This window comes from Centrocercus urophasianus, unplaced genomic scaffold, assembly GCF_019232065.1.
Source record: "Centrocercus urophasianus isolate 14NV4802_14NV808 unplaced genomic scaffold, USGS_Curo_1.0 seq_9, whole genome shotgun sequence".
Classification (NCBI taxonomy): Eukaryota; Metazoa; Chordata; class Aves; order Galliformes; family Phasianidae; genus Centrocercus; species Centrocercus urophasianus.
The window spans coordinates 29,524,434-29,596,155 of record NW_024885532.1 but is presented as its reverse complement, the minus strand read 5'-3'; the positions used below and the strand labels follow the sequence as shown (position 1 = coordinate 29,596,155).

General features: G+C 41.6%; 2 protein-coding genes, 1 long non-coding RNA gene and 2 other non-coding genes across 7 annotated transcripts; 2 read left to right on the top strand and 3 right to left on the bottom strand.

Annotated features, from left to right (window-relative positions):
- Positions 1-1,442: 1,442 nt before the first annotated feature.
- LOC122171350 lies at positions 1,443-21,063 on the bottom strand. Its single transcript, XR_006171976.1, has 5 exons — positions 20,975-21,063; positions 19,282-19,383; positions 18,368-18,448; positions 15,990-16,131; positions 1,443-3,097 (listed from the first exon to the last, which is right to left on the bottom strand). It is a non-coding gene; the product is annotated as an uncharacterized LOC122171350 (long non-coding RNA).
- A 14,505-nt stretch (positions 21,064-35,568) lies between these two features.
- USPL1 (ubiquitin specific peptidase like 1) lies at positions 35,569-50,672 on the top strand. Of its 2 annotated transcripts, XM_042838877.1 has the most exons (9): positions 35,569-35,609; positions 39,894-40,060; positions 40,609-40,737; positions 41,856-42,504; positions 44,733-44,819; positions 45,218-45,347; positions 46,551-46,676; positions 47,335-47,495; positions 48,690-50,672. In XM_042838877.1, the coding sequence occupies exons 2-9, from the start codon at positions 39,965-39,967 to the stop codon at positions 50,582-50,584; spliced, it is 3,273 nt and encodes a 1,090-aa protein (XP_042694811.1). In that variant the 5' UTR covers positions 35,569-35,609; positions 39,894-39,964; the 3' UTR covers positions 50,585-50,672. The 2 variants fall into 2 exon arrangements, with proteins under 2 accessions (XP_042694811.1, XP_042694812.1); XM_042838878.1 differs by lacking the exon at positions 35,569-35,609 and having other exon boundaries at positions 36,530-39,989.
- A 3,270-nt stretch (positions 50,673-53,942) lies between these two features.
- On the bottom strand, positions 53,943-54,015 carry TRNAV-AAC. The gene has a single exon. It is a non-coding gene; the product is annotated as a tRNA-Val (tRNA).
- A 204-nt stretch (positions 54,016-54,219) lies between these two features.
- Positions 54,220-54,293, bottom strand: TRNAN-GUU. Its single transcript has one exon. It is a non-coding gene; the product is annotated as a tRNA-Asn (tRNA).
- A 2,683-nt stretch (positions 54,294-56,976) lies between these two features.
- Positions 56,977-65,018, top strand: LOC122171632 (arachidonate 5-lipoxygenase activating protein). Of its 2 annotated transcripts, none has more exons than XM_042839342.1 (5): positions 56,977-57,099; positions 61,526-61,625; positions 62,702-62,772; positions 63,336-63,417; positions 64,170-65,018. In XM_042839342.1, exons 1-5 carry the CDS (start codon positions 57,030-57,032, stop codon positions 64,330-64,332), a joined length of 486 nt encoding a protein of 161 aa, XP_042695276.1. In that variant the 5' UTR covers positions 56,977-57,029; the 3' UTR covers positions 64,333-65,018. The 2 variants fall into 2 exon arrangements, with proteins under 2 accessions (XP_042695276.1, XP_042695277.1); XM_042839343.1 differs by lacking the exon at positions 56,977-57,099 and adding an exon at positions 57,502-60,548.
- Positions 65,019-71,722: the final 6,704 nt, after the last annotated feature.

Below are 71,722 nucleotides of genomic sequence, written 5' to 3'. Positions count from 1 at the left end.
TAGCAGCAGGAATGATTACCACTTGTATTGTCCCAGTACCTGGTAGCCAAGTCATGGATCAGGGCTCCCTCACACTGGGTGCTTAAAAAAAACAAAAGAGAAAAGAAAGAAAGAAGAAAAATGAAATCTAGAAAAGGAAAACAACCCCTGTCAAAAGATTACAATCAGTGCATGAGATGAACTAGCATAATAAAATCAATCACAATATCACGCAAAGGACAGGCAACATTTTCAGGGCATGGTTTCAAGGTACAAAGCACTGGGCTGAGATTCCAGCTTAAGGTGTTCTGCCTTGCCAACTGATCGTCCCCACAACTTCTTTACAACAAAGAGAAAAATTGATTCATTAAAAAGAGGTGTAAAAAGCAAGGGTTCCATTTTTTCTTTACAACAAAATGCCAGTGCAACTGAGGTAATTTTGCAAGTGTTCCGATTTTAATGAATTTCAATGAATGCCTTGGCCAAAGTTTTCCTACCTGTGTATCTCACTATCAACTCCAGTGCTGTTTAAGGACATTTGAATTTGCTGCTTTGCTTGTGGGCAAAATCCGCATAACCCAGAGAAAAATATCCAAAAGCAAAGCATGAGGCTGTTTCATTTTCCTCACAGAAAATCGCCAGCCCAGTCATCAGATCTGTAAGGATAAGACAGAATATCAACTGAAATTAAAACCTAGCTCATGGCCCAGAAAACTTCTCTGGGGCAAAGTAAACAAACCAACCAACCCAAATAAACATACTGACAACCCTCCTCCTACCCTCCAAGAAAAAAAAAAACACACAACATCAGCCTTATTATCCTTATCAATTGTAGCCTAAAAGATAAAGAGATCAACTTGTGTTTCCTGATACCACCGCTCTGCCAGTAGGGCCTACACGCTACCTGCGGTAGTTCACGAACACAGGAGGCCACTGCTGTTGGACTGGGAAGAAAGGGGAAACCTGAGAGAGATACTTTTTCTAACGTTATTTTCCATGTATTTTTGAGATCAAGAATCACACAGATTACCCTGAAACTCAGGGAGAAAGCTGAGACACCTGAGCAGTGCCTTCTCTTATTTTCTGTCAAAAAGCACGGATAGCAGAAAGCACCTTTGATTTCCATTTTTTTTTTTTTAATTTTTATTGATGCTATTAGCAGATTACAGCAACACACCAAGTACCCCCAATGTATCTCACACCACAAAGCCTCTAAAGAGCTCATTTCTAGGGCTGGGAATGCTCAAGAGCAAACAAAAGCAAAAGTAAACTCTCCACAGACAGTCCCTAAGACTCAAGGGCAAACAGGTTTACAACCTGCAGCTTACTTCCCTTCCTCCCTAGCAGACCAGCCTCCTCCTCTTGGTTGATGCTCTGTATTTCACCAAGCTGAATATTCATGTTCAAATGCTAGACAGGGAAACAGTTACAACTATAAATAAAAGCATTCTTTTTTTTTTTTCCTCCTTCCTTTTTAAAAATATTCTAACATGGTTCATTATAGCTGTAATTTGAAATAGCATTTCATTGCAAAGTTTAAATACTTAACAGCTTTAATATTTGGCCTCATCCGTTCTGTTCAAGTTTTCCACAGGACCGCGGCTGCCCTGTGTGTGCAGGACACACGCTGCTCAGGAAATGAATCAGGGTTGTGCATCAAATTAGATTATTTATAGGTTCCTATATGTGTTTGCTCTACAAGTTGTGCAGAGAAGAAGACGGACAACTGCAGGAAGAGAGCAGCGGGCGTGTGGTTAAGGCAGTTGAATGCCACACAGGAACATTCAGTTCTCTCTGCCATAGGCTTCTGCAAAGAAGGAGCAAGTCAGACCAAACACCTTGGCAGACGGCCACCAACACCGTGTTCCTCATTTTCTGGGAGTCCGAACTGAAACACCTTAGGCCTTGTAGCAGAAATAGAAAGAAATTGATTAGAATGGCAACTTTGGCTTTTGTGAAAGAAATGGGGCTGGAGGCATGAGGTTAAAGGGCAGCAGGACTCAACTGATAACCCTGACTTCACTGCTGATTGAACGGTTGTTTTCTCCTTTATAAAGCAAAACAGCAGTGCTTCTCTATTGTTCTGGGAATATGCAAAATGTTGTTAAATACTTCAGAGTTCTTAGAAACAATTTTAATATGCCTACCAAAAAAAAAAAAAGGAGGTATTCCTGATTTTCTATATACAGAGAAAGTGTTGGATATTTTCATCCACTAATTTTCCTACGTTGATATATGTTTGCATTAAAAAGTCTATATGATATGAATATTAACACAGGTAGAGACAGAGCATATCCATTTTTCCCCTCTAACTCTATTTGCAAAGTCCTTCCCAGTCCATACTGGGGCTATCTAAGCTTAGTACACAATGAAACTGTAAGATTCCTATGGAATAGGACAGGAACAGCAACCCACGTAGTTAAAAGACGTTATCCAGTTCACAAAAATAAGCAAGTCTTCACTCTCGGCTGTAGAGTATGACATGTAACTGCATCCACAAAAATAGAAAAGCAACAGGAGAGCTAGTAAAAGTTACTGCCTTTTCCCGCTTATTTTACTGGTCTGCATCACAGAATTATCATCATTTTGAAAGCTTGTAGTAATAGTAGGCTACTAAGAAAATAGCACATTGCAAAATAACAAATGTATTTTGTGTCTGAAGAACAAAAAACAAATCTACCAACATCTTTAAATTGCCCTGAATAGAGTCCCAGTAGTTAACTCCAGAAGCTAAGGTAAAAGAAACACCACAACTGCTGAAAACACAGGTGATTATCTCCTCCATTTTAAGTAGGAAGACATGACATGTAAAAATGCAACACTAATCACACCAATCCGGAGTTTTTGGTACATGACACAACAGAAATGTTTTAACTGTCTGACAATATTCAGGGAACACTGAATACAAATGGTACGAAAGTAGATGTGCCAAGTCTCAAAAACAATACCACCTTAAAGGACAACTATCATGAATTAGAAGCAAGTAGACATGGAAATGAAATACAAATTTGCCTAAAGTCAGTTCTTCAGAGTAGAAACTTCCAGGCACTCATGTTGCATTAACTCAACCAGGCCCCAGGGCTCTCGAGGTCCATTTGACCAGACGCAGAATTAGGGCCTAAATACGCAAAGAGAAAAAAGATGAATCAGGTGTCATAGCCCACAGCTGTAATCAAAGAGACACCAAACTAGTCCCAGGAAAGCAATATAAAATTCACATTTTTGCCACAATATGCTGCATTCAGCTACAGAACGTACACCAGGAGGTCTATATAGCATTACCTGATGGCAGTAAATTCCCCTTCAGGCAAACGTGAGTACCTGCAGTGCTTGTGCTCACCTCCTGAGTACTGCTGATATTTTTATTTACATATAATTTATTTTATTATTTTAAATAAATGACAGTGCTGTACAATCAATAAAGGGGATATTTTTATATTAATCACCAACACCTCATTTCTAAGCATGCAGATTTTTAGCTTCTTAGTAATGCGGTGGCAAAAACTAAAATGAGGTAATCTTACTATATTTTAAAACACTGTAAAACTGACAGAACATAATATTAGCGCTATAAAAACACTCACTTCTGTGCCCATCTGAAGGCTGTGAGAAGTTCTAGCTTGGCAGTGAGTTAGATGAAGTCACTTTCTGTGCTCCCTGACATACTAATAATAGCCCACGGTAGCAAACACCTAGTCTAATATACAACTGCCAGTGGGAAAGGGCACTATCTCAGAAAAATACCTACTTCGTAACGTTTTCTCACACTGAAACATATAATGGGAATGAGTAACAGCAACAGTGAATACACCACAGAAGTACCAGATTAGGATGGACCACTGGCACAGAACCATGGACTATATACTCTGATATACCATGCTGTTCTACATTCAGCAACAGTGCTCATCATCCAGCATACAAGGAAAAGGGAAGGGGAGTTCGTGCATTCTTGCTACCTGGGACCTTCCTGTATGTGCCTGTCAGCTCCAGAAGGTGTAATGGTCTTCAGTCTGATCTGCAAATTCATGAAGCTCATCAATATAACCACATCTCTACTGTCACCAACTCTACCTGATAGCAGATTGACATTAAGGTTGTCCAGGAGTATAATGCTATTCTTTCCTTTAGTGTTACAGTTATGCCTTCTGAGATCAGAATGTAACCAGGCAAGTTCAACAGAAACGTACCTTCTGTCCAAATAAAACATTGTGGAGAATCAGCTACTCCTGGTTACTCCTACATCTCTTAATAAGTTTAAGACAGATCCTTTCTACGAAATAAATTACTAAGTAAAAAAAAAAAAAAATTCCAAGCTACATGAAGATACAGACATCTGAAATTAACTGTAAGAGATGCTGATTTGTCTGTATCACTGATGGAGAGATAAGGACTCATTATTTCTATTAGGAAAAAAATCTAAACAAAAATACATTCACTAAGCGCGTCAACATTATGACACCCACTTTGCTGACATCCAGCACTGACATTACTTGGACTGCTTACGTAAGAGGAAACTGATACACATACAAGAGAGATGTGATTTCTGGAATTTGTGGGGAATGCAGTGCTTTTGTGCTGATTGTGTTAGCTCAGGATAGATACAAAAAAAATCTTTATTTCCATTTTAATGTTGAATTGATACTTTTATGCCATATACCTGTCACAAGTCTGCATGTTATAAAGAACCTATAATGCCACATTTAGAATAGTTCAGATTATGGTTATTTTATCTCAAGACAGGTATCTATCTGGCTGTCCCTCAGTAAGCACACGGTGATAAGGGAGCACGGGGTTCAACAGAAGGAAGCCTGACCTCCAGCACTGTCTCTCCCCACACAGCTTCTGCATCCCACAGCTGGCATCAGGCAGCATGCACTGATTGTGCTGTTTGCCACTGATTTCTGGAAGAACAAGAAGTGCACTTGCTCAGGAATTTGCATGCAACAGCCTTACCTGCCCACCACTGCTCCCTCTCTGAGTAACCCAAAATTATTGAAGGGCTATTAATATAAAATTCCTTTGCAAAGGGTCACATTTCTGAGTAAAGCAATTTTTCAATTTAACTTCCTGGAGCATACTACGTATTTTAATACTTCAATCTGGACACCTGACAAGTATACACTTAAGACACTATTTCTTCTTGCTCTTGCAAAAATGCATTATCAGTTTATAGTTCCAAAGCTAGCAATCTGAAATGTATCTATTGTTGAATGAACAAGAAAAAAAAAAAAAAAAGTCATCTCTTTTTTTGAGACAAGATCAGAAACAATTCTAATTCACATCCATATGCTTCCACGGTCATAAGACTACAGCTGAAAATTAGCCAAGTGCAGATATTAATTCTCTTGCCCTCTCTCTGCTGTACCATTTATCTGTGAGTTTAGGAAATGCTGAAGGGGAAGGAAAAGGATCATTGCAGTTCGTATAGGACCTTGCTATAAAGGCCTGAAGCAAACTGACAGCTTCCTCCTGCTGAGGAGAATTTTTGTATGACCAGGCACAACCAGAAAAAGGAACAGAATCAATGAATTGCTGAAGCCTTACTGAACTGCTACTGAAGTACTACAGAGTAACGTTATTAGAAGACTTCACTTAATAATTCAAATTTAAAAAAATTCTGTATATAGTGCCCATTATCACAATCAGCCAAATTAAAAAGATCATTTTCTCCACTGCAAATACATGATATGCCATCCTATGTTGTTCATCCCACTGGGACATTTCAAATAAACTACACAACTCAAGCCCCGTTCTGCCTGGCAGGTGGACTACATTCTGAGCTACATTATTTGGGAAGCAATCAGATGAGTGAAGAACCCCAATCAATTAAAAATACAATTATATCAGGTGCTAGCTCTTTAAGGTTTTCATATGAATGGTTTAATTGCTAGTGACATATATGCAGCTGCAGAGCTACTACATCACCCCAACTATTGCAACGTTAGCATCATCTCAGGCCCCAAATTTACTCCACATCCCAAGAGTCATATTCATAATTTGCAGATACTTTCACTGTAACATTTACAGGACAATACTTTTCTTAATTCTTCTAATCATCTAGTGTATTCAACCAGGTTATCATCATCACCACATCATCCTGATTTGGCAATATCTCTCTGTGCTTTGGAGAAATGCAGCCTGATCTCATTTGCATTCACACAGAATACTGTTACAAAGTCCCTTTTCCAAGTCAATCACTTGGAGAACATGTCAGCGCCTCCACAGCTCTCCTCAGCTTCTCTGTTATTTGTCTTCATTTTCAAGGCCCTTCCTGGCTTATCACTACTGCACCTATTGTTCCTTAATCATCATCAGGAAGTCTGCTGTGGTATGTTTGTATTTGAAGCTAGGCCAATTTTCATAAAGCATAAAGCTGAAAAGATCATTAGATTACACTGTTTAAATCACTTATGCTGTGCTTGTCTAAAACACTTTCCAAAACCATCACACTTTTATTGGAAAAAAAAAAAAAAAAACAGATTTGGAGAAGGTACTTGTACTTCTTCCCTTCATATCTCCCACCTGCCAGCAAATATCATGAGTCGAGATTCCAGCTCCTCTATCACCCACGTTATATTTTCAAACAAACCTTTTATGCTTTTTTCCATTTTACACCTTAGGGAAACTCCCTTAAATATCTGAAAACGTACTTGGTAGCTTTTCTTCACAGCCCTCTCTGAAATTTACTCAGATGCCCATGAAGTACCTTCCCCTCTGCCTCCAAACAAGCAGTCACACTACTATCTATGAGCAGTGTTTGCCCAGAAATTGCAAGAAGGCATACACATCCCACCTAATTTTAAGTATGTAGACAACTATCAGATGTAGGAGACAGATCTTCCTGTACAGTAAATGGAAAGACTCCTGTTGAAATCAATTTCCATGAAGGAATGCCTCATGTGTTCCAAACTGTCCTCCAAAGAAGTCTTTTTACAGTCTATTTATATAAACTGGGAAAAGCCTGTGGAGAGCAGCCTCTTGATTTACATACACAAAGAGGATGCCCTCAATTTCTAATATTTCCCTTCTCATTTGTGTATATACTACTTCCAAGTGTATAATGTTTACACTGCAAACTTCTATGAACATAGATATTCTTTTCAACACAAGTTGGAACTTCCACACCCAATTAACATTCTTTTAATTCATAATAATACAAAAACAATCTTATAATACTATACAGTATTGTATTAATTATATGATCAGGTACTGTTTATCACATAGGTAAACATACAAGCCATGTAGAAAATGCACAGTCATGCATCAACTTTGTGATTTTCTAAATTCCTTAATGCTACCACAAAGAGCTGGAATGTGTTCACAGCTGGCATCAGTTGGTTTTCTCCCTATTCTGAATGATGGGCAAATCCCCAGTACAATTCAAAACAGTGAAAGAGAAAAGAGAATAAATATGGGAGATGGGAAAAGATGGGAAGGTATATATATGGATCCAGGATGTGTGCAGAACTTTTGGCAAAGAAAAGGGGGTCGCTGGAACCGAGCATGGAAAGTCTTGTCATGTGAGACACAGATGTTGTAAGCAATCTTCCGAAACAATTGATGAGAGAATGGTAAAATGCAGGTCTCAAAGTTAAGAACTGTAAGGAGACCCTTTGCATATACAAAGAGTTCATGTCACACAGTACGTGCTTTTCCCTCTTAAGCTTACTGGACTTTAAATATGCCCTATTAAAAATGAGATTTCAGTTACAGAAAGAAGGTCTTTCAGACCAAAATAAGGAAGCAAAAGCCCTAGATACATTTTATATGCTCTCATTTTCCAAAAAAGCATGTTTAGTACTGGGAAAAAATAAAAAGAATTATGAAGAAACAATGCGCTTCAATAAGTTATTAAAGCAAAATAGGAGTCTTCCAGACAAATTTGGAAATCTAATTCAAGTACAAACAACTAGCAAAATTCAGACCAGGCATCATGTACAAAATAACTTGAACGGAATAATTAATACTGCTGATGATCTAGTTCTTGCTCTGGATCTATTCATCCAGATAACCATCCTTGTTTGGAAGAAAAGTTCTTCCAAAGCCCAAAGTAGAAGTATTCTCCCTAAACAAGAAAGCAAGCAAACAAAAACACCCTTAGACACAGACAGTAAAAGAAGAGAAGAAGCAAGGTAAAATACTGGATGAAATGATTTTCATTATAATCATTTTTATCAATGGCAAAGAGTTAACTTCAAAGTGTCTCAAAATAATGGTTTTGTTCTTCTGTTATGGCATCAATCATCTTGAAAGTGGCACGCGTGAGCAGTATTGTAATTAAGTTGCAGCTATCTAGGCTACTCAGAATGAAGGAAAACAAACTACAATGAACAACAGGGCCACAAAAATGCCAAGTCAAATTGGAACGATGACACATAACAAACACATACTAAGAGAGAAAAAATAAAAGCAAGAGAAAATCTGTTTTTATGGGGCTTCAATGGGGCTTATGCAAGAGAGGGAAACTCAGCAACATAAAACTCAATATATTAGGCTAGAGAAAAGCAACAGTTACCTACAACATCTCCAAGTTGAGTTCACTCAGTCTCTTATGATGTGCACTCGAACTGTGTGGCCTTCTTTTCTTGTGTGGAAAAGAAGGGCCGTCAGCTACTGAGAGGCTTTACCACACATCAGGAATTGCTCTTTGTTAGCAGTAACAAGCTAGATTTTTGAGCAGGTCCTTTAGGAATCATCAACTATGACAGGACAGTTTTTGCCTCAGTATCTTGCTCACCACAGATCTTAGGCCAGGTTGCTGCCCACTGTCTGTTTTCCTCGTTTGGAATATAGGTCTGAAATGCACTTCTGCAGTCCCTCCTCCTATCCAGAAAAAGAACAGCACGCGAGTTACACTACAGCCTTGCTGCCATCCTCCTGATGTTAGGGACACAAGGTCTTCTGCTGGCAAATGATCTGTGCTGTGGCACACATACTGCTGAGAATGGCGTCCTGGAAACCATGCCCTCCATTATCAGTCTACGCCATTTGATTAACCCTTTATTTTGTTTTTTCTATACACTTACACACATTTCCATCCACACTGCATTCATATCAAACTTAACACTTCTGTTACAAATCTCTGCATAATTTTCTTCTCGTTAAATCGATCTGATGCAGAACACTGCGCAAAGGGCACATCCCATACTTCTACCTCCTCCTTCCTTTGCTATGTGCTCCTCAGTTTTCCCTGCAACAACAGCAGTAGCCATCGCTGGTAAGCCTGTCCAGGAAGCAAAACCAGTAGAAAAATCAACCCTTTTTTTGGTGAGATTTTTTTTAACAGCATAGATCCATGAACTGGATCACTGGGATAGTAGTCAGCACCAGGTGCAAGGGAGGAACTAAGACTGCTGCTTTTTAGTGGATGTTGTTCATTAGATCACTAAGCTGCAGTGTGAAAGAACACCAGATTCCTTGACCTCAGGAAGGAACCAGGGCACCACTTCAGCACGTCAGTGAAAATTTCTGCTCAATCAAAATAAAAATAAGAAAAGAGGCTGCTCAAACAGTGGAAAAGAATGAGTAGAAAAGGTGTAATGGAATTATAGTAATCACTCTTGTGACCTTACTAGAAAAACTAAAACATATGCAGTACATGTCTCCCCCTCTCCAAAAGGATACGTGAGAAGTGGAATGAGTTCAAAGATGAACGCTGATAAGGACTGGGAACACCTGAAGACAAACTGGGAAGTTTAAACTGAAGAGTGTTATGAACAGACATCATCAGGTAACAAAACCTCCAAAGAGGTCCTATCAGATGCTGCTATGCTTGCTATCTTACAATACAAGAAAAATACCAAGAAGTTTTTGAGGTATGGAAAATTCAAAGCTGGCCAGAATCACATCTGTAATTTATCCATGTTAATTATCAAGGAGATTGAAAGTTATTAATATAAATTAAATGTCCCTATCAACAACAGTCACGCTAAACAAGTTACTAGACAAAGAAATCTGGACAAAACATATTCGGAATTAACATCAACTGATGAAATGGGATACAGTTACTGAGAAATGGGGAACTGCACTATGGCTTGCAGCAATGTGACAATTCCTGTGTTTAAAAAAAAAAAAACAAAAAAAACAATTAAAAAAAAAAAAGAATTGCAAGTTTATTCCATTATTAACTTCTTATTCACAACATCAAAGCTTTTCTATAGTTTGCACTGAACGTTATTAATAGTTCTGTGAGACTTCTTCCACATCGTCTGGGGAGGTAAAGGGAAGAAATATAAAAAAAAGTGGCCAGGGGTGGAATATGCAGGGGAACACAAAGAAGAGACTTCCAGCAATGCCAAAGCAGGGATAAGACTTCATGGTTTAATAGGTGGCTGGGTCAAGTAAATAGGGCAATAATAAATGGCTGAAGCAATCCACAGTGCAATAAAGAGAACAAATGAAGACTTTACAAGACAATAACATAGAAAAGAGAACCAGAAACACAGCCTAGGAAATCTTTTTTGGAGAGAAAATGAAGTCGGTATGTTGATGACAGAAACTGAATAGCTAAACAGACTTTGTGTAGTGAAGCTGTGGGTTTGAGGTGACCTTACTGTCCACACTGACAGGTAAGCTGCCGGGCATAAAAGAAATAGCAAAAGGTTGCAGAAAAACAGTATACAATTTGTGAATCCAAAAGGCAACATACATTTCATCTGTGTTCCGTAAGCAGACCACTGAACAGCAGGAAACCAGAACATAACACTTAACCCCCTTAATTTGCTCTGTTTGGAAACCAACGGTTGCCAGATTAACAGCTTTTGCCTGTGATCATTTCAATGATACACCTCATTGGCAGCTTGCAGCCTCTTTTTAAAATAAATGGGATATTTTACTTTTCTAGATGAAGCTTAGAAATACGTACTGAATATTTCAAAATATACTCCATGAACATTTACCTGCAAAGCTGTTCCGTGTCCATTTTCCCCTTTAAAAGGAAGGAAGACAATTACAACAAAACGAACTTACTGGAAAAGAGGCACAAACTAACCCTCACTCGGATACGAAGGCATTTTTGTTAAACATACATATTTGCTCATTCCAATATTATGAAAGCTATTTACTTCATAATAAAAGCTTTTGGATGGAATGAGGCATTTCTGAACTTCTCCTTCATGATTAATGTACAGTGTAAGGAGCCATTGCTTTGAGACAGGTGCTACAGAAGCCAAGTGTCAGGTTATCAATCAGCTCCTGCTTCACATTAATTCCAGTTTAATGACCAGAACTCTTTTTTATTCTTAACATCTTGTTTTAAATATTGAACTAAGAGGATTCCATCAGGATACACTGCAGAGAGCACCCACCTTGCAGTGCGTGTAGCATGAAGGCATCAAGCAGGAATTATTTTACCATCAGTCAAAGCACATTCTTAAACAAGAACATCTGGCACCATACACTTCAAGGGAAGATCTAACCTGCTGCAGTAACACGAGGGCATCCTATGCACAAGCACAGCTCAAACCCACAGGCAGCTCTTGGTCAAACAGGTTGATAGCTGGAACAGGCTACGTGCTCATTTCCTCTACCCCTCAGCACTGTGGTGCTGTTCTGTTGATGGCACTGCTGGCTGGCCCAAATCAATATTGCCTCTGGTATTGATGCAAGCGAGAGGAACCTAACGTCACCTGAACATGCCTTTGTATGCTGGGTGAATGGCAGCGCAGCGTACAGCCTTGGGTGGAAGTGCTGCCTGGAATAAAAGGGCTTAATGGTTCAGCACAGAAAGGAGAAGGTCAGAACATTCAGCACCTGACATGAACCTGCCTGCACTTCTTCATAGCCCACACAGTCTCACATCACAGCCCCTCAACATAATTAGAGAGCTCTGCATCTTCAGCAGGCAGTACAGGATGAAAAAACAACCCTGAAACAGGTGGAAAGGCTAAAAGGCCCCGGGCTGCAGCAAGGCTCCAGGACCTCTGCTGGTAAAGGAGGAAGGATCTCAACAAACTAGAGATCCACAAACTGAGAGTACCACAGGCAGAGCAGCCTGTGTTCATACTTACAGATGTGGATGGAACACAACACATCCACATTTCTGGCATCCTGCTGCTACTTATGTTCATTGAAAGGTGAATGGGGCCTGATACGGTGACAACAACACTGTCCTCTCCTGAACTGCCCAAGTGGCAATTTCTGATGTATTTTCATTTTGATACTCACTCCCCTGCCTATGCTTCAATGCTACTGGAAGGTCATACAGCAGAGTTCGGATGCAGCTTTATCCCTCCTATACTCTCCTAGTGAGACATCCTTAAGCGACCCAGAACGACTTGGCCTGGGGTGCTGGAATTTGAAATGGGATTGACATTGCTGCTTTCATTGTCTTCCAGTATATTCCATGGAAGTTGTGGCAGCTTTTGTTGATAGCTGTGTGTAGTTCTCATTAATATATTGCAGCCTTGCACACCACAAACCAGAAGAGGCATGGAGATCAGATCTGTGTCAGCAGAATCAGTTAGGTAAGCACAGACATCTCTTCCTGACAACAAATATGGACATCCGCAGAAAAGCTGACATGGTGTACAGCTGTGAGAAGCATAAAGGGAAAATCTTATGGCAAGACAATTCCTTAATATAAACATGTTTGTTTGCTTTGGCACATAGCAAGCCTAGTTGAATAGGACCAATAAATTAAAGGTATCTCACTCACAATGTATTTATACTATAATCTGTCTCAGTATTATCAAATCCATAGCTCTGCCACCCAGAGAACAAACATGAAGCTCTGTATGTATTTTCAGTACACAAACAATGGCAGCTTTTAGTTAACACTGCTGTTTAACACCTGGAGAAACAACAGCCAACACACACACACAAAACAGCACACCATCACTACCAGCAGCACCTAAAGATTCAAAACAAACAAACAAAAAAAAGTACAGGTTTTATTTAATACTCTCAATGTCTGCATTTTGCAATCGAGGTACCAGAATGCAGGGTTAGAGAGGTGTAAGGGATGTAGGACAGGAAACCCCAGAGCGGTGCTTGAGTTCCAATACAAAACTTCTGTAACACAAATGATGATGTATGACATGTCAGTAGGTAAGGCTGCTTCTTTTCTGACATTTTTGTTAAACAAGATTGAATTGGTAAGCAATTCGCAATGCAAGAAGAACTAGGATAACCAGAGGCCAACCGGTTCACTATAATTTGTGCTTTCATGCTATCAACTTGACAGAAACACTTCTGAATCTGTCTCAATCATTATAAAAACAACGTGGCAGTGCAAGTACTTCCATAATCTCTTATTAAATAGTTCAGAAATGAATACACTGAAACCGTACTGCTTTACAAAACAAAGACACAGTTTCTAAGCTCTAACTCACACTCACAAGACAGATGTTGCCAAGATGTTGCCAACAACTCGCTAAATTAATTGCGTGAAAAAGAGCAATCAGGGTAAAACACAACTTTCTGAAATAAACTACGTTGAAGAAGTGTTTGATAGTACATATGCCCAATGTGCATGTAATTTCTCAAGGATTCAAACGCGTATGAGCATCCTCTTTTTATATATAATGGCATCAAGTTTCACTGCGGGCCGCAGCAGTGAGGGCACGCCTTTAGGCTGCTGTGTTCATTTAGCTATGAGTCATTCTGTGTGGAAATAACATAACAGAAACATCCACAAACTAATGAATTGTGAAAGAACCATAACATCTTCCCCCTCAAGCTTTCACCTACTAGTGGAAGTGGAGTGTCACAAATGAAGTTATTATCACTAAAATGATTTAGGAACGGAAAAATTAAGCACTGAACACCAATCAGCTCTTTTACAAATCAATCACTTGTAACTGATTTAAGCAATATCACTCAGTAGTCACCTTAGAAAACATCAGCAGAATGAGACAGGTAACATCCCAACCTTCTTTTTGCAACTATTGCATCTACAGATAAGATACCTCAGACATGGAAACTGCAAAGGAGGTTTTTCTTGATTGATTTCATCCTTCAGAATCTGAGGGGTTTTAAAATGGAAAAGGGTGCACTCCTCTTATTTTTTTTTTTTAATTTTCCCCTCTAGAATCTGGTTTAAACACAAACAGCCCAAAAAATAACCAAACGCTTGCCATGAAATAAACCTCTATTGAGTGGAGGATCAGCCTGGCAAAACAAACTGGTGAGCAGCTTAACTTCTTCATCCCAAATTACTGCAATAGCCCATCGAATCACAGCAGTTTAAAAAACTACCTGTAAATAGATCTAAGCAAATAACTAAACTTATATTCATCCACCTAGCACACACATTTGTTCAGCACAGGAAGGAAGGAACCTAGTTTGCCCCTTACATTAAAGCTGTTGGTATGTGTTTTGTATTTTGGCACTGGAATGAGTGCATAGCACTTGGCAGGCTGGGTTATCTCTTCTACCCACCTAGAAAGTGAAAATGAGAAGCTGAGTGCTGTAGGAAGGGATATTGCATAGACAGATATTGCTGCTAGTCACTCTTACACAAAATTAATTTCAAATGAGAATATAGCTCACATTAAGATATTTTCTGAAGAGATTAAAGTGGTTTTAACATACGCACTTCTGTAAGACTTCTGGAGAATCATCTCTCTGCCCACACACCTCCCAGGAACCCAGCTACCAGGTATTCTCCATACTTCTTCACTATACCTAAGTGGATATACTCTGTTTTATAGAATGCTGCCCTGGGTACCTTTTAGGTTATGCAATGTAAATGAGCACAGTGCAACCAGATTCCATCAACCAAGCAGGTGCTCCTACCCTACCAACACACACTTGCAGTTTTGCACCTCTCCTCAGGTACCCATATGAAGTACCCCTGTTACTACAATGCACTTGAGCTGGAGACTAATGGCTGCAGGAGACACACAGCAAACCGAATGCTGTTACCATTCTCAGACATTAACACTGTCCATTCAATTAATAGCTAATCTTTTCATGAACCAGCTCAGGAACCATCGTTGTTTTCAGAATGGAATGTTAAAATTAAGAGTTCCTGAGGCCCTAAAACTGCAATTGCACTGACAAGCAGCACAGTGCTAAACGTTACCTCAGCTCTGGAACTAGTTTATCTGAAATAAGTTCGGTTTCTGCATGGCACAACGTATACGTACCCATGACCTCAAAATGTCTTTAAGAGCCTTCTTAAGAACTGCTAGCTGTTATCAGAACAGTTCCATTACAACCACCACCACCAGTGGGATTCAAAGAGCAGGAAGAAAAATAGGCACAGATTCTTTGTGACTTTCAAGAATCAATACATATGCAACTAAGAGCATAACTGGTTTCAGTGGAAATAAGAATTTTTGCTTGAGGAATTATTGGCCTGAGCTGTTTTAAAAACTAAAGTAAAAGGAAACACTTTTATGATACTGGACTCTGGTTACAGTACAATTTCCATTGGTGTTTCCCTACTTAAGCTTTTTAACTGTGTACATTATTTAAATTCTATGAAGCTTCCAGCAAAGTAGTATTAGTACAGTAATTTAACATGCTACTGTTATACTTTTCTTTAATCTACACAAGGATTGAAAGCCTCCAGCTATGATTAATGTGTGATTGATAAATAAATAAATAAATGTTGAATATCCTCCACAAAACTGGGTTGTTTCTTCCACTGCCTGTTAGAACAGTTGCACACGCAGTGGTAAAACACGCCACTGGAGGTCAATTCTAACATTTAGTCTGTCTATAATAAAAAGTATTTGTGTTGTTTGTTTAGTGACAGTTCAAAAATATCCAGTTGTAAATACTCAGAGAAATAGGCTCAGAAGCAGAGAACCATAAATAGTCACTAATTAATACTTTAAAAAACCCTCGGTCATCTAAAAACTTACTGTTTCACATGCAAGAAGTCGCTGCTCAGTAAAATTGTGTACATTTTTAAAGTGCTGCACAATATAGAGCAACCCTCCAACTTATCACATGGTAGAAGAAACATTTCCATTAAGGGACTGGACAAATTTTCAGACAGATATAAACATTTTGCAGAAAAACATCATGTATTATTTCATAATTTATATGCAGATTCTTACCAAAATGCCACTGTTTCTGAAGATGCCATATCCAGTTATCCTTAAAATGTCCATTCACATCCATCATTAGTGCTGTGTTTGCTTTGCACTGAAGCTTCAGAACAGATTTCACACAAGCAACCTATGCCTACCAAGATGATTTCTAGAAAGCAAATTTAAGAGATGTGGAATAGGGAAAACAAACAAACAATATTGCCAACAACTGCATGTACAACGCGAACACAGTCAACATAATATCCATTCTGAAACGTTCATCATACATACTATGTTGGACTGTAATAAAATAAAGTTACAGAATTTTTTTTCTGAACAGAAGGATGTATAGATGTTTCAACATCTGCTCTTTTAAATCTCTAGTTCACCTACAGAAAATCTGTAGGAACAAAGCTTCCCTTATCCCATTAAATCTCATACACATCATCTCATCTCATTAAGGGTACTCATTTGCCTTCAAGTGATTCCTTACAAAAAGCAGGACCAAGGAACACTCATCATACTTGAAAGACTTATGAAAACTGAAGTTCTGATTTGTCAGAGAGTGGACGAACACAGGACAGTTAAAAGTCCTCCATTAAAACAAACAAAAAAGAAAAAAAAAAAAAAAGTCAGCCAAACAAAAAACTTTTAAAAGCACCAAGGAGAGCAGATTGGGGGAAAAAAAGCATGCAGTGTAAACTGGATTGAAGCAGAAGAGGCAGAAAGAGTGAAACAGTCAGTGAGCATCGGACAGAGAACAGCTAGTTAAACCTGGTGAATGTTCTCTGAAGGGTCAAAGGTCCCTCAGACTTTCTGCTCTTTCTGTCCCTGTCTCTGACTCATGTCCATTCTTCAGTACTTGCAGTCTCAGAGCAGAAAGGCTCCACACATTCTCAGTCTTCCCCACATTATGAAATTCCCCTCCTTTTAATATGGGAATCAGGATTACTCCCTCGTCTGTAGCTTTAAATCAGGAATTATCTGGATCTGTTATCCATTATCTTTACAGAAGATGTGCATGCAGATCATCCTTAATCGCAAGTGATCCAAGTTCAGATATTCTGACTTCAATTATCTTAATAGTTTTTGGGGTAACACATATTGGACAAGCTTCGTTTTGCACATCAGAAAAGGAAGACAAGACACTGATCTATAAAACAGCAGTGAAAGTTTGGTCAGGATACGTCAAACATTTTGTTCCATACTAAACAAGAGTGAAACTAGGATTCGGAGGGGCAGATGATCTGTAGGCTCTGGTACAACAGCCAGATGGAAAATTCTAACCATTCCCATTAAACTGTACTTGTTCCAGTATAAACTGAGCAGACTGGTAGGGTTGTTTCAGAGATGAAGACGCATTGTTATTATCAAACCACTCATCATCTATGCTTTCTAGAATATAAGCACATGTGTTTAACACGCAAGTTTGCCACAAAGACAAACTGAACATACAAAACTAAAGGATGCAACCTTTTATGGAGCCCTGTGGATAAGAGCAAAGGAACTAGAATGAAGTCATTTTCTTCTGGTGTAAGGTCTCACCCGTGTAGTTCATAGAGGCGTAGCAACTGCAATATAATTAAAAACATTTTCTGAAATTGGGCCAGCCCTCCTAGGTTGTTCCCTTCTATTTGGAAATAAGCAACCAACATATAGTTTTATACTGATACAGCTCTATTCACACTAGGAGGCAAGAAGATGCTATTTTAATTATGCCAATATAGATAAAGTAGCAAAATATCTGATAGAGAACTTAGTATCTTGAATATTGCAAGATAGCTGCAATATTCCCAGTGCAGGCAAAGCTTTAGAGTACTAATTCTTAACACAAAAAATAATCCCTGCTGTGTAATTCCCAGAACATTATCAACCTTTGAAATGTTAATGGAATTACTAGAAACAAACCATACTTTGAATTTCTGCCAGATTCTGTCAAGTTCAGCTGACAAGAGTGTTCTGCGTGCCACTAAGGTGCCACTATTCTTTTCATAATACTTTACCACATTTAACTAACTTTTTTTGGAAATAAAAATGCTGCAATATTGTTGAATTTTGGAACAAACACTGGATCCTGACTAAGCATGCACTCTTCTTTGAAAAACACATAACGCAATCACTCCTCTTCAGCCAGACCACAGCACTGGAAATGACCACTGTTATCTCTGCCTGTCAACGACAGCAGCAGGTAGTAGTTATTCAACAAAATCCCTTTAGTTCTGTCACACAATATTATTTCCATCATTATCTAGTTTATTTGGTTATTTTAAACATCTGCAAATACAGGCTATGCTATGAAAAAAAACCAACACACCCACAAACAACCCTTTTGCTTCTAAAGGGACAAAGTTTAGTTACTTCCACAAATATTCATTAAAAGGAGCAAATAGCATGGTCTTCCTTACTTGTTAGTTTTACATGCAGGTTACCTTCAGGTCTCTAAGGATTGGATCTCCCAGCTGACTGAGTTAAAACACCAGAATCACCTGATAAAACAATACATTTTCTTGCTTATTTATGATTTATCATGATTTATATATTATTATATTCTTGCTTACTTATGATTATTTATGATTTGTATTACAATAGCTTTCAAAACAGACTCAAGATAAATGCAGATATACAGGATAGAAATTTCGTGATTTATTCAAGCTTAAGTCACAATGTCCAAGTAAAAAAATTTACCTAATGTTTCCATAAACTATGAAAACTGAAGCTAACTAAACTGAACTAAACTAAAGCATGAAGGCATGTTTTTGTCTCCCTATCTCCCTCTTACCCGAAGAGAAACCTCCAACACCCAGAAATCTTTTGACAAAGAGAAATACCTACAGTATAATCTCTGCTTACCACAGCTGAGCTGTGTGTGCTTAGTTCAGAATGAGAACTGTATCAAGCATACCCCAACTAGCACATGGAAAGTAGCTGATAGGTATATCAGATACTAAAAAATAATCATCAACTGTTGAATTTTAATCATGTAAACTTGTTCTAATCTTACAAATGAAACTGGTGCAAACAGAAGTTCTTAAAACATTTTGTTTGCTAGTTGATCAGCCTCAGCAAGAGCAAAGAAGTTGAAAATAAAACTAAACTTCTTGCAATTGTAGCAACTTATCCTAAACACAAGAGAAGTACATTACTCCTCCAGAAAATCTTGTTAAACAAACAAGACTTGTTTACACAATTAGCTCAATACAAAAAGTTAAGAGAGCACTTTAAAGACCTACCAGTAGTCTACTGTACACAGGGATGAACTGCAATTTTCCAATGCAATGAAGTTTTGGATCAGAGTAACTGCATTAAAATATTTACTTACATAAAGCATCTTGAAGAGTGTAATAGTTACTACTTCTAAATCACTTGCATTTGGACATCTGAACATTTCTTTAAACTATGGGTAAAAATTTCCAGTAGACTTCTGGAAGAAAAATGAGGAATATATATATTTTCTTCCTGTAGAAGCCAAAGCTTTTTTTCTCCAAAATCCCTCAGCCAAGTTTCTCTTTCCAATAGTCAGTTTCTTTTTCTTTATTATTTAGACGAGATTAATCTTCAATATCTACTATATTTAATATTACAGATAGATATTCTGATAAATAAAATATGACTAGGAAATTCAGTTCACATTGCTGGCCCCACATTATGCCTCTGTGGCTGTCAGATACTACTATTAATTGACCTTTGTTGGTAAACAAGGTTGTTAGGTAATAATATCCACGACCAACACCTCCAGAATTAAATGGCCCAATAAGAAGTTAGTCCACAGCAAATTGCCACAAAAGTCAGTTTCTCTAAAACCAGGATGAAAGAGACAGCAATAGCAGAAACAGATCTGGAGTGAACAACCTCACTTGGTGTTTAGGAACAAACAGTATGTGTCAAGGCAGACACACGGCTTGAAGAACTGTGAATATCTTCACCGACAAACCAGACAGTAAATAAATTCCAGCATCAGTCTTGAAAATAACAGGCAGAACGTAGCAAAAAGATGTTTCCAATCACGGCCATTAACAAACCAAAGCACGGGGCACTTCATCCATCTAAAAAATGAAATACTTTGTCCATGAATTTAAGACTGTCTACATCTGAAGCACAAGGCCTTTCGAGGCATTTGGATTCTTAGTGCCAGGTCTCTGCTGTACTTAAAGTGCTGCACAAAATAAAATTCGTATCTCTGACTATCCCTTCTTAAAGGGCTGATCAAAGTCCTCATTTGATCCAAGTACTGTGTTTGCATCTTGGAAGATGGCATTCCATAACTTGGTCTGTAACCCAAGAAAACATATCCTCTTCCTGACCTACAGTTTCACTAGTTCTTTCCCTCTGCTGTGCTTCCACCTCTACTATTTTTGCAAGAAGCACGGCACTTCAGACTAACTCCATAGAGCCTTAAGATATTATTAAATGAAGCAATCAGGAACCTGTACTGCCTAACACATACAATTTCCCATTCCATAGCAAGATAACAAAGTTCATTTTTCAAGACACTATGCAGTCTTCATAACCTCTTCTTGGCAAGTGCACCAGAAATGAGATATGTCCTCTTTTGAAGACCCTGAAACTCCCATAGTCAGACTTCAGATAAGGAAGAACAGTCTCCTCTGAAAACTTAACCACCCAGTTCAATATGACAACATTAACAAGAGGGGAATAACATTATCCAAGAGGGGGGTATTTAAGCTGAATGCTGATGATCAGGACATCTTTCTGCTCTTAAAACAATGTCATAATGCTGGGAACACAAATATTCAGTGTGTTGTGTGGTATCTAGTACTGCTGTCACTGAGTAACTCACCTCAGGGCTTAAAATCAAATCTCACAGGCAGCAACTTCTCTATCATTAGCACACTAAGTTAGAAGCATAGTATCAGAGCCAGATAGATGACTCGTGTGCATAGCTCTTTCTGTGCCCAACACACTGATGTGTAAGTACTACGGAATACCTTTGTCCCATTTCTCTTTGGAAAACAATTAGCTTCCTCTCCCCTTTCTCAGAGAAACTCTCTTACCTTGGTCTTGAGGCTTGCCATACAGGAGCTTCACTTGAGTTAAATATTTTTAAAAGATAACATACACGTTTATTTGGTCCGTTATAAACTTTTTCGTAAAACATTCTCCTTTTTCATTCTTCATTTCAAAATCCTTATCTTTAAAAGCATCCTTCTGTTTTTGAAGAAAGCAAGGAAGTCTGTAACTGTAAATCTTAAATAAACAAATCCCCAAAACATTCACGATTCAAATGATCTAATGACTCATAAAGCCACGTTTTAAAAAAAAATGTTTTCTCCAGAAAGTACATTTCTAGCTTTTTTTTTTCTTACCAATTACAAAATCATTTTCGATTTCTCCTCTGCCCAGCCCCTCCTCATGTCAACCAAAACAGAAAGTGAGAGAAGACCCCAGATGATAAGGCAGAACTGATTACAGGAGATGACTGTAACAGTTCACATTCCCATGGCACGCTCAGTTTCTTTCCAAGTTCCCTGCCTCCACTAATGCAGTAGAAGCACCTGCTTCACTACTGAACTTCACAAGAGTGGGAATAAAAGTAAAGTAGCACCAATTCCAGGTGACTTCACAGCTCCGGTTACAAACTACATTGGGCTGTTGGAACTCAAACAACTGAGCTACCTGCAGAAAGTGCATACCAGCAGGAGCAGGAAACAAATCAAGTTAATTCTATGATCTGAACAGAGCCCTTAACACTTATTCCAATAGAGAAGCTGTTATTTCTAAATTATGCATGCATTACCAAGACATCTCTGTCTTTGCAAAATGGAAATTGCAGTAGCAGAACTAGACTCTTGGCTATATGTTGGAAAACAAGATAAAATCACTGTGAGTGGAACTACAGATTCACGTCCTATGGTAGTAAAGAAGATCTCTTTAGAAACAGTACTTCTGAATCATGAGATAATTGCATAATGCTCCAACTAGAACTACTGGACCTCTCACAGGCATAGGCAAATCTATTTTAAATGTGAGGAAAATCTTTACAGTTTAAGTTGCACCCTTTGCTTCCTAATGATCATAATTTAGAAAAGAAAAAACCTTTCAGATCCTCCTCCAATGAAGTTATTTACCTGAGCTGTAGCCTGGGAGTCCACAGCGGTCAGTCTGTTGTGAGATTCTCATCCCACTGAATGTCAAAGCCCCAGTATTTCAAGGACAGGATTTCAAAATTACTTAGTGATGACTTAACTTTGTCTCACTAAAGATAAACCATCTTTTATTCCCACTCAGGTCAGCTCACTGATTTCAGCAAAAACACATTTAGAAAGCAGAGCTGAATACTTTCAGAAATTCCACCCATGGAAAATAGGGAAAAAAGAAAAAAAACACCAACAGGCAGGAACTGATATAAATCATTTAAGACTTCACGATGCATTAAAAAAAAAGTATTTTTGTATATTTGCATTCATTACAAGTCATTGAAATTACTTTTAACTGCTTCCTGAAATAACAATCTCAAGTGCCTTACCTTCTTACTCTTTAGATGCAGCATTCTGTTTATTCTTTGAAGAAAAAACGGCTCCGTCCAAGCATGGCAGGCTGTGCTAATAATAATAGTTCCATTCAATGATTCAGGGAAAAACATACTTATTGATCTCAATATCTGCACTTCACACATCATAAGCATTATTACAGAATAACACTGAACTTGGTTTAGGCTTCAATTTTGTCCCACCTTGTTTTCTGTAGTACTGTGTTTAATAACAGTTTAGCTTTGCGCACGGCTAGTATCAATTCTCACCTATACAAAATATACCTATACAAAAACCTAATAAGCTTAAGAATATTGTCCTTTGCATAAATAAAAACTAAAAGACAGATGCATCATTTCCCCAGTTTTTATAATTCTGTGGCATTTATATATAAAAAAGTATTTTGAAAATGATGCATAGCTCATTTCATTCATATTACAGAGCAAAATGACAAATTTTATGAATAGCCTCCAAAATTATTTTTTCTTTTTGTGATGATTCCATTGAAATGTATTTCAACTTTTTAGAACTTTACTGAAACAACCTAGCTGTCACTGGTGCTGACCATATCTAGAGTACCTTACTAAGAGTTCAAATGCATTTCTTAACTAGATTCTGGTGCTTAATGATCTATTCCAGTTATTTAAGACAGTATCTTCGCATCGTAAGTTTCAGGACACTAAAGCAAAGGCTTACATTAAAAGCATTGCCCTTTTTTATGGCACTGAAGTTCTAAGGAAGAAGCGCTGTCCAAGGATGACACCAATAATTACAGTTAAATATGTCCATAAAAACAAGCAGAACAGAAGTCTCTGTTTCTGGACCCAAAGTATCTGATCGTACTAAATTATATATAGATAGATAGATTATATATATATATATATAGATTAGTACTTCTCATTCTGTGGACTTTTAGCAAGACAAATGGTATTTTAATGCTCTCAGACAATGGGTGTGTGTGTGTGTATATATATATACATATATATATATACATATATATATATATGTATGGAAACGTCCCTATGCAAGAGATCCAGTAATTTAACATCAAAGCAGACAAGTGTCATGAAAATGGTCTGGATTTGCATGCACCACAGAAAAGCCTGACAAACTGTACTACTCCTTACAGATAAGCATGGTTTGGTTTTCTTTGGAAATTCTCTCTTGTCTGACTAATGGTTGGAAGACCAAGCCTATAGCCAGCTAAACCTCTGCAGCTTGCAGTAAGAACACAAGAAAATAAACTCAAGTATGCACTTAAGTATTTATTTATGATTATTTTATTATTCTACTGCCAGCACTTTTTTTCTGGAGCCACACTGCCAACATTCCTCACGCAGAGTACGGCTGTAAAGCAGCTTCTACTGTAAAGTTGTTATTATGTTATTAAAATAATTGGATATCTAGAAAAAAAAACAAACAAACAGAAAACACCCACAATATAAAATTAAATCCTGAGCCAATGTTACCACGTCAAAATTTAAGGATCCATCTTAACTAATTATTAACACTTACATCCATAACCACAGCCGTCCATGGCGCTGCAAAATAATTAATCCCAAATATAAAGAAGCCCAACTCTGAATAAGAGCTTGCAGCAAAAGGGAACTGTGTCATTATCATCACCATATCTCCATCCTCACAAACTACTCCAGAGATCAGGAATTATCCCAGAATAATTTTCAAGACAAAAACTCCCTCTACACATCTTGTAGGCACGCATGCTACAGCACATGCCTTTTCATTTCAGAATACCTCACGTGCCAAATGACCAACATGAAGCCTGACAGGCTCTGACATGGCAACGCATGTATGCTAATTCAAATGAAATGGCAGCATACCTACATTTTAAAATAGCAAAGAGAAAACACTTACCTGAACTTGGCAAGGCACCTCTTAGCTGCATCAACACTATTGCACAAATGAGGACTCTTCCTTGCAAATACATTAGCTCTCTTCAGATCATTATTCTGTGGCGCAGGCTCCTCCAAATGGCAGAATGAATGTATTGCCATTATTGAGCATTTAGAGATAATCCGAAGAAAATAAAACCAAAAGCGAGAAATAAAGAAGTATTATTTTAATTATGTAAGCTGCAAAGACTTTATCTGTCAAGAACTTGTTATTTATCAACAGCATTTAAAAACACCCAGAGGATACGTAAAGTAAGCATCAATGGCTTTCGCAATGAAACCAGATGGGCAGTTCATTTCAGCAGAGATGACTAAGTAAGGAACTTTCATTAAAAGCTATTAAGGAGCATCACTAAAATAAGTTTTTAAGCTGCTTCTTTCACAGTGGACACTTCTTAAGGATATTTTCATCTGGGAGCTTAAATGTATTTTTGCAACATTTACTTGTAATTTAGAAATCTCTTTAAGTAGTTTGGTTATTCCTTCCGCTAAGAGTTATTTTGTAACTGCAAATACTGAATGACATCTACCAGTCTTTAGAAGACTGTCCTCCAGTTCCTCACAACTTTCTCCAATTTTACCAAACGTATATAGAATTTTACTTTGGATGCTTATTTAAAGACAAAAGTAAACACTTCTACTATAGGCTCTTGAGGCACAACTTGACAAACCCCTATTTTTGTTAGAAGTGCCGAACAGATGACCTTCCTGCTGCTTATTTGTTCAGACAGGTAAAGATAGATGAGATGAATGTTGTTTAACGTGCCTACCTAGGTTCTGTGTGACCCTTCATAACTTTTAAGTCCACTACCCAATTTTAGTTTTGTGGAAGTGCAAGCAAAAAGCATTTCCAGTTTTGTATGTGTTCAGAGATGTCAGAATTCCAAGCACTGGACAGGTGAGTAGAAGAGATAGAGCCACAAACTGCACAAACTGACTAGAGGCTGCAGCATGTACCCACATTATTAAAACATCAATACAGACATAATAGAAACAGCTTATAAACATCCCAGCACCAGCTGGTACCTCTAAGGCATATAGCTGTGTAGGAAACTAGGCTCTATTAGATCTGTGTGCTCACAGAACTGCTTGACTGTATTCAAGTATTTACATCAGTTAGCCTGGCATTAAAATAAGAATCCTTGGTCTGCAAATTCCAGATAAGTTCAGTTCAGAAGTGCAGCACATACACCAACTGACAGCTCTCAGTCTTCTGGCACAGCATCACCTCCTAAGCAGAGGCATTCTCAGCAGCTCAGCCTCTTCATTCTCTAGAACCACAGGAGGAACTGCATGTAGTCCTTGTGACTGAGGGGTCTTGAGAATTTGAGCATTCAATTTTTTGATTCTCTAATTCAATAATCAGATAATGTCCCATCTGCATTGTCTGAAAAGAACAGAATGTTCACAACATTCTCTGTGGCAAAGAGTAACGTAAAGAATTCACTCAGCTCCTTCATAGCACTTTTTATTTCTTTTAATTGCTTTCTATAGTTCCTAAAGACCAGGAGATCTACCTAGTCCTTACTACACCACTTACATCTCAGACCCTCTTTAAATAAAAACATAAAAGCAACCAAGTACTTCCCTGAAATACACTGCAATAAGACAGGATAACAATCATGTGTCGATATTTAATATATTTGGAAGGGTCAAATTTGTACAAAAATACTTCCAGTCCCATGAATGAGAAAGTGATTTGGCTTTTTGCAGTGAGCCATTTTGAGACTTCCTCACTTATCACCAACTTTTCAGATAAAGGGTAGATGTGGCACTGAGGGACAAGGTTTGGTGGGGATGGTCAACACTGATGGGTCAACAGCTGGATTGGATGATCTCAGTCATCTTTTCCAACCTCGATTCCATGATTAAAATAATTCATTTACAATACTACATGGTAACAGTGAAAGAAGTATCATAGGTATACACGTTCCTCCCAAACGCAGCAAGGAAATCTGTATGAGTTCCCCATACATCTTAATGGGGAGGACCACACTACTGTCAGTCAAAGCACAATTTCTTAAGTAATGAAAAAGCATCTATCTTGAAACTCATTCAGCACATACTGTTTATTCAACTCAACCACCTGTGGCAACATCTATGTATACTCAGAACGTACACATGTTTTTGAATACAGGAACTCCTTCTCACACGCAGAGTCCTTGCTTTGGAAGTTTTTGGGACCTCAAACCTTTCTTTCTCAGACTGCTGACCTGCACTGATGGCTATGTATGACAGCCTCAGTGCCAAAAGTACCTGAAATAGCCAGAGTCAACTTGAGCCCATTGACACAGTTCAGCTGCAAATAAAAGCACTGCATTTGCTGGCACTATACTTTGACTAGTTCCAGAACCACAACCAAAACAACTGTATGCTAAGAATATAGAACTATATACAAGGAATTCAATGAAATACACAAAAAGGCTTTTTTTTTTTTTTAAACTGCTTTAAATCTTACAAATTTGACCCAAGTTTTATCTCCATACTACAATATGACAGAATAAGTAAAACTAATTGCAACATCTGGATAGGGCTTAGCTTGTTTAATTGTTGTTTTATAAATTAAATATCTATTTGCACAATACAAGTGTGATAATCATAACATTCTCATTGCAACTGACCTCAGAGGCAATCTAGTTGAACTTCCTGATCAAAGCAGCATTAATATATGAATAGTCATTAATGTCAGGTCGTACTCTTGACCTTACAGACCACTAATCACATGTAATCCTTAATGAAATGCATTCAACGGCCTTTGAGGGCATTACTTATCTGAAGGAGGATTTGTAAGACCAGCTATTTGCCACACTTTGTTTCTAGCTATGGTGTATCACAATACTTCCCAGCTAGGCCTGTGAACATCATCACACTTCAACAGTCAACATTTTGTAAGCAGATACTGCTTTGAGAGCAATTTTGGAACTGGGCTTGCCATACACAAGTAGCTGGTGGTCTACAAGAACAGGATGGAGTGAAGCAGGGGTGATAAACTAGTAAGTGAGGCAGGAAGCACAGAGCTGAGTTCTGCCTTCAGGAACGTGTCATAGATGGAGGAACATAGGACAGAAAAATTAACACCACTGGCATCAACAATCCCCCTCCCATCCATACCGATGGCCAAACTCCAGTACAATAAGTTTGGGAACCTCTGCTTTAGTACCATGGTTTTGTTTCATTCCTCTATTTGTACTCTGATAAGGATCTCCATTTTGGATTTGTATTCCATTTTACACCTTTTTTCATGCAAGAAGATGCAATTTAATATGGCCTAACAGTGCTATTAAAAAAAACCAAACAAACAAACCAAGAACAGCAACAAAACAAACAACACAGAGACAATTTAAATGTAAAAAGTTGAAATATGTTATAAAGCACAATTACCCAACAACACAGTTACAAAAGAAATGTATATTAATTCAGTAATGCCCGTCTGTTCTGAAACATGAAATACAGTAATAGTTTATTTAACTGCACAGTTATGCACAAACTCTGCCAAGCTAATTAAACAGGAAAAAAAAAACCCTCATATTTTAAGATTCTCAGTATTTATATTAGCAGGTAATAAATAACTTCAGATATTAATACAGCATAATTAAAATTAAGTTTAAATAACGGAAAGACAACTGAAGATCTTTCTTTGGTTCATTTATTAGGATTTCAGACTAATTTCTGTTGATTGCAGAGGCTACTGAAAGCCATAAACACACTCTTTAAATGTTAACAACCACAAGAAAAAGAGCAGTGGGATGCACAAAAGAGAAAGACTGGCTGCAGACTGTAGCAGCTTTGATAACCTTATTCACGTGCCTAATTGAAAGGCATTTTTGAGTGTTTTAAGAAATACACTGAAGATCTTTTAAATTGCTCTAAAATGGAACTTAAACTTGTCAAGGCATTACTCATATGCCTTCCCAAATCAGCTGTTAATAACATAACCACTGTTGCACGTAATGTTGCAACCATATGACTTGATCTACTAATTCTTAAAGTAGAAGACACTCCAGAAAACCTAGTTTACTCTTACATACCTGTAAAAAAAAAAATTAAAAAATATTAAATTCACACCTTGCCATAGAACTTTCCTGCCAGTGTAGCACTGCATTAACCACACAACTAGGAAAGGGAGATGCTTAAAAAAATGCAGGTAGGAAGCTCCTGCAAAATAAAGCACCTGTAGCATCAAGTAAAATCTGGCAACCTGTGTGCAGCAGAACACAAATCAGACAGAGCACTGACCTGGCCTGGGAGTTCTGATGCAGGAAAGAAGCTCCAGCACTGACTGCACACACGAGGGGCCCCAGTCACTTTCAGCAAGAGATAGGCATCAAGCAAGCTAAAGCTGAAAATGAGAGATAGGACACATCCACAAAGTGAGAGAATATCTTCAACACAAAATTCCTACCTTGGATAACTTCATTTCACGTTTCTGTCAAAAATATTTGATTTTTTTCTGATTAATAAAGATCGATTCTACTAAATATCAGAAGTTCCCTTTTACTGCCAACTTATACTGCTAGTTTAGAAAATGAAAATTCACTAGAGAATACCTGTTTCAACAAAAACAACTGCATTTGCACATTGGTGATAATCCTGTGTATTATTAGACAGGAAGCTCACAGCCTGAATGCCACCAATGAATGTCCTGGCACCTTGAGTGCAGATGGAACAAATGAGGAGGAGATGCTTTTGTGATATCACATGAAGACCCATCTGTGCAAACATCATTAGATGCTGCTGCCACATAAAAAGCACATTAGGAAATGGTTGCTTCTGAGTTTTGGCCAAAGTGCAAAACCACTTTCTCAACAACTTTGACTAGAAAGCAAAACAATAGATTGAAAGTTGGTTATGCCGTATTTCACACAGAGGACAACATCAGTATAAAGATGACATGACATCAGCACACCTCAAGGACCTCCTCATTAGTACACCATGGGTTATATGAAATTCAGCAGGTTGTCTGGTTAGTACTATTTTTGCTAACAGGAAGAAGCACTGTCAGGCTGAAAAGGAAAATTATAGCTACCTCCTTCTATTCTAAAGGCAAAGGTAGAAATTATGCTTTACGTATACCAGTTACTGAACATTATCAAAGCTTTGGAACGTATCATGCCTAATTTTCATGTGTAAAGAAAAGTTGAAAGATTTAGAAGGAAGAGGATCAAGTTGAGAGAATTGTGGTCAACAGCTCAGTGCCTGGATGGGGATCAGCAATAAGAGGTGCTCCCCAGGGACCACTGCTGGGACTGATATTCTGTAGTATCTTCATAGACATTGAAGGGATCAAGCACACCCTCAGAAAGCTTGTGGACGACACTAAGCTGTGGGGATGGGTCAACACACTCAAGGGATGGGATGCCATCCAGAGAGACCTAGACAGGTTGAGCAGTGGGGCCAGGTGAACCTCACATGGTTCAACAAAGCCAAGTGCAAGGTCTTCCATCTGGGTCCTGGCAAACCCTGCTACCAGTACAGGCTGAGGGATGGAAGAACAGAGCAAAACCAAAAAAAGGATCCAAAAAAACCTGCCAAAAAGGATCCGGGGGAACTGGTGGATGGGAAACTGGACATAGACAGCAATGTTCCCTCACATAGAAAGCCAACCTTATCCTGGCCTGCATCCAAAGCAGCATGGCCAGCAGCGTGAGGGAGTGATCCTGCCCCTCTGCTCTGTGCTGTGAGGCCTCACCTGGAGTACTGCATGCAGATGTGGAGTCCTCAGTACAGGAGAGACATGGAGCTGTTGGAGTGCATCCAGAGGAGGGCCACAAGACTGAGCCAAGGGATGGAACAGCTCGCCTATGAGGACAGGCTGAGAGAGATGGGGCTGTTCAGCCTGGAGAAGAGAAGGCTGTGGGGAGAACTGAGTGGCCTTTCAGTAAAGGGGGGCTGTAAGAAAGAAGGGAACAGACTCTTTAGCAGGGTCTATTGTGATAAGAGAAAGGGAAATGGTTTCAAGCTTAAAAAAAGATACATTTAGGTTAGACGCAAAGAAAAATTCTTTTAGAGTGAGAGTACTGAGGCACTGGTACAACTGGAACAACTGTGGTAGATGCCCCATCCCTGGAGACTTCTAAGGCCAGGCTGGACCACGTCCAGGGCAACCTGATCCAACTGTGGTGTCCCTGTTCGCTGCAGGGGAGTTGGACTAGATGACCTTTAAGGGTCCTTTCCAGCACTAATGATTCTGTGACATGTAATTAGAACCAATTAGGCCAGCAAGTTGCAATGCATGACAATGAAAGGGGTGATAAATACACACCAGCAAAAAAGTAGTAGTAAAATCTGGTTACAGCTAGAAGTTGAACTACTGATGTTTCAGGCACCAAGGGGGAAAAAAGTATTGAAAGTAACAGATTTTTTTTTTTTTCCTTCTTTCTCCCTCATCTCTGTCCCACATATAAGCAGCAAAGGAGCCAAGAGCTACAAAAAAAAAAAAAAAAAAAAAACCCCCAACCAAAAACACTCCACAACCAGTTTGGGAATTTATCTATTTATTTGAGAAGGATGATGGCCTTCAGGTTTTGAGGGTGAAGAACCAACCACATGTATTACAGCAAAAACCACAACAATATTCAATTGTGATGCAGCCTTTAAGCACCACCAGAAAATAAAACAGATACATAAGTACTCTCTCCAGCACTTCATAGGTATTCAGTTTGATTAACCCCACTTAAAGGAATTCAGATTCATCAACTGCTTCTAAATATGCATTAACACTAAGCCTAATGCTTGATTTTTAAACTTAAACCTCAGGAAAACCTACAATCCAAAAACGAGGGGACAATTCAAACTCAGGAAAGGTTTTGCTTACAGCCAGATGTGAGCTCACATACAATTAGCCCCAGCAAGTTTAAAATACAACTTCCAAGACTAGTGCAATTCTGTGAGAAATTGGGAAAGCATACAGTTGTTGGCAATTCAAGGAAGATTAGATGGGAAAACTATTTTTAATTTCTTGAGAATAAGCTTTCTGTACATCTGTAAAGCACTTGCTGGAAAGTTGATCCTCTGCTCATGCATAATGTCAGTAGCTGTAACACTACAGCATCTTTACACGGGATGATATTTGAAATTATTTGCAGAGAGCAAAAAAAAAATAAAAAAAAATTCAAGTTTAAATAAGAAGACCACAAGATAATGGTTGCCAAAATCTACCCAAATTTTAGCACAAGTGGCTAAAAGCACTCCTGGGAAAAGTCTCGAATGGACAAGTAATATTCATCATACTGCCACCATCTGAACCAAGTTCAGCTGGCAAGAAACTTTCCAAGAGTCACAACAACGTGACTTGACAATACATCTGATTATTGCATATTTTCAAGAAATTAAAACATGAGACTCCCAAAGTCACTCCCAGTGTAACTTTGAAAACAGAATGAAAGAATTGGGTACTTACTAAAAGAGTGGTATGTTACATGCAACCCTGTGTGCTTGCACAGGTATGGTTTGGAGTTGATTTCCCTTTTACCAATACAGAGAAAAGAGAAGCAGTAGAAACCAGCATCATCCCCATTCGCCTTCAGTAAAACACTGCCTTCAGACTTATTGCTGAAAAGCACCGCTTTCAAAACTCATGAATCACCTTCCTGATACAATATCTTGGAACTCTGCCACAAGTCAATCATTTAGAAATACAATCACAACTAAGAGAAAAGAAACTACACCTCAGAAATCTCAGACTGTCGCACAGAAGAATGGAAAAACCAGTACAAAACCTGAACTCAGGGGAAAGGGAGACCCAAATAAAAAAAGGGAGACCCAAATAAAACTTGCCTTTAGGAGAAACATCAGTTTCTCACACAGAAAAACAACAGTATGAGACTAGAAACCAACATATCTTGTTTGGACGTTAAATATATATATATATATTTTTAATTATTATTTTGAACATCATTTAACCAATACAACCCCAAACTTCCACACCATTTTTGAAGTCTTCACTGTTATAAACAAGTTAACCAAGATCTTTGTGTTTACCAAAACACAACTTCATTTGGACTGCTGTTATATTACCTCCCACTGGGTTCAAGTCCATTCCTTACATCAGCGTTAAAATATTCATTCTACATAATGCTGACCTGCAGTAAGAGTAGCAATACAACCCCATTGTGTACTGCATTCAATTTGGGCCCTTTGCTGCAAGAAAGACACCGAGGCCCTGGAGTGTGTCCAGAGATGGGCAGTGGAGCTGTGAGGGAACCGGAGCACATGTCTGATGGGAAGAAGCTGGGGGAACTGGGATTGTTCAGTAAGGAGAAGAGGATGCTCAAGGGAAACCTTACTGCTCTCTGAAATTTCCTGATTTGGTCTCTTCTCTCACATACAAGATGGAACAGCCTCAAGAGCACCAAGAAAGATTTAGGCTGGATGTTAGGAAATGCTATTTCTCTGAAAGAGTGGTCAGGCACTGGAATGGGCTGCTCAGGGAAGTGGTGGAGTCACCAACCCTGGAGGTATTCAGGAAATGTTCAGACGTTTGTTCAGGGACATGGTTTAGTGAGAACTATTGGTGATGTGTGGATGGTTGGACTGGATGATCTCGTAGGTCTTTTCCAATCTTGGTGATTTTGTGATTCTGTGATGCTGGCATATAGCCAAACTAGGGGGAGCATCCTATGGACAGCAATCACAACTGGAAAACATCCCTGGTTTCATAATATTGAAGCCACATTGCATCAGGGATATACTCCTGAAAGCAATCCCAAAGCTACCAAGTTTTGATTATTGGTCCATATTGTGTTAGAGTCCGAAACCTACAAGCCACAGGACAGGGAGATAAAGTAATTCAAAGAGCACAGTGAAAACTAAGAAAATGTGCTTAAGGTGTTTGATTCAAGATAGTTTCTCTCTCCGCTACAGTGCAAAGATGCTCCTGTTAAGGATGACAAAGTAAGAGCTGGGGTGGGGAAAAATTAATTTAAAAAAAAAACCAAAAACAAAACACTTTTAACTGTGAGCAGCAAATAAATTTCTCCTCTTTGTCAAGGTTACACAGGTTACACACTGTAGTAGGGAAACAACATAGAATTTATTTTCAAAAGGTCAGAGGGAAAAAAAAGAGCCCTAAGAATATCTTACAAGAGGTTTCCACTGCAGAGAAAAGGATTTAAGCAGGTCAGCAGGTGACCAGATGAACCCAGCCTCATGTTTTGGCTACTGACTTCATAACAAAGATCTCCCTTTCTCCGGTTACAACACCAGAATGCAACAGCCAGGGCATGCCGTGTGTACATATCAACATCAGCAATGCTGGCAGCAATGCAAGAATCTAACTTGTGGACTTGAAGTTAGTCATGAAATGCAAGAAGGTTTACAACTGCAGTAATCCTGACTTTTTATACACAACAACTCAAAATTCACTCTCAAAATTGCAATCGTCAGTACCATAAACTCATCCTATATGTATATAACAATATTAATCATGTATTTAAGCACTAAACAGGGAAAAAAGAGGTATACATATAGCCAATTAGTTACTGTATCCGTCTTGCATTCTCAACAAGGCATTTCATGTGTTTAAATTTTAATTTCATATGGTTTTGGTAAAAGAAAAGAACAATACAAGCAAACCCTGAAAAACAAAACCTTTCAAGCAGAAGTTTCCAGTTGGTTTCTCCCACTCTGCATTCAGTTTGTCAGGAACCATCGGCCTTGCAGTCACAATCTGGTTAGAAGCACGCAGCCAACGGATATGTGATTTGCATGTGAAAATATTTTTAGAAGACACACATGAACAGCACATGTTCTCAGCCTGCATACAGTCTGCTATCTATACACACAGAGCATTATTTCCCCAAAGTTCAGAGTTAATTTCCAGATAATTATTCCATTCACTCTTTTGAAGTTGCAATGCATATCAGACCCTAAGCAGCACTCTAAACTGTATTTGAAACTTCTACTCTTCCTATGTTAACTAGAGCCAGTTTAAGAAGGTGAAGATGGAAATGAATAAGACCAGAAATAAGCCACGTGCCCAGTGTACATTGTCAGTTAATTAAAACTAAACCAAATTTAGACAGACTGACACAACATGGAAACAATATTTGAATAAACAGCAAGTCCGACCAGATCCCAGTCATGACCAGTCCACATCTGGAACATCCAAACCAGTTCCTGGTGACTCTGGAGTTTGCATCACACAGTGACTGTTACTTCAGCGCTGCTTTGTTCAGGCTGAACAAAAAAAAGTTCTATTGCATTGTGAATTGAAAGCCTCCATTTCTTTTCTCTGCCAACACACAAACTCTTCCCCACACACGTGGGAAATTCCCTCATTATACACAAAATTCAGCTCTGGATGCTTTCCTCGGCCCGAGCTTGCCTTGATTTGACTTGGATGTCTGGGAGGAACAGAAAAGAACACCAGGAAGTAACTCTGTGGCACCTCACAGCACATTCAAAACACCCGAGGTAGAAGTTAATTTATCAGGAATTAAGTTCACCGGGGGAACAAAACCAAACGGACACAACAACAGAGCGACCACCAAGCACAAACAACCACAGCTCCCAGAAAAAGGGAGGCGTCGGCTGCCTTTAAAGCCTCAGCAGCATCAAGCCGTGAGTTCTCACCACTCAGAGAACCAGAACCCACGCTGGAGCTTTTCCAAAGTCAGCCCAGACTAACAAGTGGGGAAAAAAAAATCACCTGAATCCTTCTGAAGCACACACACAAGCCAACAGCTTTCCGAGAAGATGCTGGGCAGCACACACGTAAAATTTAGGCTTGGTGGAAGCCGAAAACAAAACCGCCGCGCTCTCCCAGCACGGCCCGCCGCCCGAGAAGGGACAGCACGGAGCCGAGCCGCGCCCACCCGCCGCCGTTTCATCCTGAGGCTGCCCCGCGAGACACAACCGCAACAGCCACAGACCGACGAGCTCTGCGCTACCCAGGAGAAGCGAAAGCGGGCCCGGAACGCTGCAGCGGGAGCGAACGCGGCAGAGCCGAGCGCCGCCCCAGAACCCCGCCACCGCTACCGCCGCCCCGAGCGCCCTTCCTTCCCCCAGCGCTCCGCACCCAGCCCCGCCTTCCGCCCGCGGCGAAGCGCTGCGAGCCGGCAGCGCCCTCCCCGCCGGCCCCGCCCACTGCGAGCGGGGAGGAAGGGAAGGGGGGAGGAGAGAATACCTCCGCCGCTCGCCCTGCCGCGGCCGCGCAGCCCTCGCTCGCCCGTTGGCTGCCGGGAACGGCATGGCGGCCGGAAGCGGCGCACGGCCCGCGCGGACGGCAGCGCCGCTGGAGGCGGTCGGTGAGTAGCGGTGTGCGGTGGGGTTGCGGGCCGCGTTCCGCCTCCGTGCGCCGAGCTAGCGGCCAGACGGCTGCCTCGCGCGTTCCTAAATGCCGACTATTTCATGTCAGTAGCTGTGCTCTCAGGGTGCGCGTGTCTGTGTTTGGGTGACGCTGGCTGATCGCGGGGCTGGGTGGGACGCCTACGCAGCGAGACGGCAGTGCGTGCACGTGTGCGTGTGGGCGCGCGTCTAAGCGTGTTCCACCTGCACTGGCTCCACACGTTGACTTGATAATTAACGGTATATATTCTTTCTCCCACAGCCCTCCCGTAGCGCGTGGATCGCTCTCGATGCGGATTGACACCCGGGCGGTCGGGCCAGGCCTCCCTGAGGCGGCTGAGCACACCCCCGGGTGCTGAGGAGGGGCTGTGCCCGCTCCCAGCCCCGCCCCGAGCTCCTGCCTCGGGCAGCCCCGAACATGTGTGTCCCCTTAGGCCGTATTTGCACCTAAATCGCCTCCATCTTCCCCTAGGAGGGCTCAGTGATGAGTCAGTAACATGCTCAGTCCCTCCTTGCACCCCATGAAAGCATTCACTAGGAGAAATCTGGCTGCGGGAGAAACTTCTGGAGCAGCGCAGCCATCACAGTGCAGGCTGAGTTGTTTTGTGGTGTCATCAGATGTTTTGAAGGGAGTATGAACAGGTGGGGGAACGTCTGTTCATGAGGGTGGATGGTAATAGGACAAGGGGGAATGGTTTTAAACTGAGACACGGGAGGTTTAGGTTAGATATTAGGAGGAATTTCTTCACACAGAGGGTGGTGACACACTGGAACAGGTTGCCCAAGGAGGCTGTGGATGCCCCATCCCTGGAGGCATTCAAGGCCAGGCTGGATGTGGCTCTGGGCAGCCTGGTCTGGTGGTTGATGACCGTGCACATAGCAGGGGTTTGAAACTCAATGATCATTGTGGTCCTTTTCAACCCAGGCCATTCAATGATTCTATGGTCAGTTTTTATCTTCCTTCAGCCTGCGTTAGGCTTTTCTGCAGGAAGGCGATGTCTATGTCCCCACGTGCAGCCTGTGTGATGCCAGTGTGTCCTGTTGTTGCTGTGCTTATTGCATTGTGCTTTGTTACAGTTTTTTCTAACTGTGTGATGTATTTATAGTTGCCATCTCAGGTAAAGAAAGCTGACTTGTGTAACAAACACATCTAGCTAACACCACAGGCAATATGCGTGACTTTTTGCCTTGGACTTCAGTTTGTTTCCCTTCTCTTTCTTCAGTACCTTTTTGATGCAGGAGAGAAGGTAGTGGCTTACAGGAGCATCATTTTCAGTGTTCCTTTAATCTTTAAACACTAAAATTTCCTCTGTGATATAATCACTGTTCTGTCCCTACAGTTTGTAACTGACTTTTGGTTTTGTTGTACTGTTTCCCCAGATATCGCTCCTTCTTTCAAGGTTCCTTTTGTTGTAGAAATCCATGACCTACCTTTTCCATGTTCTTCTCCTTCTGCCCTGTTACCTCCACAGCTCACTAGATCTTCTTATAGACCAATCTGACACACTAGAACAGCAGGAAAAACTCCTGTGTGTTGCTGGATTTCCAGCTGTTTTGTGCTCACGGGAAGGCTGGTCATAGGGTGAGCTGACAGAGAACGTGATGGAGGGGAAAAGCTGAGAAAAGAGATGTAGAGATGTCCCTATAGACAATACTGAGCCATCAGATCAACTTAGCTGTCCAAGGAGCCATAACATTGCCTGATAATTGTACCACGGCCACAGCACAGCTTGCATAACATTTCTGAAGTACTCAGGATAAAACAAGTACTGTAAAAGTTTCAAAACAACCCAGTAGGCTTGAAAACACGTTCATATCTTAACACAGATATTACCCATTGCTGCAGTGGGATTTTCAGTGCATGACACTGTGGTCTGTAAGTAGCTGTTTTCCGTGGCAGCTGCTGATCTGTGGCCCAGTTTTGTACAGCTGTACAAAGGCTGCTGGTAGCTTGTTGTAGTGTTACAAATGCTGATGTACACACAGGCTGCTTGGTGCTGGTCTGCATGTCTAGGACCAGCAGACCAATGTTCTCTTTTTTTTTGCATGTGTCTGGAATAAAAGGTCAGTTAACAATTTTGTTAGTCTTTATTCTGTTCATCAATGCAATCAATGGCATGGGCTGTGGTAACAGTACTACTGCTGGGTGATTATACCTGGGAGCGCACTGTGCATCTCAAAACAGTACCTCTCCTTTAAAAAAAAGAGAGCAGAAGTAACAGGGAACATAAAGAGAGAATAACCAGGGGGAAAAAAGAAACACGCATTCTTTTTGAGAGGGATGGCAAAATAAGCTGTGACTTGCAAAGAAACAAATATTGTTTATAAAATCAAGGCGTGCTTAACAAAGAATTACCTTTAGGTTAATGTTGCTCACCTTTTTGAGTGTATGAAGATGATTTGTACTTACATGGTGAGAAACTGCCTGGAGTTCCAGGCACGTGATCTACGTATTTCATTTAGTCTAGAGACCTGAGACTGCTTCAGGCAAAGCATTTGAATAAAAGTCTCTGAACAATTAGTGACAGTATGGAATATACAGTTAGTATTTATTTTAGTGTGTTTGACACAAGCACAACTTCATTTGTTGTATAAAGAAATCAAATTCCCATCTGGACTAAATATAGGGTAATAGAGAATTGGAAGACTGAGATAGTGCTATTGCTGCTGTGTGAGAACAGAATTGGAGTGCTTGGCTTTCATTTGTAATCCATTAAACCTGTGTACTTAAAGCCTAATCAGTTGATGTTTGCCTGCAGTGAGCCTGGGACCACGTGGTTTGTAGACCTTCAAGCCCTACTTGAAAACTAACCATGATCTCTAAAGTCACATGTGGCTTGATGCTTCTGTCCTCACCTTTTACTGTACCCTCTGATTTTATAAAGTAGGATGTGTCATCTCTGCATGCTGCTGAAAGCATTGCAAGTGTCAGTAGGACACACTGTCTTCTCATTTTGACCCCTTCAAGTGGTCATAGGGGATTGATTTGAAACGAGTTGTTATATTTTACAGGCTGCGCTTTGTTGTTGTTATTCATAGTGTTGACCTATAGCATCCTGTCCAGTTCTGTAGAATCTCTCCTTGCCCATTATTAGGAGTGATTTGGAATCAAACTGGTATTTACAGCTATCCAAGTCTGTCTTTTTTCAAAAGGAACTGTAATCTGAGTTAGTTCTGTAGTGTGAAATGGAGTTGAAGGGGCATCATGCTGTCAGAGAGAGTGTTGGTCAGTAGAAATAATGAAGAAGAAATTATGGCTCAAAGGAAGGTAGTAACCTCGATGACTTTGCTGTTCAACATCTCTGTCTTCCTCCTGAATCTTAAGGAGGGAAATATTGATTGTAGTTATTCTTCCATTTGAAGTCAGCAGGAGCAGCATTGGGTCCCTGTACTTTTAAACCTGTTTCTCTGGCTGATTCAGGTTGTTAGCATCAGTGCCAGCGAGGGAATGGTCTTAAGCAGGCTTAAGGAGCAGCTTGCTGATGTGTGCTCTGTACTGAAGTCTTCCTCAACAAATGCATGTATTATGATAGGTGAGAAAGGCAAAAATTGGTCCTGAATTCAAGAAATCATACAAAATGGAATATGTGATGTCAGTTGTAAAATACGCAATAGATTTACGTAGCAGTGATACTGCAGAAGAGCTGGTATTTGCTAGTGAGTCTATAACATTGTTAAAGTAATGGGAGAAGTTTCCCAACAGTGACAGTAACAGCAGGGTGCCCCTTTGGAGTTGGAAGCAGTTACATTTGCAAATTAAACTTCTCCTTCATTATGCACCAATTGTACTTCTCTGAAAACAGCTGAAGTGGTGTTTGGGCTTTTAATTATTTTTTTTAATTATTAATATTCCTCCACAGCTCTGTGCAAGATCTCATTGTAGCCACTTCGTAAAGGAAATCAATTCTGTCTGAGTTAGAATATAGTAAGTTGAGATGCTTGGACAAAGCATCTCCACCCAGGTATAGCACACTTAACAAGTAAGTGAGATCTTGAGCATGTAGAGAGTGGATAAGTGTACAAATTCATGGCCTAAAGCTGTTAAATCTAGTATGTGGCTTTATTTAAAGTTTTGAGTTCATTATACGTGCTAGAAAACATGTATTTTGAGTCAAGAAAACACTCCTCTGATGTCATTACTGCAGTTAGTATGGGCTGCATTATTGTTGGTGTATTTTTCTCCCCCCCCAAAAAAAATTAACTGAATTTTTCTTTAATTGTTGTATTCACTTCTTATTTTTCAGGAGTCTTTGAAAAATCCTTAGTGGTCATGACATTGTTACAAGTGAGATAAATTAGCCAGTGGCTCAGAGGGATGGATACCCAGAAGACTACAAATGGTTTGCGCGTGATTGGACAAGGGACTGGTATAGGGAAATCGACACTCCACATGGTGGGGTATTTGGGAAAAGTCAGTTGAAACTTATTTTACATCTGTGCAAAGTTCATATTTTTTCTCTGTTTTGAGAGATATTTAATTGGTCTTATTTTACCAAACAAAACAAAAACAAAAACCCTCAACATTATTTTCCACGGAAATCTGTAACAATGGCGAAAGATTCTAAATAGATCTGTGTCTGAACTTTTTACTGGTGCTGTATTTATGACTGTGCATTTCTGTGTATATTACTTCATATTTCAAAGATCTGAGCATGTGTACCTTGGCTCTAAGTCCCTTGCTTTAATATAAGTAGAATGAAATGTTACCTAGTTGTATTGTCAAAGATACTAAAGATTTGAATGCTTAAATCAAAAGATAAATTTGTGTAGTTTGCTCTACACTATAACTGTATCTTATTTACAAGGACAAAACCTATCTGCTTTATTTTTTGATGTTGAGTTAGGTGTTACATGCTTAGAAGCTAGTCGTTGCTTTTCTATCTGCGTATATATGTCTTAACTTGGGACACTATATTAACAAATGTAAGTTTGTGCATTTTTTTTTTCTTTTTTTTTTAGAGCCATGCTCCTGTGGAAAAAATTTCACCTGACTATTGTCCAGTCTGCAAAGAGAAGGGCCAGGTTCAAGTTTTACGGACTTACCGCATCAATTTTCAAGAGTCCATTTATCTTTGTGAAAACCCTCAGGTATTACTCTAATTAACAGTCCTGTTTGCTAGTGTAGAGGCCTTTGCCAGTAACGGTTAAACATCTTAAGTTCAAGATTTGATTGGTAGCGAGCAGACTGTTGAAATATGGTGCCTTTGGTGTTATATTCTGAATGGTGTTTGCTTGTAATATGGACAAAAACATAGCAAACCTCTGTGTATGTGGTGGTCGGCACAACTAGCTATTCTGAAGAGTAAAGGGAGCAGATTAAAAGGAGTAAGGTAGAGTTTGTTTCACATAACAAGGGGACACAAGTGATACTAAGCAAATCATTGTATGAACCAGAATATGAAGCCAAAATTGGCAAATACATTTATCTGATGCTTTACTCATAAAGCTGTGAGTCTCCAATTTTCCCGTTCAAGTAATGCACACAGGTTTGTAATAGGAATTACGGTATCTTTCAACACTTTTCCATTTTAAGTTTAGCTTTAGCTAGATTTCTGGGCTTCTTAATATCTGACTGGTGGTTTGCTGCCTCTCCCTTCTGCTGTGTGGGGAGGGAGGGTATAGCAAAGTCATGTGGAATGGTGCCCTTAAATGAGTAGAATACAAGGGCTAGATGTCTTCAAGCTGTGTCCCGCATCCGTCACCCCACTTTAAAATAATCAAGGTGTTGGTTTGGAAATGGGAAATAGTATGTTTGACTGTATATTACTAGTTGCAGAATAGCATATTTTATGACCCTACCAATGCATGGTTTAATATATCAGGCTAAGCTGAAATATATCAGGCTAACTGGCCCTGCTAGTTTTAATACTAGTAATCTCCCCAGCAAGTGTTAATAATCCCAAATATGTACCCTGCTGGAATGGATTTTACAGAATGAGAGAACTCTCCTTAACAAAATTGAAGTGTCTTTCTGGGATTGGAAGTTACTACTCATAGATACACTTCACAATTATCTATAAGACAGTGGTTGGATAAAAATGCTCAATTTCTCTTGCGTACGTTGAATGTACGTATTCATTTCAATGAAGTATCATTCTGTGCAAGTCCTACCTTCCATTTGAGGATCTCATTAGTTGTTATTTTAACTCTTTGTTCACCTGAAATGACTTTCTAGATTTCATTGTAACTTTTCTTTTTTCCTGTAGTGTATCTACCCACTTGGTTACAAACCATTCAACAGCATAATTATTTCTGCTGATTCAGAAAATCTTCAAGTTCCATCTAATGATAAGAAAAGGAAATTGTGTGATACCAGTGACTTTTCTCCTATTGAATCAAATCCAAAACTGACAAGAACTAATGATGTGGTAAATGTTGAGCAAACTATTAATACAGACCTTGTTGTCAAAAACTGTGGTGATAGCTTATGTATCCTTCAGTCGAGTGTATGTGATGTGTTAGAAAATGGCCAACAAAAATCCAGTAACGAGGAATCCATCAATCACAGGGTGGATTTTGAAACAACCTCCAACACCAATGGTCAGCAAGAAAGTCCGCCTAAGAATTTTAGCTCCAGAACACAACTCCTGCCAAGCTCTGCTCACAGCTCAGCAGCAACTGAAGTTTTGCTCAGAGACAATAACTGTTCCAAAAGTAACACAGATTTATGTCTTCAGTGGAGAAACAAGTATAATCTTTGTTGGTTAGATTGTGTTTTGTCTGCACTGGTACACTTAGAAGCATTAAAATTTGCTCTAGAAGAAGATGATGAAAAATGTTTACTCCAAAGGCTCTTGATAAAATACAATCAAGCAACTGTTCTGCTGAATACCTCTAAAAGGAGTAAAGTAAAAGGTGAGTTCATTCAGCTACTATTTTTGCATATTCAGACTGATCTGATTAAGGAATTTAGTAATGCCCTTAAAAATGCCTCTTTTCTATTTCAAGATCACAAATGAATCAGGTACATCTCAGTACTACGAATGTGCAGGATTGTGTGCTTTAGCTCACAGACTCCCAGTAACCCCTGCAATTGTTTTCTTGGGATAAATGTGTGCACTTTGAAAGTGGACATCAAATACAAAGGATCTCTTGATGTGTATATATATATATATATATATATATATATATATATGTTTTTTTTTTGTCATAACCAAAGTAGGAAACTTGTGAATTATGTGATTGAGCCGTACTTTGTTTCCTTCTTCTCTGTTGGTTAATTATTGCATTATTTTTCTAATCTTAATCTTCAGGATTAGTTTGCATGTGGTTTATGTCACTGTGTAATGAGCAGTTGCCTTATCACACCAAAAGTATTCAAGCTGGGAACATGTTCTTCTCTGGCTCCAGCTCTGTTCATCGAAGAAATGCTTCCCCTGCAGTCTGCTAGCTGTGCTGAGGGTGTAACCTGTTTTAGTCAAAATTAGTCAAAAGGTTTTAACCTGGTCTATACTGTCTGGAAAAACTTAGAAAGTACTCAGATACGCAGCTTAATAGATTTGAGAGTAATAGCCTCTAAGCACAGGGACAGTGGAGAGCAGCTGGGGGCAAACTTTCAGGTAGCACAGTGGGAGTGAGAGGAGGATGTGATGCTGCAGTCTGATAGTTTGGCCTTTGATCACTTTCCATATGGTGGATTCAGTGTAAGGCTCTTAAACTAAGATTTATTTTTCCTAGTCCTTTGGAATGGACCCAGTGGAGTCATAAGCCTGAACTTCTAAGCAATCACCCTTCAGAGAATTACTGCAGACCTTTGGCTAGCCAGTACCCTTCATGAATTTCTTTTTCAATAGGTCTTCCAGGAAAAGTGTACGTTTCAGTATGACAGAATATAGTAATAGAACAGCACTAGATAATTTAAAGGATATCATATCTTTACTGGAAAGAATAGTGAGTGTATCAAAAAGGTTTTAATCCACCACGTGGCAGAGAGAACAGTACTTTACAGAGGCACACACACACAAAAAAATATCCAAAGAAATTCTCTAGAGGTTCGTATATTATTTGCCAGAAGGTCTGTTTGATTTTGGGGATTTCAGATGTTACCTGGAAGCCCTCTACTATTGCAACAGCCAAGATGTTATGTTTCCTTTCTGTTGTGCTACTGCTGTGTTTGCAAAGGAACTCTGGTATGGAAGCATCCTAAAGTGGGTGTGCTAGTTTGCTTCCCTTAGAACGGCTGGTGGAATATGGTGATGTTTGAAACATTTCATTTCCAGGAACTACTGCAAAAGAAGTTGGCTCATTTTGGCAGGAATGGAAAGGGGATCGGATGAAGAGTGTTATTGTGGAAAACAGCTGTAGTATTTTTGTTCTTTTATTTACTTTTTCAGTATTTTTTTTGCATATGACTATGTTTTGAAACAAGCAAAAGTAATTGAGATACAAGAAAATGTTTTTTACCTTTTAAACACGTAATTTTTTAAAGTAAGAAGTAGTTCCCACAGCTGTTCTAAATCCTTCCTTTAATTGGTGTGATTTGTGATCATGATTGTGTAGTAACAGATGTGTTCTTTCATATGCTTTATGTATATGTATAGACATTGTAAGTTGCAAATACATAGTAAGATAAATATATGATTTTACAAATAGGTTTTTAATGTTGAAAATACTGACTTAGGAATTTAGTATTTAGCATTTAAGTATTTTTATAATGAATTCTATGATGTCATTACAAACATGTAAGCAAATCTCTGTGCTTTGGTCTTCATGTTTAGATTTTAAAATCTAGTCTTAATCTCTGAACCTCTGTGTTTTGTAATGTTTGACTCCATTAATCTTACGTGTTATTACTGTCTAGAACAGAATCATTGAATATCCCAAGTTGGAAAGAACCCTAGCTATGGGTACACATTCTTGGTGAAGTTATTTTGGGTTAGCATTCAAGTTCTGTAAACCAGTCTGTAATTTTCAGATCAGTTGATACTGAGCAGTGACTATTTTACTAGCAGTTTTAGACAAGTGTAGATCAGTGTGAAAGATATCTGTACATAATGAGCTCATGTTGGAGTTACATGTGTGTGAAAGGGTTGGAGGTGTTGCACATAAATACATGAAAGTATGTGTATTTTTTTTTTCTACAGATGTTCTTCCTAAAGCAGAATTGCTTCTCAATGAAATAAGAAACCAAATTTTTATACAGCTTCAGCCACAGCTTAGGTGTGAATTAGGTAAGTAATTACCTAACAAGCAGCACCTCAGTACTTATTTTCAGGAAACTGTACATCTAAAGACTTTTAGTGTGTCAGTTCATAAAAATACATCTGTATAATGCATGCAAGACACCCTGCAAGTCATACGTTTGTTAGCTTGTGCCATACACACAGTGTACTGTGTGATTAGCTGGTTTGTCCCTTGCTGTTTTTCAGAGTGTAGGCAGGTTTTTGTAACTATGCTGCATTCCTGAAACTGTCATTGAGAGCAGCCAGGTAACACGGATCAATCCCTTTGCTGGGAGCTTTAGAGGGATGCCCTGAATTGCAATCGTTGCAGTGAGCTTATCTTCCCTTTTGAAGTACTGAAATCTGATTTCAAATTCAGAGACTGTTTTTTCTCCCTGTCTTTGAAGGTAAGGAGGAAAGTCCAGTGTTCGCACTCCCTCTCCTCTTAAAACAGGATCAGCAAGCTGAGAAACTGTTCTTGCATTCATTTTCATGGAAGTTTGAATGCATGTGCTGTGGCTACAAATACCTGGACCGGTGAGATTTTTTTTATAAATGTGCCTTCTCTTTAACTGTCCTACTGTAGCTTTGAATCTGCATGTAATAAAAGACTTTTCTTTGCATCTCCAGGTCTTGTATAGCTTAAGTTTCTGGGTGAAGTTTTATGTGAACTGCTTCTTCAGTTTGACATTTGCAAGTGGTTTACTGCTGTGCAGTGTCTTAGGAAACCACATTATCTCTTAACTAAGAAAGAAATAATAGGTAACAGCAAGTGGCTGGCCATGCTCGCTCTGATCTTGTGCTGAGAATACACAGGTTGTTGCTGTTCTACAGAATATGTGCCTAGCATGCTTTTACTATTGAAGGATATCTGTAATGTACACTGGGATTGAAAAGAATCAGATTTTAATGTGTTTTGAAATAGTGTTACAGGCAAGTCATTTCTTGAGGGTTGGTGTAATTCATGTAGCCACAGGTCACTTAGGCTGTTAGAGCCCAGAGAAAGGGACTTCATCTTTATGAGACAGCTCATTTTATTTGAAAAATGCCTGTTTCTCTCCACTACTTGAAGTTCATACAATAAGCTTCTCGATCCACAGGTTAAGTGAGATTAATTATACCTGTTAGCCAGGTAAAATGTGTAGGTCTGCTTCATAAGGTGTGTCCAAGTTGCATACTATGTTTTTTAAAAAAAAGTGGAACAATCTAGGTTAGAGCAATTATAGAGGAGTCCTTTCTGCAGCTAAGGAAGAAACTACATTATTTAATATCCCATACATTGTATTTTCACCCAATACAACTTCTTTGTAATCTATGCTCTGAGTGTGCTGGGTTTTTTGATTGGTTGGTTTGTTGGTTGTTTTTTTAAACAAGACACTGTACTATGTGCACTGTGAGATAGTGACCACTTCCTTCTCTCCTTGAGACATCGCAGTAGCTAGTGAATTGCACAGATCCTTGTGGAAGCTCTACCATTCCTTAAAAAGGAAGAAGGAGCATATAATGCTCTGCTCAAGGCTGCAGAGCTGCTGAGAGCAAATGGTGACTGATAATGTGTGGCAGGACTGAATTCAGCACTGTCTTGGATAGAGTGTAGTCACAGAGGAATACATGCAAATGGCATGAATATGAATAGAATTTAGCTTTGTCATAACGTGCAACTTTTTCCCCTTGTAAACTGCAAATATTCCTTGTTTTCTAATCAGCAAATTGTCTTACTCTGTGTATGTGTGTGTCCAGATGTAGGAAAACACTAACAACGTTCACAAATGTAATCCCTGATTGGCATCCGCTTAACGCTGTTCATGTTGCTCCGTGCAATAACTGCAGTGATAGATCTCAAAGAAGACAGATGATTTTGGAAAAGTGAGTTTTGACAAATGAACTTGAAAATAAAATGGATAAAATTCTGTGATTTCATGTATTGAACATAGTATCGCTTTCAAAACTAAACTGTTGTCTTGGGTTTACAGATGAAAAGCTTTAAACTCTGATAAGTACTTCTTTAGATGTTAGGTATTCCTTAAAGGCTGAAACTGCAGATGGTTTTTACATGAAGCATAGAAGGAACAGTTTTTAACACACTGACTAGCACATAGGTTTGAGCTAGGTCATGCTTTCTACTAAGTAGTAAAAGTCAACAACTGATAGCCAATCTCAGCATTTCTGCAGCTTTTGGGATTGGTGAATAAAACTATTTTCACCTATTTATTTATTTGCCTTGGGAACAATGTCTTTCTGTACTATGATTATGATGCAGTTGTCTTCTGTTTTTTCTCACCTTTTCCCCACACCCAAAGTCCTGTACATGTTTTGCCTTCTTTTTTCTCCCCTCATCTTTCACAAAATAGAGCATCCAGTTGGAGATGTCTTTTTCCTTGAGTACAGCACAATTGTAAGAGTTCCGTGTAGAAACAGAATAGTAAGGGCAGAATTCTTGAAATGCCTTGCACAAAGCTTTTGTTAAGGAATTTTTGTCACTATTTTGTTGTAACAAACTGTTTCTTTATTGTCTCCTTAATAGAGTACCCTCAGTACTAATGTTCCATTTCGTAGAAGGCTTGCCACATAACAACCTGAAGAGTTACTCATTTCAGCTTGAAGAAGAAATCTACCAGATAACATCTGTTATTCAGTATGAAATGCGTAAGAAGCACTTCATAACCTGGTCATTGGATCCTGATGGTAAGAAACATTAGGTCTGTGTACAAACAGTACTTTGAGTTCTACATCAAGTAGTGTTTCATGGGTTATTGGATAGTCCATAGACAGTAACAAGGATTTATTTTGTCTGCATCCTAAACTTAGGATTTTGTGAATAATTGTAGGAACTTTGTTATTTAGGGTGAAGGTTTAGTTTTGGTTTAACTGACTTCTTCAGCAGTGTTCTGCCTTCATGGGCAGAAGTTATTTGGGTAGAGTCATTTCCTTTCAAAACTTTGTAAAAGTTAAATAATAATTAAAAAACAAAACAAACAAAAAAAACAGCGAACAGTCTAAGCATGGCTGTTGGACAAATAGCATCAGTTATTTTGAAGCCAATAGTTGGTCCTTTCTTGACTGGAAATTGGGGAATGTGTGGAACTAACAGCATTAATGAAGTTTGTATTCATTCCTGAACTTAGCTGCAGCTGAGGGGTGGGAGGCAAACATGCATGATGGAAACATTGCCAGTGGTCTGATGGTTATAGCATTGGTGGCAGCAGAGCTTCATCTGAGTGGAACTCTGAAATTGCAGATGGTAAAAAGATGGTATCTAATTTTTGTGCTTCTCTAGAGAGAGTGGAGTGCAGCCTTAGCAAATGTTTTAGCAGTATGAAAATTGTGTAAGTCATACTACCCGAGTTTAAGAAAAAAAGAAAGAGGAAGCAGCTGGTAAGGAAGCACCTAGTAAGGAATATCCTAAGCATCGTGTGTATGTGTATCTGTTTTAAAAAATTTCAAGCAGTAAAATATTTGATGAACAATTTGCAGATGATGAGGCAAATTCACAAAATGAGCAGTTTCTCTTAAACCCCCGTGCCTTCCATGTGAGGAATGAAAAGTTCTACCAAGAAGCTTAAGAGGTGGCTCTTTGCTCAGACGTGTGCAGTATTTTTAGCCAAGATGTCAGCCTTATTAGCTCAGGCAAAAAAAACTTAGCTTTGTTTTTCAGTAGACCTTGTCTGACTTGTAATAATATTGCTGCAAATTCTGCTTGGGGTGATCTTTTTACAGTGGAAACCTCCCAGTTTTCCTCTGATGTAATACAGAATGAAGGAGAAGAAAATATAATTGCTGCTTGTCAGGTTAATAAAAATGCTTGACAAGTGTCAGAAGATGGAGACTTCAATTTCAAAAGCCTCTTAGTGACTGCACTGGTTGTTGTTTATTTTTCAGGAACTTGGCTTGAATGTGATGATTTAAAGGGTCCGTATTGCAGGAGACACAAAAGATTTGAAGTTCCTCCGACAGAGATTCATATTGTCATCTGGGAAAGGAAAGCATCCCACTTGCCAGAAGAGCAGAATTCACGGCATCAGAGTAAAAATATTGAAGATTCTCCTATTAATAATGTGCAGTTAAATTCCACAGTGTTGCACCACGGTTTTGATAATGCTGTACACAGTATACTTGCAGAAGATCACAAAGAAGATTCTGTGAGAATTCCAGATGAGAAACAGCAGCCGGTAGCTGAGGGTGAAAGGGCACACCGTGGCTTAGAAAATCTTGCCCGTGATGACCTTGTAACTCAGATTCTTGAAGAAACTCCACTTGACTCAGAGGGTAAATCAATGCTGAACAGAAAGATGATGGAAAATAACCTTGTTGTTGAAATGAGCTCACGGGAAAAGCAAGAATCGGCTTTTTCACCTAACACTCCCTATCCAGGGGAGCTCATTGGAACTGATGTACCTATGAATGATACAAATACGCTATCTGAAAGTTCCAGCATTTGCTTATCTCTACAAGAGTTGAATACAGCAAGTATTACTCCTCCTGTACCCAAAAAACATGACCCCAACCCATCTGACTCATTATTTGCTCAAAGCACAGATGGTAAAGCTAACTTACTTAATGGAGAACGCGGTTTAAGTTCAGGACAAGAGATAAACTGTAAATTGCCACCAGTAGAGAATGTTGTAGAAAAATCACCTGACCTGAAAGGTGCAAGCAAAATTGCAGTTCATTCTCAGGTTACAAGTTCTTCTGCTGATGATAATTCCTTTCAGCCTTCAGAGAAAGACCAAAAAAGAGGATTTGTAGGAAGCTGGGTAAAAAAACTGTTAAGCAAGAATACTTCTTTTCTGCCTTCAAGTGCCTCGATGCCCAAGAATGAAAGAAGCTGCAAAACTCCCTCCGTGCAGAAGTTAAGTGACACATGGTTGCCAGTTAAAGGAGCAAGTAACTTTGGTGGATTTCAAGGCAGAGGTGAACGCAGAGCATCTCAGCCCCTAACATCAGTGCTTCTTCGGAGTAATAATGCTCATTGTTTATCAAAGTTCAAAGGATTTTCTCAAGGCACTTGTCTTCCCCAGAATCATAATGCTATGGAAGGCCTGAATTGGAATAAGTCAGGCAATACTGTGGGTAGCTCTGGTAAAACAACTCAGGTCCATCCACCTAGCTATAATTCCGTGAAGGCACAAGAGTCAGATAGTGACAAAACAAGGAAGCTTCGCCTGAAACTGTTAAAAAAGCTTAATGCTAAAAAGAAGAAGTTGGCTTCACTAGACAGGCTAGCAGTGGAACAGGCGAAACGTGGAAAACCTGTTGCTAGCTATGCAAGTGCCCCTTCACAGACTGAATCTCATAATGATAGTGAATTACTGCAGAGCTTTTTAAGGGAACTGCAGTATCACATTGATGCTGCCGATAATTCGTCTGAATTCAGTGTGAACTCAGGATGCAGTAGCCATAATAGTAATGATGAAATACTGGCAGAATTACTGTCCCCTACTTCAACTGTTGCTTCCTCAGAGGTTCCAAAAAGTGAAGATGAATGTATGTATATGGAAATGGTAAATAGCAGCAGTGCTGCACCAGCAGAGCCTGCTGAGAAGAGCAGCGTAACTCATGCAGCACTGACAAGTGAGGACCACAGTTATTACAGTCCTGAAAAGGGCAGTAATTATGAACACACAGTGAGCAAATCCAGTGTGAAAAAAATTGGTTTTGAGAGTCCCACAAGGGAAGATATCCTCGAAGACCTGTTCTCCATTTCAGCACCAACCACAATGGCAGGTGACATAGATGTACCTCATTTTGATGAGACGCTCTTTGAAACTTGGTGAATGTTTGGTTTATTAGGGTTGTGGGGTTTTTTTTCCAACATTATGTATATTTTGAAACAAATGGCTATTAAATTATATTTTCTAACAAGTTTAATTGCACCCTGGCTGTACTTGAACACTTTCCACTGCAGTTGTTCTTAAGAACTTTATTGTAGCAGGCAAAGTGCTTTGAGGCATTTTGTTTTTTTAAGAAACGGTTATTTTAGCAGATATAATGATGCATTCAAACATAGCTCCTATGAGTCTGAACTTTTTTGCTGCTTTTAATATGGGAAATGTACCCATGTTTTATTGGGTTTGAAAAATAACAGACTTCAGTATCCTAGGTGTTGTAATGGCATGAGAAGTACTTTAGGTAACACGGATCTGTTTTTCAGGATCACCCAACTCCTGAAGTCTCTTTGTCCAGTATTTAGGGGAAAAATCCACCATTCTGTAATAATGGATTTTTGTCTCCTTTGCTGCAAAGATTGTATGCAACTCTCAACTCAAATGGTGATACTTTGTTTGGAGTTTTTGAGAATTACTGTTCTGTAAGCTTCCCTTCCCTGGATCCAAAGAAGGACTGATACAAATACTAGTACTTCCCTTTGAACTTAGGGCACCTGCTGGGTTTTCATCCTGGGTAATTGAAAATATAATTTGACTGAACATTATTCAGAGCCGGGTCATTTTCTTCAAGTAAATTAAATAAGATCTGGGCTAGAGTTTGCCGTGCTAAGAGATACCCAATGTAACTTTTATTCATGCATTGCTACGAATTCACTAATGAAAGAAAGATTTCTGAGAGTGGAACTGTGAATTAGCACTTACTGCTGTTGTCCATAGGGCAGCCCACCCCTATCTGTATACAAGCGAAGGGCAAGGAGAGGCGAGGTCCATAGGACAAAACTTACAGAGAACATGGCAAGACACACTGAGTAGGAAGAGAGAGAAGATCACTGACATTGTGGCGTTTCTGGGTCTGCATATGGCTGTCATTTTGCTAGGTGGGAATCTTTGGAAATCGTGGATAGAGAGGTGAGGTTCTGTCTGCTGAATTGGAGTAACTGTATGTTTTTCTAGTACGTGTGATAATGACAATTTCATCAGCAAGTCTTTGTTTCAGTTACTTCTAGAGGTACTCTATATTTTTTCCTTTCTATCCTGAATTTAAAACAAATCTTCTGTCTTATCTTCAAATAGATGTGTTTTGAACATAATTGTCATGACAAAGCATGGCTACAGATGTAAATGGTCCTTGATAGCTTGAACCAGGTTCAGTAAGTGATTGAGAATCTGTCAATGGCACTGAATGCACCTTGACAAGTTGTTTCTGTTGTAATTGCATACATGTTTATTGAATTGGCACTTCAGACAATTACTGGTTTCATTCTTGGAGTCTTTGTAAAGAGGTGGAGCTCCTCTTTGTTTTAGATATTGTGACTGGTTCGTTGCAATAAAAAATCAGTGGGTTCTCAATGTGAAGTACCACTGTTCTGCTGGTGAAATGTTTGTTGATCTGTTCACTTTGTAAAATAATAATAATAATAATAATAAATTGTTGACCAAAATTAGAGCTTGACTTAACAGCAAATAATCGACAAGCCTTGAGGGGGTAATAGGATTTTCCTGGGGAGTTTTCCAACCCATGGTTGTGCAAACCACAGAAGAGCAGTGTGTCATTACCACTAATTGCTTGCTGCAGGGGTTTCCCTAAGCAGTGGGGAACTGCTTCCAGCATAGAGACCATCTGCAGTGCGCTGGGCTGCAGCTCCTTGCAGCTGTGATATGGGAACTGCCTCCCTGCTGACTCAGGACATGACAGACTCAGGGATGGGTGAAGCTGTTCTCTTGGGGTTGGCACGATAAATAACAAAGAAAAGACCCCTCTTCAGTGGGATATAGGAGGTGGAGGTTGTGAAAGGAGATGAGGCAGCCCTGCTGTAAGGAGTGTGATGAGGTTAATAGCAAGGAAAGAGGATATGGGGTACATCTGCTGTGCACGTGTTGCCTAGGCAGAAAAAAAATACATGGTCACCACTGCCAACATCTGCAAACTGACAAATGGAGTCCTTGGTATGCAGCAGCGTGGGGTACAGTGTGGGTACACACATGTGTAAAAGCTCCAGGGGCAAATAAATAGCACTTAAGATTGAAATTGGAACTACATGTCACTGGTGCAAGTTTTTGCTTCTCTCTTTTCTTTTTTTTTTCCCCTGAAAGTGAAAGATGTTGCTGTGCACTTCGTTGGTTTACTTCCATAAATATTTTACTGCAGTTGATTCCACGCAAGGGAAAATTCATCTGTGTTCTTAAATGAAAACTCCTTGACCAAAGCAAGAGTTTGGAATTCTGTGGTTGCTTCTTGTTTGAGACTAGATTTAAAATGCGGGCTGGACATTCAGCTTTGTGTCATTAATAAAACCATGAAGTCTTAGTTTTCTGACAGATTTTCAGCCTCTGCCCAGCCGCCCCCCCGACGCCCCCAGCCAGGCAGAATACCTGTGGGAACGCTGCTGTAGACACTGGCTGGTTACAAACCTGATTTTGGTCTTGATGTTTTTAATGGGCTATTGCCATTAATTCTTCATCCAGCATTGCTTTTTGGCTTGAACAATTATTCCCCCCCCAACAGCGTGTCAATGGGGAGCGGTTGTGCTTTGCCTCTTTCTTTTGCAGAGCTGGTTTACATCAGTGAATCTGCCCTTGAAGTTGGAGCACTCGCCTCCTGTGCGCAGCTCCTGAGCGTGTGCTCTGCTGCAACATCCCCCAGGACACAGCTGGGAGCAGAGGAGCTTATGCAGTCTAAGTATAGGTGTAAGACACAGGGAAAGGCTAACGCGATTATGCGATTCAGCACGGCCCTGCCATACCAAGATGTGAGCTGGCTCTGGTGTAGCAGAGCCGGAACTGCAAGCAGTGCAGAAAGCTGTGACAAGTTGGATTTTCAGAGCGTTTGAAACTGCTTTAGTGGGAATCCACCCCATTCCTCTTTCCTCCATGGGAAGAACAGAGTTCTAAATGCTTTATGCTGCCATAAAGGTTCTTGCCGACTGCCTGTAGCTCAGTTCCAACTCGATCTGTCCTCAGGCTCAGACCAGCAAAAACGCCTTGTGACTACAATATATTGGGTGCAAGCAGTGACAGCGAGGTGGAACCTCGCACCCTTTACAAAGCTGTCCCACCTTCACTGAAGCTGTTTCAATGGACGCTCCTGTAGTCTGTCCTTTCACGTAGAGGGGAAAAATTATTTTGTGCCGAGTGAGCCAGGCCGTGCAGAAAACCACGCCGCACTTGCTTTTGCAACAGCGGTTTTATAGAATAGGAAAATGGACGTTTGCAAAACAAGAGGGAGGGAAAAAGGCGAAAAAGTAGGTGTTTCCGCCCGGTTTCGAACCGGGGACCTTTCGCGTGTTAGGCGAACGTGATAACCACTACACTACGGAAACTTCCCATACCTACACCGCTCCCAGAGCTCACCTTCAGGGCAGCTCCACCGAGCGGTGGCCGCCTGCTGTTCGTGCTTTCAGCCATATCAACTCTTCAAAAACGGAGGGGGCGAACGGAGGGCAGCCTCCACAGCCGCAAACCGGAGCCAGGCAGCAGCTGGTTGCCACAGGGAGGAAAAAACCGCAGAAACAAAATAGCGCACCCGTCCCTGGGTGGGCTCGAACCACCAACCTTTCGGTTAACAGCCGAACGCGCTAACCGATTGCGCCACAGAGACCCGCTGAACATTCCGACCTTCGAGGTCCTCCTGATCACTGTGGCGTCCATATTCCTGGGTGGCTGATAAACGTTTCAAGTTTTTTGGGGTTTTTTTTTTTTTTTTTTTTTAAATCTAAAAAAACCGAGTCGTTTTTTTAATCTGAAGAATTTAGGAATATTCATTCTCTCTCTCTCTCTCTCTTTTTAAATCTCCATTGTTTCTACAACCTTCTACATACAGAGAGGGAAACAGCAGACAAGCAGAAGAAAATACAGCCTACAGCTGTGCTTGGGGGCAGGGAGCTGCAGGTGGAAGCCTGGTAGCCTCTCAGATTCATAAAACCCAGCAAAGACCAATGAGTATACTCCAAGAGAGAGGAAGACAAAATCTAGCACGTGCCGATCAGTGAGTGCATGGATGAAGCATCCAAATGTCCCGAAGCTCTATTAAGAAAGGGCTAACTGGGACAAGGGACTTGAGGAACAGGAGCCAAAATTCATTCTCACATGTTTAAGAACCCTGCCAAAGCCATTAGGCCTCAGGGAAGGCCTTACTGCTCTCTACAAGTGCCTGAAAGGATGGTGTGGAGAGGTGGGGGTGGGCCTCAGGATACAGCTATGGGATGGGAGGAAACGGCCTCAAGTTGCACCAAGGAAGGTTCAGGTTGGAGAGTAAGAAAAATTTCATCTCAGAAAGGGTGGTGAGGTATTGGCACAGCTGCCCGGGGAGGTGGTGATGGCACCATCCCTGGAGGTGTTCAAAAGCTGTGTAGACATGGCTCTAAGGGACGTGATTAGTGGGCATGGTGGTGATAGGCTGACAGTTGGACTTGATCTTAGAGGCCTTTTCTAACCGTAATAATTCTATGGAGGGTGTATACAAATCTACACTTCAAATCAGTAAGTGATCAAATAACCTGTGTCCTGTGACACTCGTATGTAGAACTTCCCATGTTGAATTTAGTTTGGACACTTCCACTGGAGATTTTGTGCCGAACTGAGCAGATATCGTAAGTGGAGAAACACATCCCACATGATATTTATAGGTCTGCGCTCAGTCCTTTCCTGTTCTGTCTGAGAGCATTTCTACAAAAGATTTTCAGAGAAGGAGATTAATGTGCTGGAGGTCTCGCAGTGCAACAGGAGAAACTTGCTGGCTTTGCACGTTTCCATGGGCTCTGTGGCTCTGTGTCAGGTTTATGTTCCTCACACAGCAAGATGAAGGTTTCCAGCAGTGATGCAGCAAGCAAAGGGGATCCAGCAGCAGTGGGGGAAAAACAGCATCGCCCCTGCCTGGGATTGGGGGCTGCAATGAGTGCAGGCAATTTCCTGCAACTCTCATTGTTGGACAGTCATACCAAAAACATTCTCACTAGCACAGCTCTTTCCTCCTTGCATTAAGAAATCAGCTTAGGAAGTCCTGGAGCTGATGCAATTACATTTCTTTTTGGTGGGGGAAGGAGAAGGAAGGGAATGCCAAAGCATAGCGAGAAGGGGAAATGAGGACTGCATGTTGCTCAGCACAGAGCTGCAGGAGGAAGCTCCTGAGTCCTAAGTGGTGCCAGGGGGCAGACAGGGCTGGATGGGGCCTGGGGAGAGCAGAGTGGCAAAGAAAAGCAATGAAATTGAAGGAGAAATGGGCTGGGGAGGGTGGGATGGGAGGAAAGAGAAGGCATCAGCAGCCAACTGTCGTAGGCCAGGGCTGCTAGGCTGGAAAGCCAGCAGCTCCTGCTATTTTATTTTAATTTTTGCATTATGGTAATGTCAAACTTCATGTTAAATGCCATCCCTGAGCACAAACTTACCAAGAGTTAACTCTCAGAAAAAATCACAGTCCCAAATTATGCCAGATGTTGCTGCTCACACAGCAGTGTCTGTGCTGTCCATCAAAAACCAGCCTCTGACTGCTCACAGGCTACACTCATCAGTTCCTGACCACTGACATGCTTCTGTACATTTGCTTGTACCCAAGTTACGTGATCTTCTTATCAATTACTTCAGGTGATAACAATTTGCATGATAGTGAGGTTGGGTAAAGCCACAGCTGTAGGTGAATTTCCCATCTCAAAAAGGAGCAGATGGGTTTTTTCCTGGAAGGACATGTGCACTTTGATGAGGATGTTTTCCAGCTGTCTGATAGAATCGTAGATTCATAGATCATAGAATGGTTGGAAAGGACCTTAAAGCCCGTCCTATTCCAACCTTGCACTGTGGGCAGGAACAGCTCCTACCAGCTCAGGCTGCCCAGGGCCCATGCAGCCTGGCCTTGAGCACCTTCAGGGATGGGGCACCCACAGCTTCTCTGGGCAGCCTGAGCCTCACTGTCTTACAGAAGAAACCATCAGCCTCCTGCATCTCGTGTTCCCCTGTCACCTCTTCCCTGGGATCAAAGCTGGGGCAGGAGACGCCACAATAACTCTTTTCATCCGTACTGGGCTCAGACTAGGGAAACTGCAATTTGAAGGGTTGAGCTTGTAAACCTGAGGGTTGGCAGCTGCCACCATCTTCCAGAGGGAAGTGTTGTCTCACATTTCTCCAGGCTTCACCTGTAACTAAGAGGATGCAATGAGGGACGCTGTATGCTGCAGCTGTGCTGTGCTGGCAGACACCCAAGGATGGGGTGCTGCTCTGCTCCCACAGGGTTGTAGGAAGTATTTCACGATCTGAGATAACTCAGACCCTCACTTCCTCCTTCTGCACTCACAGGGCTGAGCTGCTGCCACGGCTGCACTTCTGCCCACTGCCTGCTCACAAAATGGATCAGGAGACCCTGGGGAGCGTCGTCCTGCTTGCCATTGTCACCTTGATCAGCGTCGTCCAGAATGGTGAGGCAGAAATCCGTGTACATGGGAGGGGAGAACAATCCGGTGTTCATTAGATAACCTCTTGCTGTGAGTATGTGCGTGTGCAGGCATCCCGGGCAGGCATTTGGCTTCAGCAATGCTCTCAGCACACTGCCTAACATGCTGTTGTTTCTATGGCTTGTCAGCCCTGCTGTGAGTCAGTCATATGTATGTCAGCTAATGAAAGGGGTGATGTGTTGGAGCTGCTGAGGACAATGTGCACTTAGATCCAATAACAGGGACCGTGGCTGAAGCCCCAGTGCTGCTCTTTGGCTGAATCCCTGTGGTCTGCAGAGAGCCAGGTGAAGAGCCTCTGTGCAGAGAGCTCTGCACAGAGCCAGGTGAAGGCAGCAAAATGGCACTGACCACCTAGAAGTGTGTTTGGGTAATGTGGGGTCACCTAGCTGTCCAGATCCTCTAGCATAACTAGACTGCATTATCTGCAACCCCAAGAATGCTGAGCATTTTCTGCAGAGGGGAAGTTTCATTTCTTGCTCTCATTCAGACCCCTACCCTCAGTACTGTTCCTTGGAGCTTTTAAAATAAAACTGCAAGCTGCTCTTCTACGCAAATCTGTTTTTAACTTGGTCAACCTTCTTCAACCATACTTAACCATCCTAGTAGAAAATACTGCTCATCATCCAGACAAGGGAGTGGGTTTTGCCCCGGATGCACTGCGGTTACCCAGGCTCAAGAAGCTTGGTGAGTGACTGAGAGAAATGCTTGAAATCCCAGTGAGTGCAGACCTCATGGTTCATGCCTGGAAATGGGCTGTGCTGCAGGGAGGGGAAGTGGTGGGGGCTCAGCCGCAGAGCAGCAAAGTGTGCAGATGGGTGAAATCCTGAGGTAGACTTTAACTGCTGTGCTCTTCAGCACAGTCCTTGCTAGTGGTAAATGCACAGCAGATAGTGAAGCAGCATAAGGAGTGCTGGGATCAGAGCACAAACATCTTCCTCCTTCTACTCTCCTCTACCTTCTACCCTGAGTAGCACAGAGAATGAGGCTGTGGTCAGTCCATAATGCCTGTATCTGCCGCTCTTCCGTGGTCACTCTCTGCCCCCATTCCACATGGGATGCCTCCTACAGATGCCATCCTTCCCAATCTAATTCCACGTGGGCTTCCCATAGGCTACAGCTCTACAACCACAGCTCCAACATGGCTCCATACCACGGGGCCCACCTTTCAGGATCTGCTCTACTGCTGGCTGTTCTCCACAGGTTGCAGCTTCATCCCAGAGCCTCATCTTGCAGCCCCCCTTCTACCAAACCTAGCTGTGTAAACCCAATACACTCTGAAACTCAAGCACTTGCCTTCCAGCCTGACATGCACTTTGCTTTCATGGAAATCCCTCTGTGAAATCACTGACCCCAATGCTGTGGGCCAGCAATATTGCAGAGGTCTCTGTGTGATGAATAAGGGTGGCACACAGCCCTGAGCTATGATTTTGAAGCTTGTAGCACTTGATTTCCTCCTCCCAAGCTTTCTATCTGGAAAGATCTCCATGACACACATACTGTACGTTATGCATATTGTATGTCACATATACAGTAATTAGGGCATAGAAATGCTTGTCAAAGATAACAGTTGTACTAAACTCCTGCTATAGCTCAGTGAGACATCTGCTGACTGTCTTTAAGTACTTGGAGCCAGCAATGATGTAAATTTGGGTTTGTATGTTTGTCTGCACCTGATGCAGGATTATAAAGCAGTTCTGATGAATGCTGCTGTTCCAAAGCTGCATGCAGGCTGCACTGCTGCCTGTCCATTTGACATCACCTCACTTGCACTGGGAATCTCCACATCCTGCAGAGTGACTGAGCAACCAGGCACTGCTGAGTCACATACAGAGCTTTGGTTATTCTTGCATCACTGCAGTGTTGCAACCAAGCAGCCTTCAGGGCAAATTGAGCAGATCAGGACAGAGGAAGTGACGTGAAGCAGGTGGAAGGGGCAACCCTACATGACTGCCAGCACACACTCAACTGTAGCATCAGCATGCTGTTCAGTTTGTGTGGACTCAAGAAACAACCCCATGGCCACACATGGAGTCAGTTCATGGGAATGGCCCACTGAAAATAGACCTGAAATAAAAGTGCATTATCTTCATCTAGACCATCTCCCCAAGGCCCTTGCTGCATACTCCCAAGTGCCAGACCGCAATGGATCAAGGTCATAGCAACTGAAGAAACCCTGGAGCCGTGGGGCATTGATCCCAGGCGCAGCTGAGTGCACTTAAACTCTTGGCCCCCTCCCCTCCTTTGCACCTCCCTGCTCAGTTCACCCATCTGCACCAGGTTGTGAAACCACATCCTTGATTCAAGGTTTGGAGGAAAAGAGTGAGAAATATAACCACAGTGTTGCAAGCTACTTAACACAGTAGTCTCTCCTTTCCCCAGCATCACCCTAATAGGAGCTCAACACTGCTGTGCTGCCTGCCCAAACCTATGCCAGGGGCCACCACTGGATGGGACCTGCCAGCTCTGCTCTGCTCTTTTGCAGAGCTTCAGCTCAAGGGGTTGTACCTCCTAGGATGCCCTTTGAGGTGGCTCTTCTCATGCTGATAGCTTGACATCTGCGGGTGCTTTTCCTGTTTCTCTTTGTAACTCATTGTAAAGTAAGTAAAACAGCTATCTCCCCAATGCTTCTCAGTGTCCCCAAAACAAGATGAAACAAAGCCTGCTCTTGTTCATGATGCAGGTGTTCATGATAAATCCATCTTTGTTTTTGCCTTAATGCCCAGCCCTTTGACCAAGGGTCACGTCAGAGATGATGAGTGCTTCCATGACTCGTGCCTGGATTTCCATGGCCAGGTCCTTGCCCAGGAGATCCAGAAATCCCTGGGGCCTACCCAACCATGACCCTGGAGGCTACATGCCAGGAGTATCACCATCTGCTCCTCCAAGTTCTTGTGCTCAGTGGCCAGCACCATGTTGGACACAGCTGGGTTTAACCCAATGGCATCATGGAACTCTCTGCTGCAGCTCACCTGCACCTGGGAAGTGGCAGATCCTACAATAGCAGAGAGAATCATAGAATCATCAAGGGTGGAGAAGACCCCTAAGATCATCTAGTCCAACTCTCAGCCCATGCCCACCATGCTCCTCGCTGCCACATCCACACGGTTCTTGAACACCTGCAGGGACTGTGACTCCACCACTTCCTGGGCAGCCTGTCCCAGTGCCTCACCACTCTTTCTGAGTAGAAATTTTTGCCCAAGAGGGAGATGTTTAAAGCTTACCGTTGTCTTTCTCCAAAGGCTGTGCCATCTTTTAGGGATCTCACGCTAAAAGGAAAGGATGTGCTACATGTCCCAGTAAGCTCATCCAGTCCAAGGTCAACAGGAAGTGGTTTACCATCACAGGAGCTTTACACTGGACAAAAACATCATGCTGGCCAACCTGGTCCTCCATTAACAACCCAAAACACATGGGTGAGAACACTGGGAGCTCTTGGTTGCTGAGCTGCTGAATGGTGGCCCAAAGATGGGCCTCCACATTCCAGGGATGAAGCCCGCCAGTTTAGCAAGTTATCATACTGCTACAATAATGCATGGGGCTTTTATGTGTTTTTTTTTTACCTTTTTTCTTTTTTTTTTTTTTTTTGTTTCCTTTTTTTTTTTTTTTTTTTTCTGTCCTGATGTGTTTTCTTTGGTATACATCTTAGACTAATATTCCAAACCATAGGGTGATTAGGGTGCACTGAGATTGGGAGCATGATGATACAATGCTTGTAGCTTGTAGGCTGTCAGAACTCTGCCAGGTGCATTTAGACACACGATTGATGGTCCCTGTTTTAGTGTAATTAGACAAGAAGTGTTTGTCAAGCATACAATACATTATCTTGTGGTGCTGTGTTTTTGCAGCAGCTAACATCCTGACATGATACCATTGCTTAAAAGTAGGAAGCAAACTATACACAGAGTCAGTCATCAGTGCTAGGTTTGCAACAAGCCTTTCTGGGAAATGAATACAACCTATTGGATGCCCTTGTTTTGGCAAAACGATATCACTGGAAGAGCAGAAATTCTCTTTTCTCCCCACTCTGTCAGAGAGTGAGGATGAGTTCTGGCAGCTCTCACCAGCAGGTTTTTCCCCCTGGAGAACAAATAACACAGCACTGGGTTGTACATGTGCAGCGGGGGGGGATTTAACCATGCTCAGGTGAGAGATACTGACAGCAACATGCAGATGCATGGGGATGTCAGGGTGACACCATGTCATGCCCTTGCATGGACGGTTGTGTTACGCCACGTTGGCAGAGAGAGCGTGCTGGCGACCCTGCACCTCCACACATCTGCACATTCTGCTGCTGCTCAGGCATACACAAGGATGCGTGCACTTCTGAGATATCTCCAGATTACATTTCAGATCCAACAGCTTGTGTTGGTTTTTGTTTGTTTTTTTACAGCTTTTTTTGCTAGCAAATTGGAGCATGAGAGTAAACACTGCAATGGCAAAGGAATCCAGCGGCCAGGCTCCTCTGCCTTTGAACGTGTCTACACTGCCAAGTGAGTAGGAAGAGCCAGTGGGGCAAGCCTGGGCTCACCGCCCTGTTCCTTACAGCTTAATCCAAACTCTTAAGGGGTGCAAAGTTGGGCTCCAAGGCTTTGCTCTGCAATCCCATTGCTGTGTGTGCTGTGGCAGAGGTTAGACCTGTAGTTCTCCGGTGCATTTGCTGCTGAGCAGGACGTGCAGACCTGATGTTCTCTATGTCCCGTATCTGGGATCCAACTCTCCGAATCGCATCTAAAACTGGAAGTGTGACATGGGCACAGCCATTGTCCCATACATGCTGCAGCTCCAGGGGGAAGCAACGCTGACTTGAGAGTAGTGGCAGAGCTCTGAACAAGTTCTGGCCCTCTGCTTCCCCACCGCATTTGCTGCATCTTGTCTTCAACATTCCTTCAGAGGGAGCAGAGGGGAAAATTAATTCCAACCCAGAAGAGAAAAGAACATAAAATATTTTTTATTACCCGTGAAGTACTGGCAATACGCTCAAAAAGGCAGAGAACAGCAAAATGCTGCCCTTCACAGGTGTGTGACCTCTGCAAGAGCACATCTCCCTCTGGAAGTGCATTCCAGGCTGAAGGAGGGAGTCAGAAATTATTCCTGTGCATGTGCAAGGAGACAGGTTAACCTTTCCAGACACTCCTTTTTGCTGCACAGTTCTTCGGCTCCACACAGCTCTCAATGCTCATTGCTTGATTAATATGACTTAAGCGCAAGGATTTCCTAAGCCGACAAAGCGTGCAGCTCTGTTACACATGCTAGAGGAAGCAAATGCACTTCCCAGCTGCTGGGCTCGCTTGCGGTTTCTTTCCTGAGCAGGCAGAACAAAGAGCCCATTCTCAGCATGAGGTGGCAGGTAGGCAAATCCTGGGCGAGGCAGCAATCATGTTGGGGCACAGGCACATGAGGAGTCGCTTCCCTGGCTGCTGCCCACACAGCATCCCTGTGCCTGCACGAGGCTGCTGTGGAGCCTGCACAGCCCAAATCCACTCCACAGTTGTTCATGGATGAAAGAAACCAATTTTCTTTCAATATTCCCTGTATTCTGATTTCTCTCTCATAAATTCCTTCCTAGCCAAAACTGTGGGCACACGTACCCTACGTTTCTTGCCGTGCTTTGGTGCGCTGGGCTTCTCTGCAGCCAAGGTAATACTTGTTTTCACTCCCCTTCATGACTTTAATTGAGAGATGGAGAACATGTTAGTACTTCAGGTGATTCCCCTAAAAGAGTCATGGGCAAGATTCTACTGAAGGGACATTCAAGGTCAGGCTGGACCAGGCTCTGAGCAACCTGATCTAGCTTTAGGTGTTCCTGTCCCAACTCAAATGATTCTGATTATGGGGCTAGGAAGTGCAGGCATGTGAAAGTGGTACTGCCACCCACCTAGATGACACACACTGAGCATTTATGCGTTCCACTCAATGGATTCTTGCAATACAATTGGATAAAGATAGGTCAGGAGCATAACTGCTGCCTTCCTAGGGCTTGTATGCTGTTCTTTCTGGAAAGGAAGAGTTTCATCACTAGACAAAGAGGTGTGGGGAAATCTGGTACACTCCTTTCTGAGTTTCAGTGGGACCAGGTACATGTTTTGCATGACTGAGGGAACAATTACACTCAAAAAGTCCTTGGAAAAAGGAGAATGGGGACAATACATGTGAGGGACCCAAGCTGTCATTTATAATGTGTTCTTCTACCCTTTGTGCAGCACCCGCCGCCTTTGCTGGCCTGATGTACTTGTTTGTGAGGCAGAAGTACTTTGTGGGCTACTTGGGGGAGAGGACCCAGAGGTAAGGCTTTGCAGAGCCTTTTCATAAAACCTGGCAATGTTTCAGAACCATAGAAAAGCTGGGGTGGGATGGGACCTCTGAAGGACTCTTGGCCTGACCCCTGCTCTAGCAGGGACATCCAGAGCAGGGTGCCCAGAGCAATATCCAGGTGGCTTTGGAGGATCCCCAAGGAGGAGACTCCACAGATTCTGGGCAGCCTGTGTCAGTGGTCCATAACCCACACAAAAGTGCTCCTGGTGTTCATAGGGAACCTCCTGTATGCCACTGTGCCCATGACCTCTGGTCCTCAAACTGGGCACCTCTGTTCCAGGCTGAGCAGTCCCAGATCTCTCAGCCCCTCCTCACAGGAGATGCTCCCATCCCTCCCTACCTGTGTCAACACACGCATGTGTGTGTGCTAGTATTTGCACAATATCCTCCTCTGATCTTAATAAAGCTAATTATGCATGTGTGGAACAAAACCATCCCACAGTCACTGGTGGCTATAAAGACATTCAATCCCTCTGAACAGTCACTTTGGTGAGAAAAGTCCTGCACTGAGGTGAAGAGATGAATCCAGGCCCAAACTGTTCAGAAAATTTCCAATGACATCTACAAGTTTGCAGCAGGCCAAGCAGAAGAGCAGGAATTCCCTCCTCTGTGACAACCCCTGGAATGCACCTGATGCTCTCAGCCAGAGCCTGGAGGCTGAGGGCTCCTTAGGTAAGGTGGACCTGATAACGAATAGCTTTCCTCTCTTCCTGTCTCCCCAGCACACCCGGGTACTTGTTTGGGAAGCGCATCATTCTGTTCCTGTTCCTCATGTCTGTGGCCGGTATACTGAACTACTATCTCATCTACTTCTTTGGAAGTGACTTCGAAATTCACATAAAGACGATAACCAGCGCCATCTCACCACTGCTTCTCATTCCCTAGCTCCTCACAGTGCCCAGGGGTCAGCGTGCTTCACATATCAATATCCAGAAGCAGCTATAATTCAGCTGTTTAAGAAATAAACCTATAACCCTTTCAAATTGCTGTAAATCTAATGCTCAGTGGGCTTTGTAGCTTGATTTAACCTTGCTTTTTCCTTCAGGAAAAAGATTTATTGTGAGCACTCAGCATGCTCAAGGAACAGTAACAACTTCCAGTTAATTCATCAGAGTTTTTTCATTAAACTGCATTTTGAAAGCCAGTTGCATGACTGTAAGGGGCATTTTATGCTTTCATTGTAACTGTGTTCCTTAATGCTCATGATGAAAGCCAGGAGCCTCTGAGCTTCATCCTTGAAGGATGTGCAGCCACAACCACGTCCTGATGCAGGTTTTCATCATCACCCTTCACCCATCTGCCTATGCAAATGCACAGGACAGCCTCTTCTCTCACCCTTTCCCTTGCATTTGTTGGTGATTGAGAGCAGGACAGCAGGCTGGCCCCTGTCTGGTTTTCCTTGATCAATATTCATGTGTGTAATGCTCCCAGCACTGATCTCATCCATACCTCAGCCTGGCTATCCTCCCAGAGCTGTGGAAAGGGGCCTTACATCAATGAGGATCTGTTAAATTGACAGCAAGATTGGCTTTGTTTTGCTTAGCTTAATAAAACAGCCTGAAAGGATGAAATCCATTTGCTCCCATCTTCTTTGTGCACCACTGACGTGATGAAGGTGAGTAGTACAGCTCCACCACCTGTGGGAGCTGCTTTGAGGGACATGTTTTTAACAGCTCTCTCCCTATTAGCAAGCTCAATTAGCAGCCTTCATCACTAACAACACGCCCCAGCATGTTCATGCCAAAGAGCAGCCTTATGAGAGAAGAAAGCTGTGATGGGCAGACAGCCCAGCGCAACCTTTGTAAGCATTGCTACCATAAGAGCGCTTAAGCTCTTAAACCTATTCGATTACCACATGCAGGATGGGTAAAGCTGCATGCCATGATTCCTTTTGGAGGGACAGAGACAGCTGTGTGAGCAGAGGCTGTACAGAATTGCAGTCAAAAGAGTTTGATTCTCTTCACCTGCACTGAAGGGCAAAGGATGATTGAATGGGTCTTTGGGGTTAGATAATCCATCCCAGCACTCTCAAGCTTCCCTGATGACTCAAAGGCTGGTCTATACGCCTGTATGTAGGTGAGAGCACTCAGGCCTGGCCATCTTCAGAAGGAACTGAGTCCAGCCCATCTTCTGCTGTACTAAATAATGAATATTTTGCAAGAATGTCACCTATTTACTTCCTCAAAACTTTTCTGATAACAAAAGAAATGAAAATGTAGGCAAAATCCATTTTCCATCTGCCTGTAAGTGGAAATGACGATAGTCACAGACAGACAAACAGGTGGTGCATGAACTGATCACTATGTAAATTTTCCATGAATGTCACACTGTTTTCCAGGCTGCAGGCATGGCTTGTGGTTACATTTACCTTTTTACTCTTTCTATGAAAAAGAAAAGGCAACACAAGTGTTATTTAGGCTTTCCTCACTATGTTACACAACGCCAGTTTTTGTTTTCTGTATGCAAAACTACCCTGATCTGGGCAGCGCAGTTGCCGCCACTTTGCACATCAGAAAGCTGCAAGCAATAGATCCTTGTGCACAAATGCATATGCTACTGTAAAAGACGAGCAGACACATACTAGGAATGTATACACATGAACCTGAAAGGACCTGCTGAGTTGCACTGGACGTGGAGGCAAGGTTGGTGGCAGAGCCTTGTGATGGCTACTGTTCAAGGTTAGCCTGCAAGCTGCCAGGGCCTGCACCTGTGCTTGGTACTGGACCAGAGAAGAAGCCAGGGCTCTGTGCAAACATCTATTGCTTTCTCATCCTGCTAACTGTGCTGCTCTTCTAAATTTCCTCAGCATCTTGTGATGGAGTGCCACAACCACACTGCCTGACCATCTGTATCCCAGATAAACACATAAATGCACTGTGTATGTGTCTATATACACAAGCACAGTGTGTTTTCTTACTGTACCTATATATAAATATATGTTAGCTGCTCATTCATATGAATGCTAGGTTTTCAGGAAGGCAGGGATGCGGATCACTTGGGCACCAGCCCTCTCCCAGCTTGCAGGCTGTGTACATCAGAGAGATAGAGGTTGCTGGAAGCTGGGCTGTGGCAGGATGCATTTCAGCTGCTGACAAAGCTGCAGAACGCACACACTATTCTTGCCACAGCAGCACATCTTCCATACAGCACTACAACCCTCTAGTGGAAACTTGGTCCTTTCGACATGCAGGTCGCTTCTGGTGCCAGATGAGCTGCTTCTTGGAGCCTGACAGTGATGTAACAGCACTCACAGCTCTCAACAGATGCCTTTCTATTACTGAATGATATTTTTTATTATTCTGCCACATCAGAGTCTGATCCTGAAGCATGATCCATCCTGTCTGTCACAAAGTGTTCAGTGTTGAATGCAGAGAAGCAGATAAAATCCGGGTAGGAGAAGAAATCTCCGCCTGCCACCCAGAATAATTTCCAGCATTTAGCAAATTTTCAACTTCCCAGAAAGTACCCATTTGGTCTGCGTCTGTGCCAAATTTCTGAACAAATTCCTGAGGGTCGAGTCATTTCAGCCAGAGTGAATGGGATGAGCACTGCCATGGAGAAGCTGCAGATCCTGCAGAGCGTGGCAGGTAGCACTCTGACACCTGTGAGAGGGAAGCTATGACATTCATTGGGGGAACCTGGGGAGCTTCGCTGATAATTTGAAGGTTTCTGTCCCAGGAATCAATAGCGAGATGCAGGACACCAGGGAGCAAACTCCCTGCACACGAAGCTGCTTTTTCCTTTTAGAGGAGAAATAATTAACTTGTGAGTTATTTGTTAGTAAATTGTCAGTAAGTATGCCTGCTGGTGGATCGACCTGATGAAAAAACATAGGAGCTGATCTGCCTGAAAACCACCTTTTCATTTATTTTACCGTATTAGATTATTTTTAATCCGGCTCAGATCCCCAGTCTTTCACAGCTATAGTTGTACAACCAAGAAGCCACACTGTCTGGGGAGTTAAGGGCCCTAAAGAATACTCATCCACTGTAAATGCCATCCTTCATTTTTTTTTTTTGCCTTCAGACACTCCTGCATGTGTGAGGTTTCCTTTCCCTAACTCACTTGAGAAGTCACCAAGCCCACATCCCACTTCTCGCACCTCACCCAGTCCGTAGGATTCACATAGCATCCCATCCATCACAGAAAATAAGTTTGTGCCTGGTTTCTGCCAACCTTTTCCTGCTGCTGTATGAGACCTCTAACAGCACCAAGCCTACACAAGGCATACAAGCGACAAGGCTAACAAGTGGAAAATAGCAGCAGGAAACTGTCTGGGCATGCTACAGGCACCAGAACCCTGTGAATCATTGCTTACCCCACCCACTGACAGTTTAATGGCTCCTGGATTGCTGTATTGCAGAAAAGTACTTTTATTTCCCAAGCAGGGTCTCAACTTTGTGATTTTTTTTTTCCATAGTAGCAGGATGTAGCCCTTCTGATGGGGCTTAGCTGGCAACGGCAAAGTCTGAGTTACAGTTTACAGAGGTTGCTAATGAAACGTCAGATCCCTGGCAAATAGCTGAGCTTTTCCTGTCCCCACGTCACACTGCCTTGAAAACAGTGTTTCATTGAAAGGGAGAACTGAAAAGCAGGAAGGTAGATAAACAGTGATGCCTTGTTAGCAGAAAGGGCTCCCAAGTGGTGGGGAAACACCCTAAGTAAGATCAGTATTTCACACATGGCCACCAAACCCTTCTCTTTACCTCTTCTTCTCACGAGGTGCCACCAAAGTGCTTGTCCCATAGGTGCACCCTGTGGGACTTTCCTGAACCTGGCCTTTCCTGGCCTTACCACAATTGCACCCTAGGGTACTCAGTGCCAGTATTTCCCTGTAAAACCTCTTTACAAGAGACTGCCCCATCCTTTGGGGTTCTGGGGGCTCACATCATGCCTTGTGGTGGCCTCCTCCAGCAGGCCAGACCGCCGCTTGCCTCCCAAACCCCAGGCAGCAGTTCCTGGTTTCCAAGCAACCTGCCAGCCAGCCAGTGTCCTAATTGGAAACAGCGTGAACTCGCCTGAGCTGCATTCCTGGCATTTACTAGGCACTGGGCACAAGGCAGGACATGAAGATGCTCAGCCACACAGCTGTGGGCAGTCTTTACCCACTGCCACTACGCCATGCGTCTGGGGTATGCCAAAGGAGGCTGTGAGGCCTGCTACTGGATATCACTGAGCATAGCCTGATTCTGACCTCTCTGCCCCCTTCCATAGTGTATATATTTGTACTCAGATGCTCCTGAGCCTCCTCCATGCTGAGCAGTCCCAGTTTTCTCGGCTTCTCCTCACAGAATAGATGCTCCATGCCCTTCAGCGTCTTGGTGGCCCTTCACCTGGCTCTCTCCACTAACTCCATGTCTCCCTCGGACTGGAGGACCAGGTTTGGACCCTCCCTCAAATGGCCGAAAACTGCCTATTTCTGTGGGTTGCAGCAACTCAAGGAGAGTCTGAGAGGGGCCAGCGCTGTTACACAATGAATTGCAGTGTATCTTCTCCTGTGTTTGGGGGTTGTGTTGGGCTTCTTGTAGCTCAGACTACATAGAATCACAGAGTTTCAGGGATTGGAAGGGACCTCTGGAGATCACTCAGTGCAACACCCTAAAGGAGGTTTCTACTGTAGGTTGAGCAGGAAAGCATCCAGGTGAGATTTGAACATCTGCAGGGAAGGAGACTCCACCACCTCTCTAGGCAGCCTGTTCCAGTGCTCTGACACCTTCTGACACCTTCTGACACCTTAAAAAAGTACCTTCTCATGTTCAGATGGAACTTCCTCTGTTCCAGTTTGTACCCATTGTCCTGTCACTGGACACCACCAAAAGGAGCCTGGCCCTATCCACTTGTCTCCTGCCATTTAGATATTTTTAAGCATTGATAAGATCCCCTCTCAGCTTTCTCTTCCCCAGATCTCTCAGCTTTTCCTCATAAGGGACATGCTCCAGTCATGCATAAGGGACGTGCTCCCCTCATCATCTTTGTGGCCCTCAACTGGACTCTCTCTAGGAGTTCCCCATCTTGCTTGAACTGGAAAGCCCAAAACTGTACACAGTACTGTAGATGTGGCCTCACCAGAGCAGAGGAAACCTCCCTTGATTTGCTGACCATGCTGTTTTTAACACACTCCAGGATACCATTGGCCTTCTTGGCTACAGGGGCACACTGCTGGCTCATGGCTAACCTGCTGTCCATTAGAACATCCATCCTTCTCTTCAGAGCTCCTTTTCAGCAGGTCAGCCACTAACCTGTACTGAGGCAGGCAGTACATTTGGATGGTGTCTGCATAGTTACATTGTTGGGAGTTGAAACTGGTGGAATAATTCTGTGCAAATCTGTTCTTTTGTTAAATGATTCGCAAGTGACTACAAATAAGTTTTATCAGTACAGCATGGGAAATTTCACACTGAAAATGCATGAAATATTAGTCTGTAGTCCCTCTAGACTGTAGCTGGGCTGGGCTTGCTTGCTCCCTCCATAAGCCACCATACATACACCTCAAAATTCAGGCTGTAAACAGAGATCACCATATCCCAGCACTGTCCTCTCATTGCTGCATCCTCCATGCTACAGAAAGTGGATCCCACACAGGTGCTCATGAACATCCCCATCCGGAGGTCCCATCTCCACTGCTCAGCATCCTTTGGCAAGTGTCAGGTGCTCAAGATTCTGTCTAAGTTATGTTCCCGTCATGGCAGTGTTCTTTATCATTGCTGTCTGGGACTTTCTAACCCAGATGGCAAATGTTATCTGGCTTTTTCCTATGCTTGATTCCTATACCATTATTATTATTTTTTTATACTAACAAGGGCTCTAAAGTTCATTGGTGGTCCAGTTCTTGGGCTGTCATTATAAATACCAGTAGACATTTGTGGGAGGTACACTTAACATACTCCTACTGTAAGTTACTAGAGTTATGGAACAGACCTGTAAAAACCCATGCAAGGGTACGCCACTCATTCTTGGTATTCACCTTCAGTGCAGTTAAAACTGAAATGGGAATTGATCACTATACCAGGAGACCCTACTGGTTACATTATGGGTGTTACTGCTTCACCAGGTACAGTGGCTGCCTCAAATACACCAGCCTTGGGGCTGAGGCAGGATATGCTGTGACTGGCTGCCTTGCACACTCCTTTTCTGCCTCAGCACATCTTATATCACTTAGGCCAACGCTTTTCCAACAGGTCTCAGGATTTAGTGCTGTTGGTATTTGATCAGGCAGATCCCCGAGGAACCATTTTGATAGTGGAGGATATGAGTGCAGAATATGAAGGGACCACCTGGGTCATTAAACCCCGTCCCCTGTTGTCCCTGGCAACCATATAATAGACATTTAATCCAGAAAAGTTCAGCTACCTCTATTCCTCCTCCCCTGTGTGGCCAGAGCCTGTAACTTGATATTAAAGCCGTCACTGAAAGCACATTTCTTGCTGCAAAAAGGCAGTGCTCCCAGAAAATGGAAATTCTCTTGTGTCTTTGGTCATAATATATTGTCAGGAATAACACCGCTTCCAGCAATAGCATTTCACACAGCCAGACTTGGCATCTCCCCACTTTCTCAGCCATTTTGGAGATTTATAACTAATAATTACAAAGCTGGATAAATAATTATACTCTGAGGCTTTGTCTGAGCTTTTTTCCTTATAAATAAATCCCTTATTCACAAGCTATATTAAAACACCTGTCAGCAGTATAACATGCATTTCATATTGGTGACTTGCTTACTTCCTGCCTGGGTGCATTGATTTTATTTCCATTATCCATAATATTTTATTCATGTAATTATCAGGACTGTCTCCCATCGGGAATACATCAGCTGTGTGTGTACAGGTGTACATCAGTGTCTGTAGTGATATATACTGAGGTTGGCTCACATACAGAAGCACACCAAAACTGTTACAGAGGGCGAGCACAAAGCAGAAACCCACTATGAAAAGGTGGGGCCACCCTGCATTAAACCTGATCTCCACGTGGATGCTGAGCTTTGATGGAGGTGTGGCAGATGGAGACATGGCAGCCACACTGTCCCACTGAAGAAGCACTGTGAGGGAACAGCAGTGGCTCCTGGCAACAGCCTGGAACTGTGCAGAGGAACTGTTGGATAATGTCTTGAAATATCCTCAGGAGGTTCTTGTAAGGAGAGGAAGATTAAAAAAGGCAGAGAAAGGTATTGCAGCACTGAGCTCTCATGGGATCTACTCCTATCAGGTATGCCTTGAGCATGCTTAATGCATCCACCCTTTGTATGCACAAAAGCAGCTGCCCAACCACTTAAAGTCAA

Bases quoted from the DNA above. Each gene is read 5' to 3' on its own strand.
- USPL1 (XM_042838877.1), top strand. From the start codon at position 39,965: ATGGATACCCAGAAGACTACAAATGGTTTGCGCGTGATTGGACAAGGG. The intron at 44,820-45,217 runs GTAAGTAATTAC...CTGTCTTTGAAG, and splicing joins ACAGCTTAGGTGTGAATTAG to GTAAGGAGGAAAGTCCAGTG. The intron at 47,496-48,689 runs GTAAGAAACATT...TTTATTTTTCAG, and splicing joins CTGGTCATTGGATCCTGATG to GAACTTGGCTTGAATGTGAT.
- LOC122171632 (XM_042839342.1), top strand. From the start codon at position 57,030: ATGGATCAGGAGACCCTGGGGAGCGTCGTCCTGCTTGCCATTGTCACC. The intron at 62,773-63,335 runs GTAATACTTGTT...CCCTTTGTGCAG, and splicing joins TGGGCTTCTCTGCAGCCAAG to CACCCGCCGCCTTTGCTGGC. The intron at 63,418-64,169 runs GTAAGGCTTTGC...CTGTCTCCCCAG, and splicing joins TTGGGGGAGAGGACCCAGAG to CACACCCGGGTACTTGTTTG.